The sequence below is a fragment of the Schistocerca cancellata genome, chromosome 3 (genome assembly GCF_023864275.1).
Source record: "Schistocerca cancellata isolate TAMUIC-IGC-003103 chromosome 3, iqSchCanc2.1, whole genome shotgun sequence".
Taxonomy (NCBI): Eukaryota; Metazoa; Arthropoda; class Insecta; order Orthoptera; family Acrididae; genus Schistocerca; species Schistocerca cancellata.
In genome coordinates this window covers 152,695,555-152,767,643 of record NC_064628.1, presented here as the reverse complement: position 1 = coordinate 152,767,643, position 72,089 = coordinate 152,695,555, and positions in this window count along the sequence as shown.

Sequence of the window (72,089 nt, the reverse complement as noted above, 5' to 3'; positions counted from 1 at the left end):
AGTGGCTGGGGACCAGTCAGCGCCGGCGCGCTTAGCAACAGGTGCCTCATTCCGAGAGGCTCTGGGGACGAGTGCGCCGCGTGAAAGAGTTCCGCTTCGAATACAAAGCGACTAGCTGTCTGTCGCTTCTAAACGCTGTACCACTCACCGAGCCGTGTCTTCACTTGTCTCTATAGCCACAAAACGCTGAAGCCAATTTAAATGTTTTGGAAATACTGGACGCCAACGTTCTTACAGACACTTCTCGCTCGCAACACCAAGATGGAAAAGCATTTCAATAGTACTGTTGTCAAACGAATAGGGCATTGTTTCTAATTTCATTAAAATTCATCTGGGTGTACCGCTGCGCCAATTTATAAAATACCTAAAATGATGTTGTTGCTGTAGCCCGCCGGCGGGAGTGGCCGAGCAGTTCTAGGCGCTACTGTCTGGAACCGCGCGACCGCTACGGTCGCAGGTTCGAATCCTGCCTCGGACATAGATGTGTGTGATGTCCTTAGGTTTAAGTAGTTCTAAGTTCTAGGGGACTGATGACCACAGCAGTTAAGTCCCATAGTGCTCAGAACCATTTTTTGCTGTAGTCCTCAGTCCGAAGACTCGTCTGACGCAGCTCTCCATCCTACTCTATTACGTGCAAGCCTCCATCGCCGAATAACTGGTCCAACCTACATCCTTCTGAATCTGCTTACTGTACTCATCTTTTAGTCTCCCTCTACGATTTTCAACCTCGTGATGACTGGGTGTTGTGTGATGTACTTAGGATAGTTAGGTTTAAGTAGTTCTAAGTTCTAGGGAACTGATGACCATAGATGTTAAGTCCAATAGTGCTCAGAGCCATTTGATTTTCAACCCCCTCCCCCCTACTCACACATACACACACACACACACACACACACACACACACACACACACACTGCCCTCCCTTATGAAACTGTTGATCACTTCGTGTCTCAGAATCTGTCTTATCCACCTATCCTTTCTTCTACTCACGCTGCCCCCACAAGTTTCTTGTCTCCACAGCTCTGTTCAGTACCGCCTCACTAGTTATGCGACCACCCCATCTAATTCTCTGCATACTTCTGTCGCACTGTCTTCCAAAAGCGTCTGTGATCTTCTTGTCTAAACTGTTTATCGTCCACGTTCCATTTCCATACATTTCCACCCCCAGAAAAATACCCTGAGAAAAGACTTCCTAACACTTAAATCTATATTCAATTTTAATAAATTTCCTTACTATTCACTCTGCACTTTTTATCTTCTCTGCCTCGGTCATCATCACTTATTTTGCTGTACAAGTAGCCAAAGTCATCTACTACTTTTAGGGTCTCGTTTCCAAATATAATTCCCTCAGCATTCTTGTGATTTAATTCGACTACATTTCGTTACCCTAGTTTTCGTTTTTCATCTTTCATCCTCCCTTCAAGACGCTGTCTTCCGTTCATGTGCTCTTCCAAGTTCTTTTCTGGCTCTGACAGAATTACAATGTCACCGGAAATCTTCAAGTTTTTATTTCTTCTCCCTGAATTTTATTTCCTTCAGTAAGTTTTTCTTGGCTAGCTTTAGTATTTGCTCAATGTACAGACTGAATAATATCAGGGAGAAGCTACAACCCTGTTCACACCCTTCCCAACCAATGTTTTAACCATGCTTCTCGACTCTTATAACTGCCATCTGGCTTCTGTACATATTGTAAATTGCCTTTCGTTCTGTGTATTTTATCCCTGATACCGCCTGAATTTCTTTTTCCAAATCTACAAATGCTATAAACGTAGTTAAGCTTTCCTCACCCCGTCTTGTAAGAGACGTCGTAAGGTCAGTATTGCCTCACGTGTTCCTAGATTCCTCCGGAATCCAAACTGACGTTCCCAGAGGTCGGATTCTCTAATGAATTCGTCTTGGTATTTTACAGTCAAGACTTATTATTTGATAGATCTGTAATGTTCACAACTGTCAGCACCTGCTTTCTTGGAATTTGAAGTATTACACTGTTTTCTTTGGAAATGGAAGCATTAGGTACTTCTTGATGTCGGAAGGTATTTCACCTATCTCATACATCTTGCACACCAGACAGAGTAGTTTCGTGGCTGTCTTCCCCAAGCCTGTCGGTAGTGCTGACGGAATGTCGTCTACTCCAGGGCTTCGTTTCGACTAGGGTGTTTAAGTGCTCTGTCAAATCCTTCACGCAGTATCATATCTCCCATCACATCCTCACCTAAAATCTTTATGTAAAAGGATGAGTTGCTGAAATAATTGGCGTTTCGGCCTAATTGAAGTGGCCTTCCGAATGGAATAGGCTGATTAGCGGAAATTAATGCTTCTGCGTAATATATTTCTAACAATGTTGTAAGACAATCAACGTCACATTTATTAGAATTTCATTGGTATTGAAATAACTTTTATAGGCGTCAGGGAAGAGGGAAGGACATGTGTCAGACTGTTTATGAGTTACACGGCTTGCTGGTAATTGGTAGCCTGTTATGAACCGCACAATCTTCCAGCGGTCGCGTTTTCATGCTGTTAGTTGGGGAGAAGGATTTTAATCAGATAAACACACGTGGCGAAAGCCTACGTATTTTTACATCTACATCACTACTCTGCAATTCACACTGACCATAAGTGCATGGGAGAGAACAGCGAGTGAGAAAAATGAAAACTTAAATTTTTCTTTAGAGCTCTCTTTTCACTCATTTTATTATCATGATCATTTATAAGTATTTTCGTGTTTAGAGGAATGATTGTATATGATTGCTAAGAATGGGGCTATTGTATCGGCATACTATGAAAGGAACCTAATTGGTGCGGTACCTAAACCGGAAGTCTTGCCTTTAGTAAGTGCTATAAGCTGCTTCGCTATATCGAGGGCATTTACTAAGGCGAGACTTCCCGGAAGATTAAAGCTATGTGCCAGACGGAGACTCGAACTCCAGACCTTTGCCTTTCTCGTGCAAGAGCTCTATCAAGCATAGTAAACAAATAATACTTTTTCAGTTCCTCAAGTTAGCAGTTTTTCTTGACTAGAATTCTGGGATATTTACTTCATCTTCTTTGGTGAAGGAATTTTGGAGAATTGTGTTTAATAATTCTACTTTAGTGGTGCTGTCATCGGAAATATTACCATTGCCATTGCGCAGCGAAGGTTCAAAAAATGGTTCAAATAGCTCTGAGCACTACGGAACTTAGCTTCTGAGCTCATCAGTGCCCTAGAACGTAGAACTACTTAAACCTAACCAACCTAAGGACATCACACACATCCATCCCCGAGGCAGGATTCGAACCTGCGGCCGTAGCGGTCACGCGGTTCCAGACTGAAGCGCCTTTAACCGCACAGCCACACCGGCCGGCGTTTGTCACATAAACTGAAAATAAAGCAAATAAACTTTTCACTCGAGGTGAGACTTGAACCAAGGTCGCGCGGTTACAGACTGTAGCCCCTAGAACCGCTCGGCCACCTCGGCCGGTGCGCAGCGAAGGTATTGATTGTGTTTTGCTGCTGGCATACTTTACATACGACTAGAATCTCTTTGGATTTTCTGTCAGATTTCGAGAGAGAGTTTCGTTGTGGAGGTATTTCATTGACAATAATGTCTTCGTTTTCTATTGTCTTACACTAGCAGATTTTTGTCCACAACTCAATACAGCACAAGAAACATAGGACTTTTACATTTTTCCAGCCTTTAAGAATTTCTGTGCTTTAATAGATATATTAAGTCAGAACAGATACGATTCTAAACAAATAAAAAAAATACATTAGAACATTTCAAAATTTAAACTGCGTTGATTCGTGCATGTTATGTGCTATGCAATAAATCTTTCGTTTTTCCTCCTGTGAATCTGCTCTCTGTAATTATCTGTAGTGCTAAAATTGCTTCTCTGGAGCTCCTGTTCTTCTAAAACCGAACTAATCCTCTCCTAATTTACTTAAATTATTCTTTTCAATCTTCCCTGGAGTGATCCTTATAGTATTTTTGATATACGTCATACTAAATTGGTTTTGCGTTTATATTTATATTACTCACTTTTCTTTTCCTCAAAAGTAGTAATTACATTCTTTTTAGTATTTATGTATATAAATTTCTTTTGTGACTTTGTTTAGTTTTTACTCGCTCTTTAGTCTGATGACTGTAATGGTTCCACAGGTATTTCATCAGTACGTGAAAGTATTGCCCTTCCGAGGAGATGAAAAGTTTAGTGATATCAAGGGATCTACAAAAATTCCCCTATCATCTAGTAGCACTATCTCCTCATTTGCTACTGGATTAACATCATCTTTTAATTTCGCCAAACCATGTTTCAAACTTCTAAAGTTATATTCTCATTCCATTACCCATTTGCCATTCTCAATTCCGTTATTGGTTTCTGCACTGCGTTCTCAAAAGTAATTGTGAACCATGTGTGCAGAATTATCGTTTTAGTCATCGTTACCTTGTTTCCATTTTGCATCTACCATCTGACATCTTTCCCCATATATATTTATTCTATTTATTCTTTGCGTTTCTACAAAATGGCTCTGAGCACTATGGGACTTAACATCCATGGTCATCAGTCCCCTAGAACTTAGAACTACTTAAACCTAACTAACCTAAGGACAGAACACAACACCCAGTCATCACGAGGCAGAGAAAATCCCTGACCCCGCCGGGAATCGAACCCGGGAACCCGGGCGTGGGAAGCGAGAACGCTACCGCACGACCACGAGTTGCGGACTTGCGTTTCTACATTTCCAGTTAATTTTACTTAGGTGTGCATACAATGAATCCAATCAGTATTATTTGATGGAGTAATACATCCATAGTAGAGACAGGCGACCATTCGAATTTGTCATAATTTGAAAATTTATAAAAGCTCTTGCTCGCATAGTTCTTTACTAAGCGTTATGCGTTACAAAATTTCATCATCAGACAGCCCACAGCTTGTGTCTGATGACGAAATTTTGAAACGGGTAAGGAATTGTTCGATCAAAACTTTTCCATATTTCATATTGTGCCAGTATTCTTTCTGTTTGCTGGAAATAACGTTTTATTCTAGTGCAGATTCATTGTTTGTTCCTTCTCTTACCACTGTCAGACCCAGTAGGAGTAATCTTGCAATGGGAATGTCACAAATCCCCGTCTTCTGAGCACCGCATGTTACTCACTCCTGAAATATACTTGCAACCATCCATTTCTACCCTCGTTTCCCACGCCGGCTTAATGTTCTAGCAATCAGGACAGGCCCTTCAACGGTATATCGGAGACTTCAAAACCAGTGGTTTACAGGCCAGGCTGTTATTCCGACAAGAGGCCATTAAAAGGTACTAACAGCAGGGCAAATTAGACCATCTTTTTAAATTACAATACTCAACCTTCAGTGATGGAGGGGGGTGGGGGGTGGGGAAGGGAGTTAGCTTTCAGTTTTTTACCTCTCTACCCTTTCCCACCTCACCCCTCAAATATAAATTACCGTCGTCCCATCTTTAAAAACGTCACATATTACGAATTTTAATAATTGTTTCGATAAAAATAATAATATTCTGTTTAATTACAATGAAATACATAAATGTTTTCAATATAATTATGACAATTTACCTGTATCTATACTTAGTACGTCGCTTCAGCATAGTTTCCAAGGTACTGCAATTGAAAAAAATTGATCATCTTAACAGCATTCGTGCATTTGAGAAGCACGTATGTCCTGAAATTGATTTAAAAATTACAATAGTAACAAATTACAACAACTTTGATGACTGTGAACACTGGTCTGTAGACTGTGATTATGCAAGCGTGTAAATTCACCAAAGAGAAAGGGGGAAGGGCTGTTTCTTTCAGCCTCCGTTCAGGAAAGTCAGTCATTCTGTTACATTTCTCTTAATGGGGAATCTTTCATAACTAACTCACCTTAATCACCTTCCTGTCGTTTGTCTGTTGTATGGGCGGCCTCTGGAACAGTCTGACAACTGACAGGCATCCCGCATGACGTCACGAAGCTGTTGCCGTCGAATCCTCCGTGATATAATGATCCCAAGATTAGCTGTCGTCTCAGAGATCCTCTGCAGGAACTAACCACCAACGTTGTTCATTCCAGTTTTCATTATCTGAGAAATTATGGCAACTTCCTAATGCACTGCAAAAGTTTACCACTACCTGTACCTTCATTTCAACATACTGGAAAACTTACACCGGATATGCGACAACCATTATCTCTCATATAAGTGTATATGATTTCAGAACTTTTGTATGATCTAAATATTTGTTGTTGGGTAAGTTACACACTGAGACTAGGTATGTTAGCTATATGCGAATCTGTGGTTCCTTTATTATGTATCTATTTCTCAAGTTTTAGAATGAAAAGAAACTGAAAACAATGAGTGTGTAAAACTGACATACGCGTTGTTTGGTGATTACTGTGTAAAAGTTCTGACTGGGTTCTGTAGAAATGCCTGAAGTACAAGGTTCGAATAGACATTTAGAGCACGTTCCTAACCATGTAATTAAAACAGAATTGTATTAAATTGCATAGAAGCCTACAAATCGCATTCTTTATTGAAACTAGTTAACCAGGCAATGCTTCGCAATTGCTAAATGTGTTTGAGAATTGGATATATGTCCTAAATGTCTTGCCCCACCCTTTCTCTGCCCATTTTCTCACCCCCCTCCTCCCACCCTTTCTCTGTACCTCTGCTCTTCCACCCCTGTCTCTGTCCATCTCCTGCTCCTCCTACCTGTCTATGTCCATTTCCATCTGAATGTTCAGTAGAGCATCGTGTAAAAAATTGAAGCAAGGCCATCAGGATCTTTTCGAATTTTTGGTAACAACTTTTCCCATTTATATATTACATACACATTTATATATGTAAAAAATTACAAAAATATATAGCCTGTGTCAGTCCGAATGTTCATTAGAGTAGTAAATTGGAAGTAAATTCCTCAAGAACTTTTCGAGATTTCCTTCTTGGTGCAATAATTTACCAACAGCCGTATTTATTGTAAAAATTTATTTTATTTTATTTTATGAACTTCTATGTGCTACCAGTTTCGAGATTTGTCGTAACTACGCTTCCCCTTTGTCTATGACATATATACTTATACGTTATATATATATAGTAAAAAAACATACAGCCTATGTCCGTCCGAACGTTCATTAGAGTGCCGTGTAAAAATCTGTAGTAAGTCGGTCAAGGACTTTTCGTGAGTTTTCGGTAACAACGTTTTTCCTTTATATATAATTCTAAAATTGATTTTTTTTCTTTTTATGAAAACATGTGATAGCAGAGCTGTCAAACTGAATGAAAAACTTTTTTCTGTTTTCTTTTTCATACCATTATCATCCACAATCACGAACACAACAACAAACAAATCAACCAAATTGGTCAAGGCTATCTCAAGTGATGATTTTTCAAAAGTGGTTTTAATTTCCGCTTTGTAACGAACCCAGTCTTGACAATTACGAACATAACAAAAACAAAGAGCAACCAAATATTTCGAACCGTTCTTAATTGATTATATTTCATACATGCAGCCTAAATATACATTGAAGAAATTCTCATAGATTTCAAAAGAGCTCTATGTCCAGGTCATAGGCCGCTTTTGCTCTCTACAATTCTGAAAAATCACTCTATGTACTTTACTAAGATGCTGGGACTGTCAGGAAAGGAAGGAGAACGATACAAATAATGCTTCTATGATTTGTTTCAAAGTCATTGTTGTAGATCAAGTAGTAGAACGTGATATTGTGTCCTCATAGTATCTTATATTCTATCAATATGAGTGAATCTGATACATAGGAAAAGCAGGAGGAAAGATGTAGGTCATCCGGGGCAGTGCGAACAAGATCTTTACCTTCAGAGACTAATACAGGCAGAGAAAGTAAAGCGATGTAGACCAAGGGAAGAAAAAAGGTCGAAAAGCAAATTCAATTATCATTACATGCTGGGAAGAAGTCGCATCTAAATTTGCAGACAAGAATTTCCAAGGTTATTTGCAGTTGACGAAAACAGGGTGAGAAGAATAAGACAGCTACATCTGCTTGGGAAAGCCCTAAAGCTGAAAGAGAAAGAGCGGTAATTCAATATCACAACCTGAATCTGCCAAAGTTCATGAGCACATATCATCATTTCCGACGAAAGGATTCAGAATTCAAACTCATAACAATGTAAGTTCAAAAGTATAACAAAATATTTTTTTACATGTTAAATGTCATCATTTTTTCACTTACTATTGGCTGCATTCGTTGCTATAGGTACACTTTTCTTCATAAGTAAGGGAGATTCTTCAATGAATTTTGCACAGCATACAAGCCATACTTACAGGTGTATGAAACTTTGAACTTCCACTGCTATGAGCGTGAATCCTGAACCCTTCCTGGTCATGCTGACAAAGTTCTATGAATTTATTTGTAAAAGTATAGACAGTGGAAATTAAAATGTCGTGTGGTTCCTCTCCTGCTCCAAGTCGGCCAGTTTGACGTTCTACCCCCCTTAAGCGCTGATTTGAGTAGAAACATCATGTACGGCCTTTTCAAGGCATTGACTCCCCATTCTCTTATCAAATACGAATACTATGTGAAAAATTCAAATAGGACTTTGACTTTCATTTCGGTTCGCAACAGGCAGATGAGTGCTGTGAAAGTGAGTAATTAATGGTGAAAATTACAAAAAAAAGTTTTAATGAGACATGTCGACGGACTGCGGTTTGTCATTTCATGGTGCACGTGAGAAGAGCCAAGAAATTTTATAGTGCTTTGAGTGTAAGTGAAAGGATGTGCAAAGAAAATAAAGTTATTTTGAGTCTCAGCTTTGATTTCATACAGAATCTTCATCTGCCAAGAGCACCTGCTCAAGATCTATTTTATCTGTGGCAGCTAACGGTTGATGTTTTCGGCATTCACTATTTGAAAGATAATACGGCATCGCCCACAAAAGTCCTGAAAAAGTATGCACTTTGTTGCATCACTGCATCACCATGTGCGTCCCCAAGGACATAAAAATTGTTCATCTGTTATGTTTAATAAGAATGTGTCAAGCTTTCGTGGGTCAGGAAAATTTCAGAAAAAAGGGATACTGTTCCCTGTCAGTGGATACTCTTTCTTATCGTCTGACAGAGCTTTTGGCACAATCAAGAGATCACTGCGAAGAATTGGATTACGTTGAACTGATCACATCATCGAGTGCAATACGACAATTCTCTGTGAAGGTTAACTCAACAGATGAAATCTTGGGCTTCAAGAGACTTTACAAGAGGACAACTCATTTGCTAGAGGCAGTTACATCATGAAGGGACTTGAAAGTAACACTCAGTGTTTCAACACTTCATCATTTTGTCTTCAGTGAAGAGCTTTTGTGACTGTAACAGCCAGCAGTATGATCAATGATTTAAATACCCACACATTCAGATTAGGACTACCTGGAGTTTCTCGATCCAATTTCAACGTCGCAGCTGTTCGAGCCTATTCAGATGACTACATTCGTATCAACGCAAAGAAGATGGTAGGTATAAATAAGTCGGCTGCGAACATAGTGCAGGAAGAACACATACTAGAATTCTGGAATACTTTTCGTCAGTGACGAATTGCTGCAGGAGCGCCGGGCACAAAAGGTGTTTGATTTGTGATTTCCGGTATTGATAAGCAGTTTGTTTTCATGAACAGATATTGTGAATTCGTTAAACATTATCTCTAATTTTTACTTACAAGCTCATTAAACGGTTCTTTGTTTAATGTAAGGATTTTAAGATTTTTATTTCTCACTTCATTCAGAAAAGTCCTACGTCCAAGAGAAATATTCAGCTCTGGTCACTGCAAACATTTAAGTAAATATCCCGGAAAATATTGAAATAGTTTTTACACTTTTCTCAGATCTAAGTTAGATGGACATAGGGCCCTTTTGAAATGAGTGATTCAAATGTCAATCACGCGTTGCCAGCTATGATGAGTTTAGTGCAAACAGGATGAACCGTAGCATCAACTCATATTAATCTCAGCAGCTGCGCCTTAAAGCGGCCATCTGAGTTCATATTCCAACTGTTGTTTAAGGGCACCACTTCTTTTAAACATTGATGACTGATGACCTTGAAAGTTCGTTCCTACTCATCGCTCACAATAACTAAGTGTTTGTACAGCTTCTGAAAATGGCAGTTGACTGTACTCGCTTTTCTGAAACATGAACACCGAAAGATGTGTTAGAAATTACCTCAAATATTTGTCACCTTCGGTAATTTTTTTTGCAAACAGTTATTCTAACATAATGAATAACGGCCTTGTAACCAACGATACTTGGAAGTAACCCACATTTTCAAATTAAGTGTAGATTTCTGCATAGTTGTGTGTCTCCTCCTTATTAGTTTTCTCTCCTGATTAACAATGTGATATAAAACGTGAATTTTTGACATTAGGTTAATCTTCAAGACTGAACGTTTCACAAAAGATTAAAATGAATCAAGTAGTAGCCTTGAAGATAAATTGCGTTTAAAATAATATTAGTGGAAGGTGTTTATAGTTTTCTCCGTTATCAGTTCCTATACAACGTGAAATGCACAATAGATGACCATTTATACATCTAAATTTCATACTGAAGATCACACCGTGATGTAATAGTGCCAGGGAGCGCGCGTGTCACTCAGGCTGCCGTGTCACTAGGGGCAGCCGCATACCGCCTTCCTTGCAGACCTGGACCGGACCGCGTCGGGTGTACTGCTGACAGCAGGTGAGCCCAGGGAGGGGCACCTCTTACTAGCTGAAATGTTCCTCCGAATGCGGTAAGGCTGAAAGCCTTTTAACGAGGCGACATGCTTACACAACAGACTGAAAAGTATTATGTCTTCAACATACCTTGTAATTCTTTTACATCGTTGCCGTTCTCGACATTCTTAGTTTCATACTAGTTAATCCTTTAAAAGTTTTCTGATAAATTTGGAAACTGATTTGCGTATAAGTATAAACACTACCACTAAAATGATTCTTTCTTAGATTCGCGCCTGCTGTACCAAAATAAATACGTGCGACCAGTCGTTACCAACGTTCAGTCGTTATGTTGACATTCAAATAGCGCAGCCTTTGGAAACTGAAGACATCAGTTACGCTCCACTTGATGCACATTAAAACTCATCGTCATATCGAAGTTTCATGTTATTTTGGAATTTGTAAAGTTAGATTTTGCAGAAAATAGTAATTGTGGAGACGTCCGAGCAGACTAGATTCATCGCTCTTGACAGGCGGCACGCCCCCCCTCCCCCCGCCCCCCTCACCATTCTTTCTTCTTATCTTCACAGCTCACACGATTTCTAATAAAAGCAAAGTAAGGGGCGAGATCAAAACTTAATACTCAATAGTAGGTATATGACTCCATATTTGATGGTGTTTCAGGTTTCCTGCCCAACCCCAGTATCGGTGTTAACGCACAGTCAAAGACACTTGTGCAGACTACTCAGCAAGTTGTCGGGATATGGTAACTACAGTCCCTGATCGGTCGCTATTCATCAAGTTACGTAGAACATCGCATCACCCGCCTCAGTGCTGAAGTGTGCAAGCGCGGTTGTAGGGAAACGTCAGCCTTACAAAAAGGAGGAATATAGTAGCAGCATTACGGAACTACTGTTGTTAATATTGTTTATTAATAGAGAAAACAAAATTCAGATTGCATGTTCTTGAAGGCTGTATGTTTCTACACATTACTAGAATTTTTATATATATATTTATATATATATATATACTCCTGGAAATGGAAAAAAGAAAACAATGACACCGGTGTGTCAGACCCACCATACTTGCTCCGGACACTGCGAGAGGGCTGTACAAGCAATGATCACACGCACGGCACAGCGGACACACCAGGAACCGCGGTGTTGGCCGTCGAATGGCGCTAGCTGCGCAGCATTTGTGCACCGCCGCCGTCAGTGTCAGCAAGTTTGCCGTGGCATACGGAGATCCATCGCAGTCTTTAACACTGGTAGCATGCCGCGACAGCGTGGACGTGAACCGTATGTGCAGTTGACGGACTTTGAGCGAGGGCGTATAGTGGGCATGCGGGAGGCCGGGTGGACGTACCGCCGAATTGCTCAACACGTGGGGCGTGAGGTCTCCACAGTACATCGATGTTGTCGCCAGTGGTCGGCGGAAGGTGCACGTGCCCGTCGACCTGGGACCGGACCGCAGCGACGCACGGATGCACGCCAAGACCGTAGGATCCTACGCAGTGCCGTAGGGGACCGCACCGCCACTTCCCAGCAAATTAGGGACACTGTTGCTCCTGGGGTATCGGCGAGGGCCATTCGCAACCGTCTCCATGAAGCTGGGCTACGGTCCCGCACACCGTTAGGCCGTCTTCCGCTCACGCCCCAACATCGTGCAGCCCGCCTCCAGTGGTGTCGCGACAGGCGTGAATGGAGGGACGAATGGAGACGTGTCGTCTTCAGCGATGAGAGTCGCTTCTGCCTTGGTGCCAATGATGGTCGTATGCGTGTTTGGCGCCGTGCAGGTGAGCGCCACAATCAGGACTGCATACAACCGAGGCACACAGGGCCAACACCCGGCATCATGGTGTGGGGAGCGATCTCCTACACTGGCCGTACACCACTGGTGATCGTCGAGGGGACACTGAATAGTGCACGGTACATCCAAACTGTCATCGAACCCATCGTTCTACCATTCCTAGACCGGCAAGGGAACTTGCTGTTCCAACAGGACAATGCACGTCCGCATGTATCCCGTGCCACCCAACGTGCTCTAGAAGGTGTAAGTCAACTACCCTGGCCAGCAAGATCTCCGGATCTGTCCCCCATTGAGCATGTTTGGGACTGGATGAAGCGTCGTCTCACGCGGTCTGCACGTCCAGCACGAACGCTGGTCCAACTGAGGCGCCAGGTGGAAATGGCATGGCAAGCCGTTCCACAGGACTACATCCAGCATCTCTACGATCGTCTCCATGGGAGAATAGCAGCCTGCATTGCTGCGAAAGGTGGATATACACTGTACTAGTGCCGACATTGTGCATGCTCTGTTGCCTGTGTCTATGTGCCTGTGGTTCTGTCAGTGTGATCATGTGATGTATCTGACCCCAGGAATGTGTCAATAAAGTTTCCCCTTCCTGGGACAATGAATTTACGGTGTTCTTATCTCAATTTCCAGGAGTATATATATATATATATATATATATATATATATATATATATAAAGTATCCAGTCTGTTTAACGTGACCGCCAGTCTGAAACCTGGATTACCACATTTTGCAACGCGGACCACTGTGAGACGTGCAGGAAGGGAGTCAACGAGTTTCTGGAAGGTATCAACAGGGATCTGGATCCATGGCGACTCCAGTGCCGTGGCCAGCAGCGCTATGTTTCTTGGTTGAGGATCCTTGGCGCGATCAGTCCAATATAGGTGGTCTCACAGATTCTCGACTAGCTTTAAATCCGGAGAGTTTGGTAGCCAGGGACCAACGGCAAACTAACCTGGTACTCTTCGACCCACGTACGCACACTGCGAACTGTGTGACACATTCCATTGTCCTGCTGCTAGACACAATGGTGCCAAATAAAAGCAAATGGGATGTAGTGGTGGAAATGCTCCGTAAGGATAGATGGGTATTTATATTGATACATTGTGTCTTCCGGAATAACGAGATTATTGCAGGACGTTTGCTCTTAGACGTTTCACGCCATACACGCAAACGGCCACCTGTCCGATGGAGCATAAAACGTGATTTATCTGGAAAGGCCATCTGTAGCCACTCAGTGGACACACAGCTGCGTTCATTACTGATTAACAGCTGTCAGCGTGGGTAAATGAACCAGCACCTGCTGGGGAAACCCATGCGGAGCTACATTTGTTTCCGGTTGGAGTGGCCCGTGCGGTTCTAGGTGCTACAGTCTGGAACCGCGCGACCTCTACGGTCGCAGGTTCGAATCCTGCCTCGGGCATGCATGTGTGTGATGTTCTTAGGTTAGTTAGGTTTAAGTAGTTGTAACTTCTAGCGGACTGATGACCTCAGAAGTTAAGTCCCATAGTGCTCAGAGCCAAGCCAACATTTGTTGAAAGGTCGTGACGAGATATTGTTGGTAGCCCCTTGGTTTATCTAGGCCGTCAGTTGCTCAACAGTCGTCTGTACACATCTCCGCAGCCATCATTTGCCCCTGTCATCCATGGCCTGTGTGAACCACAGCTCCCTCGGTGCCGATTTTGGACAGCGCCATTTTGCCATTCACGGTGCACTTGAACCACGGCGGCAAGCGAACAGTTTGCAGACTTAGCCGTTTCGGAAGTGCTTCCACTCCTACCCAGAAAGCGAATGATCATGCCCGTCTGGACGTCAGATAAGTCGCACTGCTTCCGCAGGACAACGACTGGACTGTTTCTTCCACGTCCCCCGACACGCTTTATATACCTCCACAGCTGGTGCTGCCACCTGCCGTATATGAATAGTTATTTCTCGTTGGCGTCGAAGACAGGCGATGGTGGCATTAAAGTGACTGCACCGCGTATTTACTGTTGGTTTTAAGAGGTGATTTTCATTCTTTTTCCCTTTTTTATAAAGCTTTCTTTTACATCTTTTGCATCTACTTGAGTTCAGGAGTTGATACGTGAAAGAAAGAAAAAGTATCACGCAAACATTTCTAACTTTAAAACTGTTTGCTTAAGGAAATAGATACACACAAACAAAAAAAAGGTCTTTTTAAGGCAGTACATATCGTATTTATTCTCTGAGTCTTGCTTTCTTCCTGACTGCCAAGGAGCGAAAAAAGTTGTATTTTCCCCCTCCCACAAATGGATCTCTTTGACTGCTGTAGTAATTCTCAATTAAGAAACGATTTATTCGTCCTTTTATCTATCGAAATGTACGCTTTTTCCTTTATCAAAGAACGGGGTAACTTCGATGTCATGTACAATAGAACGCCAACGTCAGAACGCAAGTCTCAGTTGTGAATTACGACCAATCAGGGACCACAGCCGCCCTCTTCCGATCACCACGTGCAAGTCGTCCCGCTGCGCCGTACAGGGCGTGGTCGCTGGCGCGATGCCACTCTGCTAATTAACGCCGCTACCGGAGGCGCGAGCACACGCCTTTCTTTTGAAGCTGTAGTTATCTCTCCATATGCATGGTCGCTGTTCAGTCCCGTTTCTTTATTGTTTTCGATCGGAATTACTCTCCAAGCAGATCTGTCAAGCTTTGTTACAAACTTCTGTGTGATTCGAACTTCGTTTTTAGCCGGCCGTCGCTAGATGATCTCTGTCGTTACCGACCACCCGCAACTACCCTTTTGTTACACCAGTCTCAGTCTAAGGAAGGTTGCTTCTACGTACTCTCAAAAGGGATTGAAAGACAAGTATTAAACACCTGCTGCTCATCTGTTTCCGTTAAATTAGTCAGCATGCCAGTCTACAGTGTGTAACAAAACGGTATGGCCTAACTTTGAGGAAACATTCCTCACAAATGGTTCAAATCGCTCTATGGATTATGGGACTTAACATCTGAGGCCATCAGTCCCCTAGACTTAGAACTATTTACATCTAACTCTCCTAAGGACATCACGCACATCCATTCCCGAGGCCGGATTCGAACCTGCGACCGTAGCAGCAGCGCGGTTCCGGACGGAAGCGCCTAGAATCGCTCGGCCGCAGCGGCCGGCTATTTCTCTCACAGAGAGGAATAATATGTGTTATATAGACCTGGGTGCGAAAACCTTTTATTTCCATGTTGGAGCTCATTTTCTACTTGTCTTCATAATCACAGTAATCATGGGAAATAAACAGAAACAGAATGTGCCATCATTATGTTCTCATGCATGAAATTTTCAACATACCCTTTTGGTTGGCCCAAACGGTTCAAATGGCTCTGAGCACTATGGGGTCATCAGTCCCCTAGAACTTAGAACTACTTAAACCTAACTAACCTAAGGACATCACACACATCCATGCCCGAGGCAGGTTTCGAACCTGCGATCGTAGCGGTCGCGTGGTTCCAATCTGTAGCGCCTAGAACCGCTCGGCCACCTGGGTCGGCTCTCTTGGTTGCTTTTGGTTGGAAAGTACAGTAAGTTGTAATTCTTAGGTTCACCACCCAGTGCTTGATGTTGCATTGGAACGAAGATAATGTGACATGTGACTCACTTCATTCCTTGTGTTAACATGCGACTAACCTATCCAATGGCATCAAGCATTTACCATTAACTGTTTAGTGTTCATCGCTGACTTGGTTTTCTGCAAATGCTGACAGAGCTGGCAGATACCCGTTTGCTATACGGTTTAGCATGAGGTAATGGCCTCGGTGTTCAACGCTAATATCCGACAGGACGTTTGAAGCAACTGATCGTCGTCACAGGGCGCAAGGAACACTTTAGCCTATTAGTCGCGACTGGCACAGGTGTAGAAGGACTAGAACACCTCAGCTGTAGGAGGATCTTCATGCAGCTGACAACCCAGCTGTCAGCATAAGACAATTAGCTGCAGCAAGTGATGTTGACTACGTGGCTGCAGAGTGCAACATGAGAACCTGCTGCATACGTACTGGGTACAGCGTGCGCAGGCACTATCAGCTGCTGATTCTCTGTGAGGGGACACTTCTGCGGATGGTTCATTAACAGACTGCCTATCCTCACTTTAGAACAAGTATGCTGTTCACGGATAAGGTTTTGTTGCAGTGTAATGAGATTGCAAATTTTCAGAAGCAGCACGTAGGGACTGTGGAGAATCACCACATAACTGTGCAATCATGACATCAACAAAGATTTCCTGTGAACGTTTGGGCCACCATTGTGGGTGACTGTTAAAGGCCACATGTTGCTCCACCCAGGCTCAACGAAGTAACATACCACGGTTTCTTACAGAATATTCTCCTTGTTCTGTTAGAACGTGGGCCTCTGCGAGTGCGACAAAACACGTACTCTATGTACGATGGAGTTCCTCATCTCAGCTTTAACGTTCGTAGATTGCCAATAACATATTCCGTGGCAGATGTTCGGTAGAGGTATACCATTTCCTAGGCCTCCAATTCTCCGGACCTAAACACACTAGACTTTTATTCTTGGGGGGCATTTGAAAGCTCTTGTGTACAAAACCCCGGTACAAGAGGTATAGTGTCTTCGTGCCCGTAATTTGAAATACTGAGAGAATTTCCAATTCTCCAGGAATACATCAGCGCATCAGGGATTCAATCCGAAGGCGCTTGATGCATGTATCGTTGTGAACGGACGGCATTTTGAAATTCTCATTTAGGAAAGTGTTTTATAATGTGCTGCTACGTTGTTGTCTTGTGTGTTTCTCATTATTAACGTGTCGTAAAATCATAGAAACTGAATTCTAAGGTGGAAATAAAGCATTTCCGCAACCACGTTCACATAACCTATTTTCTTCCTCTACGTGCGACGAATATTTCCTGAAAGTTTGGCCATACCTTTTGTTATAACTTGTATGTAGCAACGTTTCCCTGCCCACAACAGTCAAGAACCGTGCCCGATAGCCAAAAGTCTATCTCTGCAGCCCAAGTTAATTTCAAGACACGGAAATTGAAAAAACTCAGACACAACAACCGCATTACTACTAGGACGTGCTGAAAAGTAATGCCTCCGATCTTTTCATGTGAAAATTTAAAAATTTGTAAATAAAGGAAAAATTATTAACATTCTATAACACCAACAAAAGCAAAACGAAGATAATGGAATGTAGCCGAATTAAATCGGGTGATGCTGCCGTTATTAGATTATGAAATGAGACATTTAAAGTAGTAAAGGAGTTTTGCTATTTGGGGAGCAAAATAACTGATGGTGGTCGAAGTAGAGAGGATATATAATGTAGACTGGCAATGGCAAGGAAAGCTTTTCCGATGAAGAGAAATTTGTTAACATCGAGTATAGATTTAAGTGTCAGGAAGTCGTTTCTGAAAGTATTTGTATGGAGTGTAGCCATGTATGGAAGTGAAACATGGACGATAAATAGTTTAGACAAGAAGAGAATAGAAGCTTTCGAAATGTGGTGCTACAGAAGAATGCTGAAGATTAGATGGGTAGATCACATAACTAATGAGGAGGTACTGAATAGAATTGGAGAGAAGAGAAATTTGTAGCACAACTTGACTAGAAGAAGGGATAGGTTGGTAGGGAATATTCTGAGGCATCAAGGGATCACCAATTTAGTACTGGAGGGCAGCGATGGAGGGTAAAAATCGTAGAGGGGGACCAAGGGATGAGTACACTAAACAGATTCAGAAGGATGTAGGTTGCAGTAGGTACTGGGAGATGAAGAAGCTTGCACAGGATAGAGTAGCATGGAGAGCTGCATCAAACCAGTCTGAGGACTGAAGACCACAACAACAACATCTTTATTCTTCATGTCTACATATTGGCACCCCTCTACAGCTAGAGGGTTCCGAATTGTAGCTTGTAACGTGGCAGTGTGTAACGTAACTATCTTGGTGCGTAAGAAACAGCGTGCTATAATCGAGTTCAGAATTCGAAGTGTTCGCCCACACATGGAGAACCCTCTCCCTCAGCACGACAGTACCAGACCGCACACGATCGCTGCGACATCTGAAAGAATCCGACGGCTTGCGTTCACTGCCATCGATCATCCTCCATGAAGTCCCCACTTGGCCGTATCCGACTTTCATTTGTGCGCAGAACTTAAAGAACAGTTTCGAGGACGTCACTTTGATAGTGGTGTACCAGTATAAGCAGAAGTGAAGTTGTGGCTGCGTCAACAAAGTCACACATTCTACAGTGACGTTATCAGCAAACTTGTGTATCGGTGTGAGGAATTTCTTAGTCGACATGGCGACTATGTCGGGAAATAAATATGTAGACACGAAGAATAAACATGTACAATGTTACCAATATTTGTTTTAAGAGTTTTCCCATAACAGATTCAGAGACATTACTTCTCAAAATGGTTCAAATGGCGCTAAGCACTATGGAACTTAACATTTGAGGTCATCACTCCCCTAGACTTAGAACTACTTAAACCTAACTAATCTAAGGACATCACACACTTCTATGCCCGAGGCAGGATTCGAACCTGCGACCGTAGCAGCAGCGCGGTTGCGGACTGAAGCGTCTAGAACCGGTCGGCCACAACGATCGGCCATTACTTCTCAATACGCTCTCGTAGATCGACTCAATAGGTGTAGTCCGGTCAATGGATGCCGAAAGAAGAAACCTTCTGCAGTCATTTTTGTAACTCATTATTCATAGTGTTCTTCCTGCTCATCTCCAATTATGAAACATATTACATATTACGAGTAAAATACGATTGTAATTTTTGACACACTCAGAACAAGGCTTGTTTAAGAAAAATGTTTATTAAGACTGATTTGAAAATGTCATGAAATACAGGTGTTACAAATGTGCTTTACAATGACGCTTACTCGAAATTAGCTAATTGCACGATAAAATAAACATCGCATTACAGCCTGCTACGGACCCAGTTTACGATTATTAAGCACCTGGAGAATTTGGATAGCCACAAATACAAAATATTTGAAAGATTTTAAATGTTTATGTGGTTGTGTTATTGATTAATTAAGGACGAGATAGCGATGTATCAAAGTTTTAGTGTAAAGATATCGAATCATTAAGTGATTTATAACCATATTATACAGTTATAGCTGTCTCTATAACTGGTCAGCTACAACTCAAATAAATACACAAAAAAAGAGTAGAAAAACTATAGAACGGAAAGGTGACTTATTACAGAACTGTTGTCAAGCATTACTTGAACTGACGGTTTGTATTTTGTATGCACTTCTTCTATGAAGTGTCCCTTCGTCCGATGTAAACCTAATTGTTAAAGCAGCTTCACTCACTTATCGACATGATAATGGCTTTGTGCAACACTACCCTAAATGTTGTTTAATTTCATTCAATAATACTGTCACCCACTCGGATGAATATTAATAAATTGAATTTCAACCGCTAAAGGTTACGCTCGAGTATTAACGGCTTCACCTTGCTTATAAAATATCTTAGAGTTTCTTTCTATCAAATGTGCGCTGTCCTCTTGCCTGATCTGCTTTGAGCTGTGAATACGACTTAAGTGCCACCTTGGAGCACAAAGATCCAGCCACGGGGGTTCCTTATGTTAAGGCGGAGAATCTTTTACTGTTTACTCAGCTTCCCCTCTCCTTAACTTCGGTTCCCAGTAGCTACTGCCATTTCGCATGCAAGTGTAGCGTCCATCTCGCTCGGCCGGAGAGCAGAATTCCTCCGCTTTCGCTTTCACGGCTTTAATACCACAGCCATTGTGCGGAGAGCTCCCCACTGCGTAAGGAAACAGAATACGAATTTTCAATAGGCTGGCCGACACGGGAATGCAGAGGCCTTCGACTGAAAGGGCAGCGGAGGGTCGAATGGATTCTTACCACACCGCACCGCACCGCACCGCATTCGCAGCCTCTCCAACTTCACCAGTAACAAGCCGTGAAAAAAACGAGCCAGCATTCCGCTTTTTCATCTCGATATTGGAAGCTACAGCCGCATTTATAAAAGTTTACCACTTCTTTTCTTCTCGCAGTCTAGGAACAAAGTTACGCCTTTCATTCCGAAGTAAACTTACAGCTAGAAGTGTGGCAGATACTCTCTCTCTCTCTCTCTCTCTCTCTCTCTCTCTCTCTCTCTGCTGCTGCTTCCTTTACGCCAGATACACGGTCGAAAGCTGAGAATAAATTTCGACCCAGGCGGCTGCATTTGCCGCCTGTTGTGCCTTTCCACCAGAATCGCTAACTCGCCGAACCTGTTTCTTCTCCTTACTCCTGAAAACAAACGTGCTGTCACCTCTTTCTTCCACAGAACTTTTATAATATTGCCCTGTATTTCCATTGTATCGTTTCCCGGCTTTTTCATGGAACAGTTTGTTAGGATCACAAAGTTTCGTAAATTTTCCAGACATCAACTTAACGCTCTTTTTGATATTTCGTATCTTGAGAGAAAGAAGGATAATTCATTGCTTCGCACACTTCTAACATCTCCTCTGAAATGTTAATTAAACCCTAGGTACTCAGCGTCTTGTGAAGTGGGGCCTTAATGTAAATACGCTATGGACGTCGTTATGTATAGTGTAAAAATCCTGACGTTGAAGTGCGTTTTTGTGAGTAGAGAAAGCTATATCTCTACAGGAATTAATAATATACAATTAAGAAACAAGGGTCATTTACCTTACATTCGAAATAATGCCATTAAGTTACTTCTCTGTTTCAAAAGAAGCAGGTGTTGCATGAGTTACACAAACTTTCGATAAAGAAACTCTAAGAGAATTTTTTACAGCTCGAACACGCTTCATATTTTTTCACTAACTCTCACTAATTACCTCATGTAACTGATAAGAGCCGAGCGTTTCCACTACTTCAAAATTCTCATATCAAATCAGAGAAGCCGGCCGCTGTGGACGAGCGATTCTAGGCGCTTCCGTCCGGACTCACTGGACTGATGACCTTCGATGTTCAGTCCCGTAGTGTCTAAAGCCATTTGAACCAAATCAGAGAAGGTTAAATAGATACAACCATTACTACCTCTCAGGTAGGGTACATAAATAGGTGAAATAACTTTATACTGTTTTACGAAATGGATTCGCATTTTGCGAATCTGGATGACGTCATTTGTTTGTGACTGATGAAAATTTCTGCCAGACCGGGAAGCGAACCCGGATTTTCCTCTTATCGTGATTGTAACCATCAATGATGTATCCGTGACACGAAGGTCTAAAATGGCGATAAAATATCTGTTTCTCCCTGTGCGGGAATCACGAAGGTGCGATTGTAAGGGTTGTGGATGCCGTGACATGTGGAAGTTTGGATTGGTGCTAGAGGCGTGCACGGGTAGCCGAAGTTGTTAAGGCGACGGCCGCTCGCGATAGCCGGAAAATACCAGTTAGAGTTCCGGTCCGACATAAATTTTCATGTATCGCAAATGGGGCCCACCAAAAACATGGGTCTCCCAACGACCTTGTGACGTCACACTAGTTCCCTTGCCCTACGCTACGTTCCGTCCGCAGCCCACAGGATCACAATGAACAGTTACTCACAAAAGATCTTACTTTCGTCGTGTGTTATAGAGTCTTGCATGTTGTTAAACGCACTGTTACGTATTATTAAACTGGTCTTAAGCGGTACCTCGGTCCCCGCCGCAGACAGTCACGGGCCCTTACAAGACCTGCAGCGTCACGTGTTGTGATGCACGCTGCAGGCACCCTATATCTCGTTGTCGCCAGTCGCAAACAGCGGACGTTAATCCAGATTCGCAAAATACGAATCCATTTCCTAATATTTACCTTTGCTGCAATCCTCAGAACAATGTTTGTGCACGTACATGCAAGTCTGAAAGACCAAGTAGAGACACTACTTAAACGCAGATATTGTAACCAACAATGATATCTCATATTTGTTATATAATCGTCATCCGGTCTCGTAAACCGGCATACGGCCGGAAAAGCGGTATGCTGACTACACGCCCCTCCCATAATTGCATCCACTGACGCCTGTGGGTTGATGATGACACGGCGGCCGGTCGGTACCGTTGGGCCTTCATGGACTATTCGGGAAGAATTTAGTGTTTTATATAGTAGTCAATCAGTAGCTGCAATTAGTCACAATAGCAAAATACACTAAAGAGCCAAAGAAACCGGCACACCTACCTACTATCGTGTAGGGCCCCTGAGATCAGGAAGCAGTGCTGCGACACGACGTTGCATCGACTCGAATGATGTCTGAAGCAGTCTTGGAGGGAACTGACACCATGAATCCTGCAGGGCTATCCATACATCCCTAAGAGTAAGAGGGCATGCAGATCTCTTGTGAACAGCAGGTTGCAGCGCATCCCAGATATGTGTGTGTGAAATGCTATGAGACTTAACTGCTAAGGTCGTCAGTCCCTAAGCTTACACACTACTTAACCTAAATTATCCTTAGGACAAAAACACACACCCATGCCCAAGGGAGGACTCGAACCTCCGCCAGGACCAGCCGCACAGTCCATGACTGCAGAGCCTTAGACCGCTCGGGCATCCCAGATATGCTCAATAATATTCATGTCTGGGAAGTTTTATGACCATCGAAAGTGTTTAAACTCAGAAGAGCTATAATATAGCAGTTCTGGACGTGTGGGGTGCCGCATTGTTCTGCTGGAATTGCTAAAGTCCGTCGGAATGCACAATGGACATGAATGGATGCAGGTGATCAGACAGGATGCTTACGTACGTGTCACCTGTCAGAGCCGTATCTGCATGTATCAGGGGTCCCATATCACTCCAAATGCACACGACCCACACCATTACAGAGCCTCCGCCTGCTTCAACGGTGCCCTACTGCCATGCAAGATCCATGGATTCATGAGGTTGTCTCCATACCCGAACACGTCCATCCAATACAATTTGAAACGAGACTCGTCCGAGCAGGCAACGTGTTTCCAGTCATCAACAGTCCAACGGCGGTGTTTTCCTCGTACGGGAAAATAGCGACTTAATCGCTGCCTCAGAGATGCCGTGCCCCATCGCTCGTGCGTCGACTATAACACCACGTACAAACTCAATTAAATCTCGATAACCTGGCATTGTAGCAGCAGTAACCGATCTAGCAACTGCGCCAGGCACTTGTTGTCTTATATAGATGTTGCCGAGCGCAGTGCCGTATTCTGACAGTTTACGTATCTCTGTATTTGAATACGCATGCCTGTACCAGTGTCTTTGGCGCTTCAGTGTATTTAGGGGTCAGTTAAAGTGTAGAGACCTCTAAGAGTGAGTAAATAGACTCCTGACTGAAATGCGATAACTGAATCCTCAAAAAATTTAATTTATCTACGACTCAGGTAGCTTAGAAAACTTAAATTCGAACGGCCCTTAATAATCGTTTGTCTGTGACCCTTACAAAGGCAGACAAACTTTTTAAAAGACAGCGTGAAGTTAGACTCAATGTTCATCAATCTTTCTGATGTGAGCTAAAATAAAGACATCCTATATGAAGCTAAGCCTTACTCTTTATAGTACGTCCGAAGATGAGTATTACCTACCGGCTACCACTTACCTTCCTAGAGGACGAAACATACAACGGTCGCTTAGTTAACCTCGATTTGAGTGCTCCCAACTATAACCCTGAACTTAAATCGTGGGCACATAACGCGTGGAAGAAGAGTTGGTAGAAAAAGGATGGGAGAGCGCAAATTGTCCCACACTGCTCTCCGCGCTTCGATGAGCGTGGTTTACGGATGTGTTATACATTGGTATTATGCCAGTAATGAGGCTTCCCTTCCATCACGGATAGATATTCAGCCAAATCCACAGAATAGTCATCAGAGAACCCTCAGCTTGACGTACGATGCACTAAATGGTTCAAATGGCTCTGAGCACTATGGGACTCAACTGCTGAGGTCATTATTCCCCTAGACCTTAGAACCAGTTAAACCTAACTAACCTAAGGACATCACAAACAGCCATGCCCGAGGCAGGATTCGAACCTGCGATCGTAGCGGTCTTGCGGTTCCAGACTGCAGCGCCTTTAACCGCACGGCCACTTCAGCCGGCTACGATGCACTATCACAAGGTGAAATAAAACCCACATTCTTTTCGTGTGAGTGAGCAAGTGATTTTGGTCAAGAGAGTATGGAAACTGAAATACTAATTTCCCACCGTCATCACCACTATCCTCGCACCAAACAATACAAGAACCCACAGAATAATAGTAGATTTTTTTTTTTATATTGGTCTTCACGGATAATTGATTTTCTACGGAAAACTCCGCTACCATACCACCGACTTACTGTCACGCTATAGTACCATATTTCCTTATTGCTTAGTCTTTACATTTCGGAAGCTAGCGTCTAGCGACAGGATAAAATAACAACATGGCTGCAAGTGAAATGTATTTGTGTTCTTTTGCACCTTTTCAGCCTCAGCAACCTAAATTAATCGTGTTTGTTGGCCAGTACCACGACGTGTTAATAATTATCTGTCATCAGTAATGAGGAGTTGCAGAAGTGAGATTAGCGAGAAACTGAACATCAGATTTGATTTTTTAATTTTTTTTATTTTTAGTTGTGGAAATGACTATTGGACCAAACTGCTGGTGTCATCGGTCCCTAGGCTTACACACTACTTAATCTAACTTAAACTAACTTACGCTAAGGACAATACTCACACCCATGTCCAATGGAGGACTCGAACCTCCGACTAGGGGAGCCGCGCGAACCGTGACAAGGCGCCATAGACCGCACGGCTACCCCACGCGGCTCAGGTTTGATACCACAAAGTACTGGGGTAGGACCAAATATTGAAAAACCACGAGAAATCCTTGCTTGGTCACAAATGCTGACATTATCCAAGCTTGCAGATTGCGCTGTTGTATTTGTCCACAATCGGCACGTGTTCAATGTCATGAATACGTTGCAAGTTCAGTCGTGGTGAAATCGATGTTCTGTGTAGTTTTGACTGCACTGTCAGAGCTAACTGAATTCGAGTGCGGGCAAACTGTTGGTGCTCGCATGGTGGGTGCTCCCGTAACCGGAGTAGCCGAAGTGTTCGGCGTTTCTAGATGCACTGTATCCAAAATTTATACCACATACAGAAAAAGTGGAAAAACATCATCTGCAAATTCACATAGCGGACAACAGTGTCTGTTGATTTCCGTGACAAAGAGCAACGGAAGAATGTCATTTTTCGGATTAGCCTTGTTTCACACTATGTCCAACTTCTGGTCAAGTTTGTCCCTTGAGTGAAAAATGGGCTGGGTGATATTTCTCGCAGCCATATCGTGGAATTCCGTGGACCCCATAGTTACTCTCCAAGATCGGATTACTTCCAAGAATTTTGCGACCGTTCTCGCTGATCAGGGCCATTCTATGGTACAGGGTGTGTTTCCCAATTGTGATGCTGTGTTCTAAAACAGAGTCTCTGCTTATAAAGCTCGCTTCGTCCAGGATTGGTTTTGAGCACAAAGATAAACTATTACACCTCCCCTAGACCCACAGTCATCAGACTGTAATATTATTGATCCACTGTGGTCTATTGTTCACTTGTGTCATTGATACCTAAACCTGCCACTATTTTGGTGGAACCATGGTGTAACATTCCCTTGAAAACCAATTCAAAACTGCACGAGTATAGGATGTAACGACCTGAATCATAAAATTAATTATGACATAGGCACACCCTTAAGACCCAAGCTAAATTATTGTATGCAAACAGGTTAACAAAGGCAACGAAATTTTAAAAAACTACCTGTGGCTCCATTACTGTAGGCAACGGATTAATTAACACATTGGAATGTTAAAGCCATAGCTGTGGGTCCTAAAGGAAGGAATTGCTTAGTATCAAAAATGAAAATATTTAAGCTGCTACAAAAGCAAGATCTGAGTAAGCACATTGATTTATTGAACAGATATGCATCTGGCTATCTGACAATAAACAAAGTTAAAAATACAAAATTTTACTATGAGCTTCAACTAAAGTGAATCCTCTGGCTGGCAAAGTTACTTCAAAAGTTTGAAATGGGCATCTATTACTGCAACTGATGTTCTGAAATAACTCATGATTTTCCTACTGATCGATTACGGTGACTCCTTGTCTGAATGTTAAATTGGAAAGAAGGCATGACCTGCCAATAGACTGATGGATGCTGTACAGTTAATTGCAATGCCCAGACTGATTTGTGATTAAGGATTTTCCTAACATGCCGGTGCTGCTACTACTGCCCCTTGTGAATTATCAACACAAGACGAGCAGAGTGCTACCTCCCTCTTTGGATTTCTCAAGTACAATGGTAGTATTGCACTTCCACAGACTTCAACTTAGGACCCGCAATCGGCTGCTTCAGTGGAGGCTGCAGCCTGCCGAGGTGGCCGGCCGGAGTGGCCGAGCGGTTCTAGGCGCTTCAGTCTGGAACCGCGCGACCGCTACGGTCGCAGGTTCGAATCCTGCCTCGGGCGTGGATGTGTGTGTCGTTCTTAGGTTAGTTAGGTTTAAGTAGTTCTAAGTTCTAGGGGACTGATGACCTCAGATGTTGAGTCCCATAGTGCTCAGAGCCATTTGAACCTGCCGAGGTGTGCTGAGCCCCACGACCTACGTCGAGGTCCTGTCTTGTCTGTCCTTCCTGAAAAGAAAAAATGACCACCAATCATTTTACAAATACTATCTATCTGCCAATGACGTAATTTCTTATTCAGAAAAATATTCCACTAAGAAGATGCAGCATGTTAAAATACTCCAATGACTTCTCTCTCCTCCCTGTTTCTATAAAAAAACATCTTTCTATGTTATCTGACTTAATGACATCGCATGAATTCTGCAAACTGACATTTTCGCATCCATCACTAACCTTGCTTCCCATGTTCTGGGAAAGTCAAGGAACTGTGCCTGAAGCTAGCCACTAATTCTGCAGCTTCATTATATTTTGGAAAGATGGAGATTTTAACTGCTGAAGGCACTTTTGTTAGAAGGGACAGTACGTCAGCTTCCTGCTGATACAACTTCTCCTCAGCTGTCCAGAGTGGAAAGATGCATAAAACTGAACAATAGGTGCAGTCCCCCAGGGAGCCGCCCGGCAACGCAATTTTCACCCTGAAGAAGCTTCTCTCTCTACCTGCGAAATGGTGTGGCTTGGTTTCCAGAAACACCTGCTATCTTATGCCAGACCTCTCACCATCTGTCCTCAGTTCACTGTGAATGTGATTCCCTAGCTCTCCCAGAAAAGCAAAGAATAGACCCAGCACTAGGCTCAACGTGAAAACGCTAATTAAGACAAGAAGCAACAAACGAGTCAGCACATACAGTCGATGGAGTCATATTTGCTCTTCAAACCTATTGTTAGATCCTACCTTCCCATTATCCTCTAGTTTAATTATCATACTGAATTAGAAGAGACATGCCGATTTTTCTTGCCGCTTTGCAGCTATAGAGAACCTGTACTTGTCCAGTCCGAGACGACTGGAAGCTGAGTACCAACTATTTGGCCACATCTTATTAGGCACAGTAATGTGTTGTTGTCATCTAGATCTACACCTGTATACGTAATACGAAAGGCACAGTTTGGAGCATGGCGGAGGGTACCCTGTACCATTTGTAGTCATTTACTTTACTGTTCCACTCGCGAACAGAGTGAAGGAAAAACAAGCATCAATATACGTCTGCATGCGCCCTGATCTCTCTAATCTACCTTTTTGGTCCTTAACGCGAAACATACACTGGTGGCAGTAGAATCGTTCTGCACCCTGCCGACGTTTGAGAATGACTGCAGAACGATTCTACTGCCAGCAACGTATGCGTGAGTTCTCCAAATTATGTCAACAGTTCTCCTCGTCTTGTCTCCCTTGATGCCCATTTGAGTGCTAACATCATCACTGTAATACTTCACATTGTTCGAACCTACCGGTGACAAATCTAGCAGCAATCCCTGAACTGCTTCGATGTCTTCCTTTAATCCGACTTGTTTCGGATACCAAATACTCGAACATGCAGTCTCCTTTACAGATGGACCAAACTTTCCAAAAATCTCCCAATGTACGAAAATCGAACACTCGGCTTACCCTAATACAGTCCTTACGTGCTCATTCGATTTCATATTGCTTGCAACGTTATACCTACATATTTAATCGATATGACTGTCAAGCAGCGCATTACTAATGCTGTACTCAACGACGACACACTTTCAGACACTCCAGCATCATCAGCCAACAAATGCATACTATTGCTTATCCTGTTCGCCCGACCATTTATGTACCAGGTGGTTATAATTAAACTTTCCCTATTTAACATGTTATAACGCGGAAACTAATTACCATACGAGTTCCAAACTTGTTAGCATGAATGCCCAGAGTATTTGGTTCAAGATTTCCATGCGTCACAGTGCCACCGTCCAGTTCCAACTACGGGTAGCAGGTGCCGTGATCAGTCATCGTGATTTATAGTCTCACACACCTGACCAGTCGCAGTGCACTTGATGACGTGTCAACATGAGCTTCGACAAAAGAAGCACGGCATTATTGATGAAGCTGTATTGTCAAAACAACAGTAACACTGCAGCTGCACTTGGAGAATATCACCGGCTGAAAGGATTACGGAAGGGTGCTCTTTCTCCACCTGCTGTGCAGAGCATGATGAAGAAGTTCGAATCAACTGGAGAAGGGGCGTCGCTCCGGGAAGAGGCCTACGGCCGGTTGCACCACAGGTGGTTGATGAAACCGCTGTGGCTATGGCAGACAACGCTGCACGCAATTCCCAATTAGCCGCGCGGCGTAACCGTGCGGTCGCCTTGCCGTGGTTCGCGCGGCCCCCCCCCCCCCCCCCCCCCGTTACGGAGGTTCGAGACCTCCCTCGGGCATGGGTGTGTGTGTTGTCCTTAGCGTAAGTTAGTTTAAGTCAGATTAAGTAGTGTGTAAGACTAGGGACCGATGACCTCAGCAGTTTGGTCCCATAGAACTTAAAAAAAGGTCCCAATTGTTAGGCAGTGCGCTTGCTGTGTCACGAAAGTTGAACATCCAATGGTCTAGTGTACAGTAGGTGCTTCTAACCATTCTCAAATGGTATCCTTAGAAGATCCTATTGTACAACAGCTTGCACCACAGGAAGCACAACGACGTGTTGACTTCGCTATCCACTTTCTCGCAAGTTGACGAGGGCTGGACCTGGACCATCCTATGGACAGACGAAAATCCTTTTTCTCTGACAGGCGAGGTGAACACATAGAATTGGCGAGTGTGGGGATCTTCACCTCCGCTCACTGTGCATGAAGTTTCTCTGTGTAGTGGACGTGTCACCCTATATTGTGGCTTCATTGCCCCTTCTTTTTTGAACAGGTTGGACCTCAAGGACTAAAGAGGTGCAGTGTGATTGACCAGCGTTACTGCGATTGCTTCGCCAGCATGTCATACCTCCCCTACAGGAGAGGAACGCACTGGTGTCAACAGTTTTCAGGCAAGATGGGGCCCCACCGCATATCGCTCGTGAAGTTCACCTGCTTCTCCGAAGCACATTTGGAAGCGGTCGAATTATCAGCCGATCGTTTCCAAACGCTTGGCCTGCACGGTCACCTGACCTCAAATGGTTCAAATGGTTCTGAGCACTATGGGACTTAACATCTGAGGTCATCATTCCCCTAGAACTTAGAACTACTTAAACCTAACTAACCTAAGGACATCACATACATCCATGCACGAGGCAGGATTCGAACTTGCGACCGTAGCGCTCGCGCGGTTCCAGACTGAAGCGCCTAGAACCGCTCGGCCACACCGGCCTGCACCTGATCTCACTCACTGTGAGTTTTAGTTGTGGGGTTAGCTGAAGAACAGGGCTTACCAGGGGAATATTCACGCTTATGATGATCTGAAGCGCAACGTATCAAGAGAAGTAGACAGCATAACTGTGCAGAAAGCAATCCTGTACTTTCTGACTCTTCTGGACACTGATGGGAGCCACATTGAGACCCTTTCGTAGCAGTAATGTTACCGGTATGTAATGGTAAGATGTACCGTAGCAGCACATTAAAAGTATTTCAACTGAATTGATTCTGCATTATTTCTCTTACACAAGTGCTTGACATTAATGCTATCAAGTCCGGTACTCGTACGATGATTAGTTTCCGTATTATAACGCGTTAAATAGGGAAAGCTTAATTACATCTAACTGGTATATAGAAAAAACAGTGTCCCTATCACACTTACCAGGGCACTCCTGAGGATACCCATGTCTGTGATGAACACTCGCCATCGAACTTTTTGGTTTTCACATATTTTTGTGCACCACTCATAGATGAAGGTGTCGTCGTTGAGTGACTGTAGGAGAATACAAGATAACTTGGACAGGATATGTGATTGGTGCAAAGAATGGCAGCTAACTCTAAATATAGATAGATGTAAATTAATGCAGATGAATAGGGAAAAATATCCCGTAATGTTTGAATACTCCATTAGTAGTGTAGTGCCTGACGCAGTCACGTCGATTAAATATTTGGGCGTAACATTGCAGTGCGATGTGAAGTGGGACAAGCATGTAATGGCAGTTGTGGGGAAGGTGGACAGTTGTCTTCGGTTCATTGGTAGAATTTTGGGAAGATGTGGTTCATCTGTAAAGGAGACCGCTTATAAAACACTAATACGACCTAATCTTGAGTACTGCTCGAGCGTTTGGGATCCCTATCAGGTCGGAGTGAGTGGATCGGTGGCTGAAGTCAAGAAGCAATTCAGAGGCGGGATGCTAGATTTGTTACTGGTAGGTTCGATCATCACGCGAGTGTTACGGAAATGCTTAAGGTACTCGGGTGGGAGTCTCTAGGGCAGGGCTTCCCAACGTGTGGGCCGCGGACCCCTTAGGGGTCCGCCGGCTCTTTCTAGGGAGTCCGCGGCCACCTTTCACCAAATCGTGTAAAATAATAAGTAAAATTATTGAATAAAAGTGTGAAAATTAAATTGATCACTATTTTTTTCTTGTGAAAAAACTGTGTACGTTTAATTCAGGTCGTATTCCCAAGCAGTGTTTGCGGTTCCTAAGTGAGAACGCATACACAGTTTAGTGCCGGAGAATCCGGCTTCTCTGATAGACTCTTTCGCAGCAATACGATTGTGCGCCGGCTCACGGCGCTAGATGCGCTGAAACCTTTTACGCATCCTCGGAGCGAGCTTTGTCGATTAATCACAGCGCTCACTGGCACGTATGCGGCCCCAGGCATCATTAAATGTTAAACTTGCTTTGTCAGTGCACCACCTATTTCATAAGTCGATTTCTGACCAGTTTATTACTTCTAACATGGATCGGTGGCTGAAGTCAAGATCATTGAACAAGGGTGCAATTTCTCCATCGCCTTCAGAACAAGGGAAGTTTCCAGTTGAAATAAATGAGGAGGAAGGACGACCAAAGGAAGACTTTACATACATTTGAACATTTTTCTTCGGATTTTACGAAAAACCACACACACACACACACACACACACACACACACGACTGTTACGAAATATGCATGCTCCTTACACAACAGTAGCCAAACAGTGAAAGTGAACAGACCATAAGTAGCAGCTTGTCAACAGCGAACAGTTTGGACGTGACGTTCATTGCTCTTGGAGGAAGGCAGCTCCATGGTGTGAAATTTCAGTTACCAAGTAATTTTAATCAGGCTATAGTGTGTTGAACAAAGGGAGTAAATCCACTAGGAAGTGTCTGGATACAGTAAGAATTCAAATTGGATCGTTAATTTCAAGTTGTTTTCATTCATCTGTAAACCAAAGTCTATTGATACTTCGTGGGGGGGGGGGTCATTAAGAGCATGGCACTTGCATTAAGAAGCTTTCAGTTCCCATGGGTTTCGCTCTGAAATTTAAAGTTACTGTGCTCTTGACTGACTAGGGATTTTCGACTGAAGAAGGGGTCCGCGAGCTGAAAAGGTTGGGAAGATCTGCTCTAGGGGAAAGGAGGCGTTCTTTACGGGAATCGCTACTGAGGAAATTTAGAGAACCAGCATTTGAGGCTGACTGCAGTACAATTTTACTGCCGCCAACTTACATTCCGCGGAAAGTCCACAAAGATCTCAAGTTGATTCCGTATTTCTAGATTTCCGGAAAGCTTTTGACACCGTTCCTCACAAGCGACTTTTAATCAAGCTGCGGGCCTATGGGGTATCGTCTCAGTTGTGCGACTGGATTCGTGATTTCCTGTCAGGAAGGTCGCAGTTCGTAGTAACAGACGGCAAATCATCGAGTAAAACTGATGTGATTCCAGGTGTTCCCCAGGGAAGCGTCCTGGGACCTTTGCTGTTCCTGATCTATATAAATGACCTGGGTGACAATCTGAGCAGTTCGCTTAGGTTGTTCGCAGATGATGCTGTAATTTACCGTCTAGTAAGGTCATCCGAAGACCAGTATTAGTTGCAAAGCGATTTAGAAAAGATTGCTGTGTGGTGTGGCAGGTGGCAGTTGACGCTAAATAACGAAAAGTGTGAGGTGATCCACATGAGTTCCAAAAGAAATCCGTTGGAATTCGGTTACTCGATAAATAGTACAATTCTCAAGGCTGTCAATTCAACTAAGTACCTGGGTGTTAAAATTACGAACAAGTTCAGTTGGAAAGACCACATAGATAATATTGTGGGAAGGCGAGCCAAAGGTTGCGTTTCATTGGCAGGACACTTAGAAGATGCAACAAGTCCACTAACGAGAGAGCTTACACTACATTCGTTCGTCCTCTGTTAGAATATTGCTGCGCGGTGTGGGATCATTACCTGGTGGGATTGACGGTGGACATCGAAAGGGTGCAAAAAAGGGCAGCTCGTTTTGTATTATCACGTAGTAGGGGAGAGAGTGTGGCAGATATGATACGCGAATTGGGATGGAAGTCATTACAGCAAAGACGTTTTTCGTCGCGGTGAGATCTATTTACGAAATTTCAGTCGCCAACTTTCTCTTCCGAATGCGAAAATATTTTGTTGAGCCCAACCTACATAGGTAGGAGTGATCATCAAAATAAAATAAGAGAAATCAGAGCTCGAACAGAAAGGTTTAGGTGTTCGTTTTTCCCGCACGCTGTTCGGGAGTGGAATGGTAGAGAGATAGTATGATTGTGGTTCGATGAACCCTCTGCCAAGCACTTAAATGTGAATTGCAGAGTAGTGATGTAGATGTAGAAGATAAGAGAGATTAGGGCTCGTACATATGCATATAGGCAGTCATTTTTCCCTCGTTCTGTTTGGGAGTGGAACAGGGAGAGAAGATGCTAGTTGTGGAACGAGGTACCCTCGGCCACGCACCGTATGGTGGATTGCGCAGTATGTATGTAGCTGTAGATGTAGATGAAGTAAAGGAATTCTTTTACCTACGTATGTGACGATCGCTAAGGAGGCGGTGCAATGCATGCAGAGTGTGCGGTGCGTGTGTCGTGTAAATGTGTTATTGCTGGCACGCTTGTTTCACGCTGTGAACTGGCGTGACGAGGCAGTTTACGGTGCTGTGCGTTGCAGCTACGTGCGGCTTCAGAGCGAGTGACGGCGTGTCCTGCAGCGGCGGCAGCGCTGGCGGCGGCGGCGGCCGGTGTGCGGCGACAGAGCCCGCCGGGAAGAGCGGCCGGCGCTGGCGGGCGGCGCGCGCGCGGCTGCCGTGGGGCGGCTTCCTGCAGAGCTGGTGGCGGCTGCTGGGCCACGCCGCGGCCGTGGCGGCCTCCGCGCGCGCCCTCTCCGCCTGCATGGCCTACATCGGCGGCTCGCGCTGGCTGGGCGCGCTGCTCGGCCGGCCGCCGCCCGCCGTCGCCCACGGCGGGGACGCCGGGCCGGACCCCGTCGCGCTCGCCGTCGCCGTGGTGCCCGCACTCCTCTGCGCGCTAGGCCTCGAGGTAACTGCCGCCAGATTTCTGTGTACAGGGTAGGGCAGCAAAAACAGGCCACCTCAGATAAATCCTCAACGAACAAACACACTGACAAGGGAACCTCCCATCTCACCCCCCTCAGATTTAGTTATAGGTTGGCACAGTGGATAGGCCTTGAAAAACTGAACACAGATCAATCGAGAAAACAGGAAGAAGTTTTGTGGAACTATGAAAAAATAAGAAAAATATATAAACTGAGTAGTCCATACGCAAGATATGCAACACAAGGAGAGGGTGAGCTCAGGAGCGCCGTTGTCCCGTGGTTAGCGTGAGCAGCTGCGGAACGAGAGGTCCTTGCTTCAAGTCTCACCTCGAGTGAAAAGTTTATTTGCTTTATTTTCAGTCTATGTGACGAACTCTTATGTTTTCATCACTTTTTTGGGAGTGATTATCACATCCACAAGAAAACCTAAAGCGGGCAAGGTAGAAGAATCTTTTTACCCATTCGCCAAGTGTACAAGTTAGGTGGGTCGACAACATGCCGTCATCAGTGTCCTATAGAATATATCAGCCGTGTTTTCCTGTGGAGGAACCGGTTGACCTATGACCTTGCGATCAAATGTTTTCGGTTCCCATTGGAGAGGCACATCCTTTCGTCTACTAATCGCACGATTTTGCGGTACGGTCGCAAAACACAGGCACTAAACTTACTACAGTGAACAGAGACGTCAACGAACGAACGGACAGAAGGTAACTTTGCGAAAACAAACTTTCCATCTAAGGGAAGACTTGAACCAAGGACCTCTCGCTCCGCAGCTGCTCACGCTAACCAGGGGACCACGGCGCTCCTATGCTCACACTCTCCTTGATGTTGCGTATCTTGCGCATGGACTACTCAGTTTGTATATTTTCTTATTTTTTTTCATAGTTCCACCCAACTTCTTCCTGTTTTCTCGATTGATCTGTGTTCAGTTTTTCAAGACCTATCCACTGTGCCAACTTATAATTAAATCTGAGGTGGGTGCGATGGTGAGGTTCCCTTGTGACGAGCGGTTTTCGCTTGTATCTACAGCTACATCTACACTGCGCTAGCCAGCTTACGGTGTGTGGTGGAGGATACTTCTGGTACAGTTATCCTCACCTATCTTTCATGTTCCATTCACAAGCTGATACCCGGAGTCATAGGACGGAGTTGTCCTGTGATTGATCAATACACTGCAAAGTTTTCATATAATGAAATATCGAAAACAATTTTACAATGAATTCCTCTAAATAAAAAAACACTGTTTTTAAAATTGCAACATTCAATAGAGAAACATACTGATAGCCCCTGGCTAAGGTAAAAATATCAAGGCGATTCAATAAACAAAAAAGAAAACAAAAATATTCAAAAACAGGTAACAGATACCCACAAAACGTTAAATTATTGGAATAATAAAATTACACCAATATAAGTACAATTAGCCAGAAACATACTCAATGAACTACTATACCTGAGCATCAGATAAAAGCTTCTATGAACGTGACGAAAAACTTTCTCTAAGTAATGATATACGCAGACTGGCCAATGAATGTCCAAATAATTTAGAACGAAATTAGAATTATATTAATACCGTCAGCTGCACACTGGCGTTGATATAGATCAACGGGGACAGGAAAATGTGTGCCCCGACCGGGACTCCAACCTGGGATCTCCTGCTCACATGGCAGACGCTCTATCTATCTGAGCCACCGAGGGCACGCCTCCCGGGAGACACACATTCTCACCTTGTATGTCCACACACTACATTCGTAGTGTCCTACTCCAACACACTCATTACTCGTGGAAGACATTCTTCCAAGTCCCGTAAGAGTTCGGGGAATATGTGCGCATCCGCACAGAACAAGAAGGTCATGGCCGGTATTGCCAGAACTATAAAAACTAGGTCTACTTTGGGTCTTCGGGTCGATTCCACAATGCCATGTCTTGTAGGCGATGACATTTCGGTCGGCGAAAGATTCCAATCCAGGTAGCGAAGCATTCTCAAGTGGCTCTGAGCACTATGGGACTTAACAGCCATGGTCATCAGTCCCCTAGAACTTAGAACTACTTAAACCTAACTAACCTAATGACATCACACAACACCCAGTCATCACGAAGCAGAGAAAATCCCTGACCCCGTCGGTAATCGAACCCGGGAACCCGGGCGCGGGCAGTGAGAATGCTACCGCACGACCACGAGCTGCGGACAGCGAAGCATTCTCACAGCCCATAATAGCGAGTGTAAACCACCCACTGCCAGCTGCTCCCGTAGCAACGTGAAGTGAGAAATTAACTCGGCAACCACGAAAGAATATAGGTCCATTAAGAATAATGGTTTGTGCATTCCCATTTGTGCCAAATTTATTTTCAAGACTAATTATGTGTTTGTAGACTGGCTTGCGATGGCGACGTTGACGATACACACGACGACGACGCATAGTGATTCAATGCTGTTGCACATACAGCTCACAGCGGAATGATTCCGCTGGCGTGCACTGCCCGCTTATATAGAGAACGCGTGACCTTAGTTACGTAAGTTGCCGATAACGGACTTGGACTCTGCGGGCACCAGCGAGAAACAACAATCCCGTACGCGTGCAGTAGTCCAACCCACAGCACGCGTTTTTGGTGCCCCGGGCTAGCGCCGAGCCCGGCGGGTTGCATAACCGACCGGCTAGGCCCCCAGCGGGCAGTGCGGCACTATGCTTTGTAAATGTTGTAATATTGTTGCATCCTTGAGCCCCCGATTACCAGATGTACATCTAGCGGTTCTAGGCTGAGGTTATTTAGAAGTTATTTAGAGGTTATGTAAGCTTTCTATAAAAAAAAATTGTTTACGTGAATGAATACTGCATATTTTCTTTCCCAAAACTTTCTCCTCATGAAACGTATACTTTAGATATCGTGTTCAACTGCTGAGCAATACTGACTGTTGTTTGGCCCCGTGTTGATCATATGAACAGTGTCGGGTAAATATAACTTTAAACTTAATGAAATGCAGAATTTGAAGTAATGAAAAGCAAATTAACTGTCAAAAGAAACTAACTGTGTGCTCAATGAAAAATAAATAACTGAAACTCAGTAACGAAGTATATTATGAAACTTGCGTGATATGAAGTGTAATATTTGACTTCAAACAACCACAAAAAAGTTATTCAGAAACAAATAATATATTAAATTACCTCACTGTTCAGTGGAAGATAATGTGCTTGCTTAACACAACACCTGATAATTCTGACTACGTACTGTTTCCTCATAAGAATGGAAGGTGAGATCTGACCTGAAATAAAAGTGACTTAGCTCTTACTAAGTATGATTTTTTTCTCTCATAACGTTCTCGATAACAAATAGAAATCAGCAGATGCATCAGATACAGAGAAATAATCTATTCTAATCATAAATATTATCAGATCTGAGGGACAAATATTTTCTTCAGTTAATAGTTCTGCCAAACAAATACACTACTGGCCATTAAAATTGCTACATCACGAAGATGACGTGCCGACAGGAAGAAGATGCTGTGATATGCAAATGATTAGCTTTTCAGAGAATTCACATAAGGTTGGCGCCGGTGGCGACACGTAAAACGTGCTGACACGACGAAAGTTTCCAACTGATTTCTCACTCACAAACAGCAGTTGACCGTCGTTGCCTGGTGAAACGTTGTTGTGATGCCTCGTGTGGGGAGGAGAAATGCGTACCATCACGTTTCCGACTTTGATAAATGTCGGATTGTAGACTATCGCGATTGCGGTTTATCGTATCGCAACATTGCTGTCCGCGTTGGTCGAGATCCAATGACTGTTAGCAGAATATGGAATCGGTGGGTTCAGAACGGTAATACGGAACGCCGCACTGTATCCTAACGGCTCGTATCACTAGCAGTCGAGATGACAGGCATCTTATCGGCATGGCTGTAACGGATCGTGCAGCCACGACTCGATACCTGAGTCAACAGCTGGGGACGTTTGCAAGGCAACCATCAGCACAAACAGTTCGACGACGTTTGCAGCAGCATGGACTAAGTGGACGTTACATTTCAGTTGTGTTACGACCCGTGGATCTACCCTTCATTCGATCCCTGCGAAGCCCTACATTTCAGCAGGATAATGCACGACCGCATGTTGCCGTTCCTGTACGGACCTTTCTGGATACAGAAAATGTTCTATTGCTGCCCTGGTCAACACATTCTCTCACCAACTGAAAATGTCTGGTCAATGGTGGCCGACCAACTGGCTCGTCACAATACGCCAGTCACTACTCTTGATGAACTGTGGTATCGTGTTGAATCTGCATGAGCAGCTGTACCTGTACACGCCATCCAAGCTCTGTTTGACTCAATGCCCAGGCGTATCAAGGCTGTTATTACGGCCAGAGGTGTCTCTTCTGGGTACTGATTTCTCAGTATCTATGCACCCAAACTGCGTGAAAATGTAATCACATGTCAGTTCTAGTATAATATATTTGTCTAATGAATACCCGTTTATCATCTGCGTTTCTTCTTGGTGTAGCAATTTTAATGGCCAATAGTGTAGCATATTCTCGCACATGCATAGCTTACCTTTAACAATTCCTCCAAAAATTTTCTGCATTAACGAAAGAATGATGTGGCTTTACAAACAAGAGGTATGTTTTTGGATGGGCTCCACCTTTAGCAAAAAACAATTTTGTCTTTCATCCCAAACCTGTTTCACAGCAGTTGCAGCATCATCAGTGAGCTTTTATTTTGTATCTTTTTACCACATGGTGTGGTTTTCCTGATGTTTTGTGTTTTTATAGAGCCTGTTTTCTTTCACAGTTTGTCTTGTTTTCTTTTTTCCTCACCTTACCAGCTGGTAAACAGTGAAACAGTGACAATTCAATATACAGCACTTCACAGTAAAGAAGATCAGGGAAAGAGAAAACATTTCAAACTGTGAAAGAGAACAGTCACTATAAAAACATAATACATCAGGAAAACCATACCATGTGGTAAAAAGCCATAAAATAAAAGCTCACTGATGATGCTGCAACTGCAGTAAAACATGTTTGGGATAAAAACAAAATTCTGTTTTGCCAAAGTTGGACCCCATCCAAAAACATACATATTGTTAAAGGAAACATGGAGAAAAGAGCTTCAACCTCAAGATGATTATTTGTAAACAAGTTTTTTTCTACAGTAAAGTATTCCAGATAGTTTCTTCCAGATTCATTAATGATTTTCTCTGGAAAACTGAACTGCTCGCTACTATGCCTCAAATAAGAGTATCCCAGCGCTGCGCAACTGACTGCCCACCAAGTGAACCACAGATGAAACTAAACACAGAGTGAAGGATCTTATTCACCAATGGTGCAGTGTACTCATTCATCTTTGACCCAGCAGAGTAAAAGGGACTTATCTACAATAGCAGAAAACATATGAAAACCCTCAGTTGTACTGGAAAAGGATTTATAACAGCAACTTTAACCAGAAAAAGCAAGGCTTCAAACAGTGTTATTGCAAGAAGGAACCAGATCGACAGATAAGTACTTCTAACAGAAAATATGACAAGTGTTTGTTTCAATTATACGCGCTCACATTCTAACTTACCTACATTCTATTGTGTATGTAACATACCTATGTTCCGCTGTTAGTGGAAACAAGGAATCGAAGACGAAGATCAGTGTTTATCGGCTGCCGCAGTCGTTTTATGAAATTCTCATGCACTCTTTCATGCATGTCTTCTGGTGTTCTTGCAATTTCAGCCTCAATATTGTTCTGTAGGTCTTCCAGGGTGTTGAAACGGTTGCAGTTGAGATCCCCCATCCGAGAGATAAGTCTTCCAGGAAATGTTTTCCTCAAAAAATTCATGATAATGCCCGCTTCGTGTGCAGTGGCAACGTCTTCTTGAAACCAGGTATCCTGTAACTGCATTGCTTCGAAATCCGGCTGGAAAAACTCATAGCTAAGTAACGATCCGGATTCACAATCACAACACGACAATTTTCCTGCAAAAAATAAGGGCCCACTCGTGATATGGTGCACCACACAGTAACGCGGTCTGAGTACAGGGGTCTCTGGTGGATTTCGCTGGGGTTCATGTCGCTCCAGTACTGCATACTCCGTTCGTTTAAACACCCACTGAAGTGAAAATGTGCGTCATCAGAAAAGAACACATTTGCCTCACGGGGAATGGTTGCAAGGATGTCTTCACAAGATGTTCTTCGTGTTACATAATCCCGTACTGACAATTGCTAGACCGCTCACATTTTATACGGGTGAAAATTCAGTTCATTATGAATAATTTTTCCTGAGGGAATGCAGCTTTACTGTATGATTAAATGATGGTGGCGTCCTCTTGGGTAAAATATTCCGGAGGTAAAATAGTCCCCCATTCGGATCTCCGGGCGGGGACTACTCAGGAGGATGTCGTTATCAGGAGAAAGAAAACTGGCGTTCTACGGATCGGAGCGTGGAATGTCAGATCCCTTAATCGGGCAGGTAGGTTAGAAAATTTAAAAACGGGAAATGGATAGGTTAAAGTTAGATATAGTGGGAATTAGTGAAGTTCGGTGGCAGGAGGAACAAGACTTCTGGTCAGGTGACTATAGGGTTATAAACACAAAATCAAATAGGGGTAATGCAGACGTAGGTTTAATAATGAATAGGAAAATAGGAATGCGGGTAAGCTACTACAAACAGCATAGTGAACGCATTATTGTGGCCAAGATAGATACGAAGCCCACACCTACTACAGTAGTACAAGTTTATATGCCAACAAGCTCTGCAGATGACGAAGAAATTGAAGAAATGTATGATGAAATAAAAGAAATTACAATGTTGACTGGAATACTCTCTTTCAAATTCTGAAGGTGGCACGGGTAAAATACAGGGAGCGAAAGTCTATTTACAATTTGTACAGAAACCAGATGGCAATTATAAGAGTAGAGGGACATGAAAGCGAGGCAGTGGTTGGGAAGGGAGTGAGACAGGTTTGTAGTCTCTCCCCGATGTTATTCAATCTGTATATTGAGCAAGCAGTGAAGGAAACAAAAGAAAAATTCGGAGCAGGTATTAAAATCCATGGAGAAGAAATAAGAACTTTGAGGTTCGCCGATGACATCGTAATTCTGTCAGAGACAGCAAAGGACTTGGAAGAGCAGTTGAACGGAATGGATAGTGTCTTGAAAGGAGGATATAAGATGAACATCAACAAAAGCAAAATGAGGATAATTGAATGTAGTCGAATTAAGTCGAGTGATGGCGAGGGAATTAGATTAGGAAATGAGACACTTAAAGTAGTCAATGAGATTTGCTATTTGGGGAGCAAAATAACTGATGATGGTCGAAGTAGAGAGGATATATAATGTAGACTGGCAATGGCAAGGAAAGCTTTTCTGATGAAGAGAAATTTGTTAACATCGAGTATAGATTTAAGTGTCAGGAAGTCATTTCTGAAAGTATTTGTATGGAGTGTAGCCATGTATGGAAGTGAAACATGGACGATAAATAGTTTAGACAAGAAGATAATAGAAGTTTTCGAAATGTGGTGCTACAGAAGAATGCTGAAGATTAGATGGGTAGATCACATAACTAATGAGGAAGTATTGAATAGGATTGGGGAGGAGAGAAGTTTGTGGCACAACTTGACCAGAAGAAGGGATCGGTTGGTAGGACATCTTCTGAGGCATCAAGGGATCACCAATTTAATATTGGAGGGCACCGTGGAGGGTAAAAATCGTAGAGGGAGACCAAGAGATGACTACACTAAGCAGATTCAGAAGGATGTAGGTTGCAGTAGGTACTGGGAGATGAAGAAGCTTGCACAGGATAGAGTAGCATGGAGAGCTGCATCAAACCAGTCTGAGGACTGAAGACCATAACAAAAACAATGAATAATCCGGTGATAATAAAGTCTTTAAATGCTAAGAACAAGTGCGTGTTTTCAAGCTGAGCGTTTCGGAGATTGCAGTACTGCTGCTCTAACTTGTTCGACATTTTGTGGTGCTGTAAGGCTTCTCTCAGATCCTCTTCGTACAGATGACACATCCCCGTTGTTCTGAAAGCATTTAACCAATGTAAAATTTATTGCCGTCCAGGAACACGTCCGCGTTGGGGCACTGCAAATAGCAAACGAAAAGCACGGTGCACTGCAATGACAGAGTGTGAATTCAAAAGTATACTTCAACACAGACTGAGCGCTCCTCACGTATCCTCAGCATTAACGCGCCTGAACAGCAACTGAATACAAACCTCCCGTCGGTCTCTATAAACCACGCTCACTCTCCCCTCTATTCGACCAATCTGAATTATAAAAAAGCAATTTACCGCGCTCCACTCTACACGTCAAAATAATGCTGAGTGTTTCTATTTGAGAATGTTCTTGGTTAATGTCGAAGGTCCCACTTCATTCGCAAAATTGAAAACTGTTGATGGCGTAGAATGCCAGACGTACGGAGAAGCTTGACAAAATCTTCATTTGCTCGAAAATGACCAACACTGGGAAACAATGCATTTGTCTCCGCGACAAATTCGAACATTATTCCCATCATTTTGTCTCCATGTTTGCCATCTAACTCAAAAGATTTGTGAACAAAATTCAGAAAGGAATTGAGCGAAAAAGTTTTACACCATGCTCTTACCCTTAGCAACGACAGTTCCATCGATTTTTCAAACAATGTTTTCGGGCAAGCCTTGATCGAAATCGAGGACATAAGCTTAACCATCAACAACAAAAAGCTAATTCATCTTGGCGTGATTGCGCCAGAACTTTCTGTATTTGGCCTTTGTGATGTCGATTTAGTGCGAGAACAGCAGTACTATGCCAATGATTTGCATTTGTTGAAGTAAACGAGCAACTTTTGCTTGCAGGCAAAAATTAGCCTACGACACAATTACAAATTCCTTATCAAATGTCCTCTTCAGTTTGCTATTTGCTCACATTCGATCTTAGAATGGAATTGTTTTAGCTCGTGCTTCATCAGGTAGTGCGGCTATACTATTAGATGCTCGACGCATTGCCATTGGTTACTCATTTGTCATTTCAAAATAATCTGGCATGGCTAAAGTTATGATACTATGCAAGGTCATGGCTAATTAGATGCTCGACGCATTGCCATTGGTTGCTCATTTGTCATTTCAAACGAATCTGGCATGCCTAAAGTTATGATACTATGCAAGGTCATCTTCTAGGACGATTGCACCATGGCTCATATGAAATGGCTTGAAGCGCTTCATCGAACTTAAAGATTTACGATCAAATGCACAACCGTTAGGTGGCGCTGTCATTTTATTATATGGCGACTTCAGATAAACTCTTCCAGTGATACCTACAACAACACCAGCTGATGACTCAATGCTTGCGTCAAAGAGTCACATCTTTGGAGAGATGTGAGAAAAAGAAAACCTCACGTTAAAGACCAATACGCATGTACATTTTCAGTTCGATGCGTCGGCAGCCACATTTTCAAAACAGCTATTGAACATTGGTGAAGGAAAAGTACCGGTTGATGCTACATCAAAATGTATTTCATTTCCATTTAACTTTCGTGTAATTGTCCCATTCATAGAACCACTTCTCAGAAAGTTTTTCCGCGAACTGTCACCAATTATAGAAATCATAAATGTCTTCGTGAACGTCCTATTCTGTCGGAAAAAGAAACACGCCGACGTCACATCAATCAACTACGCAATTAAAGAACAAATTGCAGGCAACTCAGTTACCTACAAATCAAGTGACAGCGTCATGAATGCGGATTAAGTTGTTAATTATCCCATAAAGTATTTAAATCCTTGTCTCTTCACGGTTTGCCATCGCACAAATTGTCACTCAAAGACGTCGTCTCAATTATTCTCTTGCGGAACATTAATGCACCCCGAATGTGTAATGGAACAAGACTTGCTGTGAAGAAACCGATGCCAAGTGCCATCGATTCAACTGTTCTTAATGAAAAGTCGAAACGAGAAAATGTTCTCATTCCACACATTGCTATCATTCCCAACGACATGACATTTGATTTCAGATGACAGCAGTTCCACATTAGACTTGCACTCTCGATTACTTTCAACAAGGCACAAGGTCAACCACTTCAAGTGTGTAGATTGAATTTAGAAAATTCATGTTTTTCGTAGTTGATGTTGCATGCTCACGAGTGTGACAGCCAAGAAATTTATTTGTTTTTGCTGAAGACGGAAAAATATAAAAAAATATTGTCTACCCTAAACCACCGGCATAACAAAGTCAACAAAATAAAATGAATATCATGTATACTTCTCCTTTACACATCATTCAATTTCAACAAATATATTCGGGAGGACGACGGTTCAAACCCGCGTCCGGCCATCCTGATTTAGGTTTTCCGTGATTTCCCTAAATCTGGAAGGTTCCTTTGGAAGGGCACGGTCGACTTCCTTCCCCATCCTTCCCTAACCCGATGGGACCGATGACCTCGCTGTTTGATCCGCTGGCCCAAATCAACCAACCAAAAATATATTCACTATCGTCAACAAAATAAATATCATTCTTTCAAACATCTCTATCTAAACATGATGACTCTTTCAAATTTCAAACGATATTTCCACAATTATTTTTTCTGTGGCAGCAACGCGTCAGGTACTAGCTAGTATAACATGAAAGACAGAAAAGTCTGTAGTAAAGTATGTTCAATAAGAGCTATAATGAAAGGACTTAGACATGTAAATTTAACTTTTCATTTTTAATTGAAAAATCTCTCTCCCATGGTGAAAATATTAATCATTATGCGGAGGTTACCATCCAAGTACGCCAGCCGGTGTGTCCGAGCGGTTCTAGGCGCTTCAGTCTGGAACCGCGTGACCGCTACGGTCGGAGGTTCGAATCCTGCCTCGGGCATGGATGTGTGTGATGTCCTCATGTTAGTTTGGTTTAAGTAGTTCTAAGTTCTAAGGGCTGATGACCTCAGATGTTAAGCCCATAGTGCTCAGAGCCATTTGAACCACTTGAGTCATCCAAGTACTACCATGTAGGCACGTCTATAATCCATTGCAGCCAAAGCAGAATAGAGGTTATACGAACTCCCCGTGTGCTGTCGAGAAAAAAATTAGATGAGTGTCGAAAAAAAGTTCATATCTGGCAGCGATAAGAACCGAGTCTGTATCCCTCTTCTTGCGGCCTATGAATTCTGCCTTTGGCCGCTACTAGATAGAGTCTATTCATATCAATGTCTGGGGTGGAGCGGATACTGTAACCTCCAAACAAAGACAAACAAAAAATTTCATTTTTCAGTAACTTGTGTATGTGTTAGTTAGTTTCTACACAGTCACCTTACAGTGCGGCGCTTTGAACGTGTTAGCAATGAGTGACTGTGGATACCTTGCTGGCATGAATCTGCAATTAGGATGTTCAGGAAACGTTCCATCTCGGAAATCATTAACTGTTACCACCATCATGGCACTCGCGAAATACAATCATCATAGCGTTGCCTGAGGGTGGTTGGGTCTTCACATTTTTCATTGGTGATGAATCTATGTATTTCCACTACTCGCAGTGCTCATTCGTCTCGGGGTCATTGTGATCCACGCAGCGATCGTCCGTCCGAGGTGATAAGGTGACTAATGTAGTCATCTGGACTGTCCTGGCACATATGCAACGTTTCCGTTGCCAACTCAGTCCGGCTTTTTGAATGGATATGAGCAGTCGCGAAATATGGCAAGTAGCGACCTTTGACACGTTAAGAAACAATAATGATAAAAATTAAAAAATAATAAACTATCACTCTATTCATTTATTTGATCCGTTTAGTCCAGGGTGATCTCAATGCACAAACTGGAAAAGAAAATGAATATCGTCCCACAATTGGGCCGAATAACCTACACGAAGTGACCAACAATAACGGTGTTAGGCTGCTAAATTTTGCTGACGTTAGAAAAATGATTAGTAGCACCTCCTTCCCACGGAAAGAGATACATAAAGCCACATGGATATCACCAAATCGTATGACGAAAAACCAGATTGATAATGCTTTTATGGATGGAAGCTTTGTGGATGCATCGAGCAAATACGATTGTACCGTGGCGCTGATATGAATTCAGACCACTTTTTAAAAAAGTGGTTCAAATGGCTCTGAGCACTATGGGACTTAACATCTAAGGCCATCAGGCCCCTAGAATTTAGAACTACTTAACTAACCTAAGGACATCACACACGCCTCCATGCCCGAAGCAGGATTCGAACCTGCAACTGTAGCGGTCGCGCGGTTCCAGACTGAAGCGCAAAGAACCGCTCGGCCATACCAGCCGCCAGACCACTTTTTAGTACTTTTCAATATCTGTCTAATACTTTCTACAAAATGGCAAAGGGGTAAAGAAGGAATAGTTCGTCATGATAAGAAAAAACTTTCAAATGAGCAAGTAAGACAGTGATACCAAGATAAAGTCACTGGCTCGCTTTTGTGAACAGAGGCCCCGGATAATGTAGAAGGAATATGGACACAATTGAAGGAAGTTGTTATCCAGAGCGCACGGTAAGAACTGCAACGACAACCTAAACCCAAAAACAAACCATGGTTTGATAATGAAAGCCAATCGGCTGTTAAAGATAGAATGGAGAAGAGTGGTTAATTCACCCGTCAGAAGATTCACAAGCTACATACTCATAAGCGAGACGACTGACAGACAGGCTCATTACATGGAAGGAAAGAGAATATGCGAAGAAACTACTGGTGGCAGTTGACGAATCGAAGAAAACACCGCATTCCTTTTTCAAGTTGGCAGGTTTTGCTCGAGACAATTATAAACAGAAAACTTTAATCCTAACAGATGAAGAAGGGGATGTGGTAACTAATATGGGGGAAGCAGATCACTCTTGAAAGCATTTCAGAAAGTTGCTAAATGTAGAAACTCCAGAAGGAAGTATAGAACGAGAATGGAAGTTAAACAGAGAGGAAGAGGAAGTACCTCAACCTTCAATAGAAGAGATAAGAACAGCTGCAGAGTCACTCAAAAACAATAAAGCGCCAGGTGGTAGTGGTATTAGTGCAGAACTGGTTGGAAACTGAGGGGAAGTTCTATTGCAGACGCTAAGACAGTTTATTGTCAAAATCTGGTCATCAGAGGAGATCCAGGTTGAATGTATGCCGAAGTTTTAAAAAAGGAGACGCCACAAAAGTAGACAATTATCGAGGGATCTCGCAACTTGAGATAGGTTATGAAGTCTTAACCTCCCTGTTACTTAGTCTACTGAAACATGCTCTACAAGAGATCATAGGACCATATCAGTGTGGATTCATGGCAGGATTCTCAACCATAGATCACATATTTACGCTACGACAGCTAATGGAAAAGTACTATGAATTTGATAGAGAATTACACCTCATATTTATAGATTTCCAACAGGCCTATGACAGCATTAATCGGACAGTATTATGGAGGATAATGCAGGAGTTGAGCATCACAAGAAAATACATCAAAGTGATTGAAGCATGTTATACAGATACAAGCTGCCAAGTATGGTTTAGGAACAAAATGTCAGAGCCTTTCACTGTTCAAAACGGTTTGTGGCAAGGAGGTCCTTTGTTCAAAAAATGGTTCAAATAGCTCTGAGCACTATGGGACTTAACATCTGTGGTCATCAGTCCCCTAGAACTTAGAACTACTTAAACCTAACTAACCTAAGGACATCACACACATCCATGCTCGAGGCAGGATTCGAACCTGCGACCGTAGCGGTCGCGCGGTTCCAGACTGAAGAGCCTAGAACCGCACGGCCACACCGGCCGACACGTCCTTTGTCCCCAGTACTATTCAACAATGCATTGGAAAAGGTAAGACGTGAAATTGGTAACGACAGGGAGATGGATATGATTGGAACTGACACAATCTTGGCCTTTGCCGATGATGTGGTGATTGTGGGAGTCTGAATCAGATAGTGTCTGACACCACTAGGTTCCTGAAAGAGGCAAGCAAAGTGCAATTACTTGTCAACGACGAGAAAACTAAATATGTGATCGTCTCACCCCGACAGGATTTCCCTATCACTATCAATACAGATGGACAAAATTTTGAACGAGCAGAGAAATTTAAGTACCTGGGATCGAATCTATCTAATAAAAGCGAGGTTAAGAAAGAGATTCAACACAGACTAAGTATTGCTAATCGTGCCTTCTTCAGTCTCAATAACTTATTCAAGTCACGCTTGCTCTCACAAAACAACAAGATCAAACTTTAGGTGGCACTGGCGAAAACGGATCTGTTATACGGCTGCGAAGTGCGCATTTGCGCATGTAAAAAGGAAAGTGCTCAGAAAGATCTATGGGCGTACATTCAACAGAGAAAATGGAAGATGAGAAAGGAGGCTAAAAGAGGACTTGTATCAACGTTTCGAGGATTTGTGTTCTGCCTTACGGCAGGTGTTGGCGTGGGGGATGTCTCGTCAGAGAGAGTCTACGGAAGTAATTCCAGTGGTAGTTTCCCGTTGTCTTCCACTGATGATAATGAAATGAGATTTAGGACAACACAACACCCAGTTCCTGAGCGAATAAAATCTCCGACCCAAGCGGGGATCGAACACGGGCCCTTCTCGTGACAAACCACCGCGCTGACCACTTTTTTTTTATTGTATTTTACTAAAACATACATTTCAAGTTCAACAGTACAATTAATGATTAAACCATTGGCAACATTAAAAAAAAAGAACCAGTTTTAAACTATTTTTATGCTAAATATGTCTTATACAGTAATAATGGTAAAACAAAACTTTAATAGTGGGTTACAGTAAAAACTTTGCTCAAGATAACTGAGATTATTCTAAGGTGCAAACTATTGTCACCCAATCACTGGGTTTGTTTTCAAAGTTTAATTCACTGTTTAATTTGTAAATTGTCCATTGAATAAATAATAATAGCATATTTAATACCAGTTTTCTTGACTATGAACCAGTTTAAATACAATCCAATTAAACACATACAAAAAAAAAAGTTCCGGAAGCAAGGTTAAAGTAAACCAAGTGACTTTTATTTTTCTTCTGTTCGATCTCGTTCAAGGTGTTGTAGTGGTTTCACATATTTAACCAACACCCATTCTTTCAAAAATGATCTTCAGCATGTTGCCATAGTGCTTCTTGTGGTTGCGATACGTGCTGATTTTTGCATATTCACACTTCATGTAAACGCGGAATTCTATCTCGTTGTCCGACCCAAGTGAGTGGATGACATAACTAATATATTTTCCCAGTAACCAGCTAATGGCGTTGGTTTTTAATTTCGGAAAGTATGTCATGTCCGGTCTCAGGAGGAGCGACGGCGTTATATATTGCGTAGAGGATCTGGTGAGAAAGGCGATTTGTTGCCTGATCCAATTCCAGTTATGCACATTGCCACCACAGGTGAATCTGTGGCTGAGTGTATCCACCAGATTGCATTTTCCACAAAGGTGTGTCTGGTTTAAACCGATCCCATATAGTCTCTCGTTGGTGCTGATGACATTATTAACTGTTTTGTACCATGCGGAAATAGCGTCTGTAGATAGCCCGGCATAGTTGATGTTCCGCCATACAGCTTTCCAGTCACAATTTGGGAATTTCGTTTCAATTTTGTTTCTACCCTCATTTAACTTCCTTTCACGTATGATGTCGCGCGCTGTGATACGTGCGTTGCTTCTGATTTCGTCACTAAGATAACTTGCTTCGAGGAAAAAGTTCCTCACATACTGCAGACGGGCATTAATCCTTCGCACATCAATCGGTGCTTGCAGGCTATGGGGTGTCACAGCCTCAAAGAGCTTCGCGGTTATACATTGTGGAAGTTCTCTGAGTATATGGAAAGTCCGTTTGAGGAAGAGAGCAGACGCATTATTGCGAATATCCACCAAACCGAGGCCCCCGTTTCTGACATCCAGTATAACCGTAGTCGCACCATCCCTGAATATGTCTCCTCGCCATAAATAATTGGTAAGAGTGGACATGATCCCTTTCGCTACTAGTTTAGGGATTGGAAATACCTGTGCAGTGAAATACGCTTTAGACAAAATGCAGGAGTTGATGAATCTGACTTTTTGTACCAGGTCCATAGTTCGATGGATGTTCTCCATTACAGCCCCATGAACTTTCCTCCTAGTTTCCGTCCAGTTAAAAGCAGCCATCCGCATCGGACATGCCATTAAGGTGATTCCTAAAGTTTTATGTTTGTTGTCTTGTTTTGCCCATGCCAGTCGAAGGTGATCTAGGCCCCGTAGATTCAATATTTGACTTATGTTTTCATTTGCTGTCGCTCCCGACGCTAGACAATATCTTTGGATTTCTCTTTCCAGTGTAACTGTCTCCTCCTTATTTCTTATTACAACGCCCACGTCATCAGCATAAGCTCGTATGACAGTTTTCTCACCACTCAATGCTATGCCTGTTAATCTTGCGTGGACAGTGCGGAGGAAGGGCTCTAATGATACTGAAAATAAAAACATTGATAAGGGACTGCCCTGTGGAACCCCTCGCCTTATCTGTATGAGTTTAGATGTTTGGCCGTTGATTGCAATTTTCGCATTTACACCTGTTGCAATATTCCTTAGCATGTTCACAATCTGGGGGTGAAAAGCCATTCTTGACAGCGTCGCAAAGAGGTATCTATGACTAACGCGGTCAAAAGCTTTGTTGAAATCGATAAAGATTAAAGCACATTTTATACTTGTCACTGAGGTAATTGCAATGACGTCTCTGTATGCAGATAGACTTTCGAATATCGTTCTGGTCGGAGAGCAAGATTGGTGATGACTCAATATTTTGTTGGAAAAGGCAGAGAGTCTTTTGTTGATAATACGCGAAATTATTTTGTAATCAGAATTTAGTAGCGAAAGAGGCCGAAAATTGTTTGAGTTGGTTTTGCCTTTACTCTTAGGAATCAGTACTATTTTACTTTCCTTAAACTCTGCAGGGACCGTTTTTCCGTTCAGGACCTCATTTGCCATGGAAGTGATCGTATCCCCAATTATAGACCAGTAGCGGGCATAAAACTCCACAGGGAGGCCATCAAGTCCCGGAGATTTTTTGAGAGGTGAGTTACGCACTGCCTCATGCACTTCATCTTTAGTAATAGGTGACAGGATGTCAGCGTTGTCTGTTCCCGACAATTGTGGACCTAAAATAGTGAGAAAATCCGCGAGAGCTGCATCTTCCACTGTGGTAGGGGCATATAAGGTTTCATAGTACCTGTGGACTTCGTCCAGTATTTCTTTCTGGCATGTGAGCTTTGTACCAGTATGCGTCTGGACTTCATCAATAAAAGTTTGACATCTATTTTTAGCATGCCGCACCAAGTGATACAGAGAAGCTGTTTCATCTGCTATGACTGATGTGGCTTTCGATTTAATTTTTAGTCCCTCCATCTGTTGCCGTTTAATGCTTAATAACTTGGCTTTTATTTTTTTGATATCATTCAGACGAATTACGTCATCATGTGCCTGTTTATATAAGTCTCTTAAAACCTTATAATAAAACTCCATTGTATTCCTCAACTCCCTGTGCCTCGCTGCACTATACTGCATGACAACTTTCCGCAGCCTTGGTTTAGCCCTCCTTGTCCACCAGTCAATGACTGTTGGGTGCTTGTCTACTGTGCGGAGGCACATAGTCCACGCAAACCTTACTTCCTGTTCCAGTTCTTCGTCAGTTAAAACAGAGATATTTAAGTTCCATTGGCCTCTGAATCGACGGGTTGGCTGTACACTTAGATTAAAGCAAGTTAAAAGTGTACTGTGATCGCTAAAATACACTGGAATTGTCTCAACGTTTAATAAATAATTTTGCAAATTTGATGACACGTAAATTCTATCTAGTCTGCTGCGAGAGTGGCTGGTTATATACGTGAACCCGACTGACGTCGGGTGCTGAAGTTCCCACACATCCTTAAGGTGTAGATCACTTACTAACTTTTTTAACTGTGGCGAGTAGTTGAAGTTGGGTTGTTGATCTTTCTGGTTTAAAACACAGTTAAAATCTCCACCTAGTATAAGAGAACACGGATTTTTCCTCAATAAATAAATCAGTTCATCTTGAAAAAACTTCGCACGATCCAATTTGTGGGAAGTTCCTGATGGGGCGTAAAGGTTAATCACTGTCACATCGAAAATTTTTATGCCTATTGCTCTTCCTGATTCTAGTCGTTCGATTTCAGTCACCGGAATGCCTTCCCTTATAAGAATGGCTGTACCGATATTGGCTTCCGTAGAAACATTAACAATTTCAAAAAAGCCTGGGATCCGAAATTCCGCTATCGCAACTTCTTGTAGCAACGCGATATCTGTTCCGGACTGGTACAAGAATTCTTTTAGTGCTGCCAATTTCAAGGGTGACTGTATTTTATTAATGTTAATAGTAGTAATGCTATAAGCTTGCAGCACAGACATACCGGAAGAAGCTATTTGAGATGAGGTTCGGTATGATTATAGCAGCAAACGTGCTTCCCTACAAGGCACGATCTTTACAAGCTGTGTGCCCATTACATGTACTAACTGCCTATAAAAATTTGCACTGCTTTTAAACAAATAGCTTGAGAAGAAAAGTATCCTGAAATCCTGACAACGCATTGCTATAAGTCACTGTGGCCATTCTCTTTCTCCTCGTCAGTGTTGGCCCTGATGACTTCATATTTAATATTCTTTTTCTTGATGTCTTTCTTCTCTGGTGTGCCTTTCGCTTGATGACGCGTGACAGCAAGACCCGGTGTCTGTCGCAGCCGCCGGCGGTGGCTGAATGGGACAACGGCCGTGGCTTGCGAGTCGTCAATGTTTGGTTCCGGCGTGGTGTCTGCTGTGTTGTTTTGCTGGCGAGGCGGTGATGCTTGTGTATTTCCTCCTTCGGCGCGGCGTTGTGCTTCGGAGTCAGCAGGTTCTTTACCTGGTACTTCCTCGTACGGTTCGCACTGTATGGGTTGTGCACTTGATGCGGTTATTTCAGCCGTGACCTCAGGCTCAGGGTCACATTTCCGTGAAAAATCACTACCCGCTGCGTCACTATCTGTTCGTGGCGGTGTAAGTCCTTGGGCGGAAGTGGGAGCCACATCGACCTTCATTCCATCTCCTTTTTCCACTTCCAACAGATCTTCAGGACTGGGCTTCGGCCTCCTGGCAACGGGTGTTTCACAGGAAGAGTCCTCATCAACATTTCTTTCAGTGTCCTCTAGAGGACGCTTTTTTGTGGGAATCTCGCTGTCACGGGACGGAATTTCAGCAGTTAATGCAGGTTTTAAAGACGGAAAGTCATTAACATTAAGTGCAACATTTTCAGAGGTAGTAACAGGATCCACGACCGCCGCCGGCTCTGTTGTATTACTGGCTGGCAACAAATCGTTGAGTGTCAATTTCCGGCGTTGCGTAAGGTTATTTGTTAGCACAAATACACGGCGAGGGCAGTCCTGACGGAGGTGACCAGACTCGTTACATACATGACATGTAGGGGTTTGCCCTGAGTACATAACATGCGCCTTGTGCCCGTCAACAAAGATGTGGGAGGGAATGTTTGCTTTCACTTCCATCTCCACGGAGCGAATGCCGTTAAAGCACTGCAGCTTGAAATGCGATGCCCACCTTTCGTTGACTATTTGCCTGACAACCCCATACTTTGAAAGGGCATCTTTAATTTTCGAGTTGTCTACTTCTATGGGAATATTCAAAACCCTAACATTCCTAATTACAGACTCGGAATTCCGGAGTTTGACAGTACTTTTAGTACCATCACGGTGTATAAATTCCGTTTCATAACCAAATTTTGCCAGAAAGCGGTCTACACTCGCGGAATCGTTAAACTTTACAAAAATGCAGTATTCATCAGAGTCCAGCTGCATGGTATGAACAGATTCAGAATGAAGGCCAATTACCTCGGTAATCCAGTCGTGTATTTCAAGTGCAGAGGGCTGTACTCGACGGGTGTACTTGTCGAAGGTGAAAATCACGGTGTTTTTCTCACGGAGTTTGCCATGGTGTTCTGCAGCGAAGAAATCTCGGACAACGCCGAAATCCCAACGGCACTTCGTAGAAAGATGACACGAAAGAAGACCAAATGCTCAATTGATAACGCTTAATTCACGTGCAAAACGTCACAAAACACGAAAACACTGGCGTAAACACTGAACGTTCACGGAGCAAACTTGAGGAGCGTGCGACCGCTGCGGCAGCTAACGCCAGACTTCCACTGAGCTATCAGTGCGGACCGTTTTGGGAAAGCTGACATTGGTAGGACCATCGGAGGACGACGACTCCAGTGGTTGGAACATGTCTTAAGAGCTGAAGAATCTATCCCCAACCGAATGTTCAATTCCCAGCTAATTGGAAGACGCCCAGGAGGTCGTTCAAGGACTAGATGGGAAGACATAGTGGTGAGGACGTTGCAGAAGGTAGAACCAACAGAATCCCTGGAAGCTGCAATGGACAGAAGAAAGTAGAACATCTGCCGGAAATACCTGCAACTGTACTCTGGACAATGCTCCTTCTTGTGTCACTGATTGTGTTATTGATCTTTGTATAGTGTGTTATTGTAGTTCGTAATTTTTCTTTTACTATATATATATATATATATATATACTCCTGGAAATTGAAATAAGAACACCGTGAATTCATTGTCCCAGGAAGGGGAAACTTTATTGACACATTCCTGGGGTCAGATACATCACATGATCACACTGACAGAACCACAGGCACATAGACACAGGCAACAGAGCATGCACAATGTCGGCACTAGTACAGTGTATATCCACCTTTCGCAGCAATGCAGGCTGCTATTCTCCCATGGAGACGATCGTAGAGATGCTGGATGTAGTCCTGTGGAACGGCTTGCCATGCCATTTCCACCTGGCGCCTCAGTTGGACCAGCGTTCGTGCTGGACGTGCAGACCGCGTGAGACGACGCTTCATCCAGTCCCAAACATGCTCAATGGGAGACAGATCCGGAGATCTTGCTGGCCAGGGTAGTTGACTTACACCTTCTAGAGCACGTTGGGTGGCACGGGATACATGCGGACGTGCATTGTCCTGTTGAAACAGCAAGTTCCCTTGCCGGTCTAGGAATGGTAGAACGATGGGTTCGATGACGGTTTGGATATACCGTGCACTATTCAGTGTCCCCTCGACGATCACCAGTGGTGTACGGCCAGTGTAGGAGATCGCTCCTGTGTGCCTCGGTCGTATGCAGTCCTGATTGTGGCGCTCACCTGCACGGCGCCAAACACGCATACGACCATCATTGGCACCAAGGCAGAAACGACTCTCATCGCTGAAGACGACACGTCTCCATTCGTCCCTCCATTGACGCCTGTCGCGACACCACTGGAGGCGGGCTGCACGATGTTGGGGCGTGAGCGGAAGACGGCCTAACGGTGTGCGGGACCGTAGCCCAGCTTCATGGAGACGGTTGCGAATGGTCCTCGCCGATACCCCAGGAGCAACAGTGTCCCTAATTTGCTGGGAAGTGGCGGTGCGGTCCCCTACGGCACTGCGTAGGATCCTACGGTCTTGGCGTCCATCCGTGCGTCGCTGCGGTCCGGTCCCAGGTCGACGGGCACGTGCACCTTCCGCCGACCACTGGCGACAACATCGATGTACTGTGGAGACCTCACGCCGCACGTGTTGAGCAATTCGGCGGTACGTCCACCCGGCCTCCCGCATGCCCACTATACGCCCTCGCTCAGTCCGTCAACTGCACATACGGTTCACGTCCACGCTGTCGCGGCATGCTACCAGTGTTAAAGACTGCGATGGAGCTCCGTATGCCACGGCAAACTGGCTGACACTGACGGCGGCGGTGCACAAATGCTGCGCAGCTAGCGCCATTCGACGGCCAACACCGCGGTTCCTGGTGTGTCCGCTGTGCCGTGCGTGTGATCATTGCAGTGTCATCATCGCAGTGTCCGGAGCAAGTATGGTGGGTCTGACACACCGGTGTCAATGTGTTCTTTTTTCCATTTCCAGGAGTATATATATATATATATATATATATATATATACTGGGTGTTTCAAAAATGACCGGTATATTTGAAACGGCAATAAAAACTAAACGAGCAGCGATAGAAATACACCGTTTGTTGCAATATGCTTGGGACAACAGTACATTTTCAGGCGGACAAACTTTCGAAATTACAGTAGTTACAATTTTCAAGAACAGATGGCGCTGCAAGTGATGTGAAAGATATAGAAGACAACGCAGTCTGTGGGTGCGCCATTCTGTACGTCGTCTTTCTGCTGTAAGCGTGTGCTGTTCACAACGTGCAAGTGTGCTGTAGACAACATGGTTTATTCCTTAGACCAGAGGATTTTTCTGGTGTTGGAATTCCACCGCCTAGAACACAGTGTTGTTGCAACAAGACGAAGTTTTCAACGGAGGTTCAATGTAACCAAAGGACCGAAAAGCGATACAATAAAGGATCTGTTTGAAAAATTTCAACGGACTGGGAACGTGACGGATGAACGTGCTGGAAAGGTAGGGCGACCGCGTACGGCAACCACAGAGGGCAACGCGCAGCTAGTGCAGCAGGTGATCGAACAGCGGCCTCGGGTTTCCGTTCGCCGTGTTGCAGTTGCGGTCCAAATTACGCCAACGTCCACGTATCGTCTCATCCGCCAGAGTTTACACCTCTACCCATACAAAATTCAAACGCGTCAACCCCTCAGCGCCGCTACCATTGCTGCACGAGAGACATTCGCTAACGATATAGTGCACAGGATTGATGACGGCGATATGCATGTGGGCAGCATTTGGTTTACTGACGAAGCTTATTTTTACCTGGACAGCTTCGTCAATAAACAGAACTGGCGCATATGGGGAAACGAAAAGCCCCATGTTGCAGTCACATCGTCCCTGCATCCCCAAAAAGTACTGGTCTGGGCCGCCATTTCTTCCAAAGGTATCATTGGCCCATTTTTCAGATCCGAAACGATTACTGCATCACGCTATCTGGACATTCTTCGTGAATTTGTGGCGGTACAAACTGCCTTAGACGACTCTGCGAACACCTCGTGGTTTATGCAAGATGGTGCCCGGCCACATCGCACGGCCGACGTCTTTAATTTCCTGAATGACTATTTCGATGATCGTGTGATTGCTTTGGGCTATCCGAAACATACAGGAGGCGGCGTGGATTGGCCTCCCTATTCGCCAGACATGAACCCCTGTGACTTCTTTCTGTGGGGACACGTGAAAGACCAGGTGTACCGCCAGAATCCAGAAACAATTGAACAGCTGAAGCAGTACATCTCATCTGCATGTGAAGCCATTCTGCCAGACACGTTGTCAAAGGTTTCGGGTAATTTCATTCAGATACTACGCCATATTATTGCTACGCATGGTGGATATGTGGAAAATATCGTACTATAGAGTTTCCCAAACCGCAGCGCCATCTGTTGTTGAAAATGGTAACTACTGTAATTTCGAAAGTTTGTGTGTCTGAAAATGTACTGTTGTCCCAAGCATATTGCAACAAACGGTGTATTTCTATCGCTGCTCGTTTAGTTTTTATTGCCGTTTCAAATATACCGGTCATTTCTGAAACACCCTGTATATATACTACTGGCCATTAAAACTGCTACACCAAGAAGAAATGCAGATGGTAAATGGGTATTCATTGGACAAATATATTATACTAGAACTGACATGTGATTACATTTTCACACAATTTGGGTGCATAGATCCTGAGAAATCAGTACCCAGAAGAGCCAGCTCTCGCCGTAATAACAGCCTTGATACGCCTGGGCATTGAGTCAAACAGAGCTTGGATGGCGTGTACGGGTACAGCTGCCCATGCAGCATCAACACGATACCACAGTTCGTCAAGAGAAGTGACTGGCGTATTGTGACGACCCAGTTGATCGGCTACCATTGACCAGACGTTTTCAGTTGGTGAGAGATCTGGAGAATGTGTTGGCCAGGGCAGCAGTCGAACATTTTCTGTATCCAGAAAGGCCCGTACAGGACCTGCAACATGCGGTCGTGCATTACCCTGCTGAAATGTAGGGTAGAGCCACAGGTTGTAACACAACTGAAATGTAACGTCCACTGTTCACAGTGCCGTCAATGCGAACAAGAGGTGACCGAGACGTGCAACCAATGGCAACCCATACCATCTCGCCGGCTGATACGCCAGTATGGCGATGACGAATACACGTTTCCAATGTGCGTTCACCGCGATGCGACCATCATGATGCTGTAAACAGAAGCTGGATTCATCCGAAAAAATGACGTTTTGCCATTCGTGCACCCAGGTTCGTCGTTGAGTACACCATCACAGGCGCTCCTGTCTATGATGCAGCGTCAAGTGTAACCGCAGCCATGGTCTCCGAGCTGATAGTCCACGCTGCTGCAAACGTCATCGAAATGTTCGTGCAGATGGTTGTTGTCTTGCAAACGTCCCCATCCGTTGACTCAGGGCTGTTGACTCGTGGCTGCGCGATGCGTTACAGCCATGCGGATAAGATGCCTGTCATCTCGACTGCTAGTGATACGAGGCCGTTGGGATCCAGCGCGGCGTTCCGTATTACCCTCCTGAACCCACCGATTCCATATTCTGCTAACAGTCATTGGATCTCGACCAACGCGAGCAGCAATGTAGCGATACGATAAACCGCAATCACGATAGGCTACCATCCGACCTTTATCATATATATATATATATATATGGTGGTCCATTGATAGTGACATGGCCAAATATCTCACGAAATAAGCATCAAACGAAAAAACTACAAAGAACGAAACTCGTCTAGCTTGAAGGGGGAAACCAGATGGCGCTATGGTTGGCCCGCTAGATGGCGCTGCCGTAGGTCAAATGGATATCAACTGCGTTTTTTTAAATAGGAACCACCATTTTTATCACGTAAAGAAATATGAATATTTTAGTTGGACCACTTTTTTCGCTTTGTGATAGATGGCGCTGTAATAGTCACAAACGTATAAGTACGTGGTATCACGTAACATTCCGCGAGTGCGGACGGTATTTACTTCGTGATACATTACCCGTTTTAAAATGGACCGTTTACCAATGCGGAAAAGGTCGATATCGTGTTGATGTATGGCTGTTGCGATAAAATGCCCAACGGGCGTGTGCTATGTATGCTGCTCGGTATCCTGGACGACATCACCCAAGTGTCCGGACAGTTCGCCGGGTAGTTACGTTATTTAAGGAAACAGAAAGTGTTCAGCCACATGTGAAACGTCAACCACGACCTGCAACAAATGATGATGCCCAAGTAGGTGTTTTAGCTGCTGTCGCGGCTAATCCGCACATCTGTAGCAGACAAACTGCGCGAGAATCGGGAATCTCAAAAACGTCGGTGTTGAGAATGCTACATCGATTACACCCGTACCATATTTCTATGCGGTATCGTAAACCGGCGTAATATGCACTATTAGGCAACGGAAAATCCACGATGGCTGCGACAAGTGGAACATAAGCGACCTTGGAGGGTTAATGTATGATGCGGCATTATGGGAGGAAGGATAATTGGCCCCCATTTTATCGATGGCAAACTAAATGGTGCAATGTATGCTGATTTCCTACGTAATGTTCTACCGATGTTACTACAAGACGTTTCACGGCATAACAGAATAGCGATGCACTTCCAACATGATGGACGTCCGGCACACAGCTCGCGTGCGTTTGAAGCGGTACTGGATAGCATATTTCATGACAGGTGGATTGGTCGTCGAAGCACCATACCATGGCCGGCACGTTCATCGGATCTGATGTCCCCGAACTTCTTTCTGTGGGGAAAGTTGAAGGATATTTGGTGTCGTGATTCGTCGACAACGCCTGACAACATGCGTCAGCGCATTGTCAATGCATGTGCGAACATTACCGAAGGCAAACTACTCGCTGTTGAGAGGAATGTCGTTACACGTATTGCCAAATGCATTGAGGTTGACGGACATCATTTTGAGCATTTATTGCATTAATGTGGTATTTACAGGTAATCACGATGTAACAGCATGCGTATCAGAAATTATAAGTTCACAAAGGTACATGTATCACATTGGAACAACCGAAATAAAGTGTTCAAACGTACCTACGTTCTGTATTTTAATTTAAAAAACTTTCGTGGTACCAACTGTTCGTCTAAAATTGTGAGCCATATGTTTGTGACTGTTACGGCCCATCTATCACAAGGCAAAAAAAGTGGTCCAACTAAGACATACGTATTTCTTTACGTACTACACGAATATGTAACAAAAAATGGGGGTTATGTCAGCGCGATCTAGCGGGCCAACCACAGCGCCATCTCGTTTGCCCCTTCAAGCTAGACAAGTTTCGTTCTTTTATATATATAGCAGTAGTGTAATGTCTCCAGAATTCAAGACGTCGAACTGAAGAAATAATGTATGTTGTGAAAATTGGTGCTTATCTATATCTGAAGTGTAAATAAAGTATCTGATTATGTAAAAATTTCGTTGAATAAATGCTTTAAACTTTTCTTCTGAAATTTATCTTACTGGTATTTCAGTTGTTGTTGTTGTTGTTGTTGTGGTCTTCGGTCCTGAGACTGGTTTGATGCAGCTCTCCATGCTACTCTATCCTGTGCAAGCTTCTTCATCTCCCAGTACCTACTGCAACCTACATCCTTCTGAATCTGCTTAGTGTATTCATCTCTTGGTCTCCCTCTACGATTTTTACCCTCCACGGTGTGCTCCAATACTAAATTGCTGATCCCTTGATGCCTCAGGACGTGTCCTACCAACCGATCCCTTCTTCTGGTCAAGTTGTGCCACAAACTTCTCTTCTCCCCAATCCTATTCATTACTTCCTCATTAGTTATGTGATCTACCCATCTAATCTTCAGCATTCTTCTGTAGCACCACATTTCAAAAGCTTCTAATCTCTTCTTGTCCAAACTATTTATCGTCCATGTTTCACTTCTATACATGGCTACACTCGATACAAATACTTTCAGAAATGACTTCCTGAAACTTAAATCTATACTCGATGTTAACAAATTTCTCTTCTTCAGAAACGCTTTCCTTGCCATTGCCAGTCTACATTTTATTTCCTCTCGACTGCGACCATCAGTTATTTTGCTCCCCAAATGGCAAAATTCCTTTACTACTTTAAGTGTCCCATTTCCTAATCTAATTCCCTCAGCCTTACCCGATTTAATTCGACTACATTCCATTTTCCTCGTTTTGCTTTCGTTGATGTTCATCTTATACCCTCCTTTCAAGACACTATCCATTCCATTCAACTGCTCTTCCAAGTCCTTTGCCGTCTCTGACAGAATTACAATGTCATCGGAGAACCTCAAAGTTTTTACTTCTTCTCCATGGATTTTAATTCCTACTCCGAATTTTTGTTTTGTTTCCTTCACTGCTTGCTCAATATACAGATTGAATAACATCGGGGAGAGGCTACAACCTTGTCTCACTCCCTTCCCAACCACTGCTTCCCTTGCATGTCCCTCGATTGTTATAACTGCCATCTGGTTTCTGTACAAATTGTAAATAGCCTTTCCCTCACTGTATTTTACCCGTGCCACCTTCAGAATTTGAAAGAGAGTATTCCAGTCAACATTGTCAATAGCTTTCTTTAAGTCTACAAGTGCTAGAAACGTAGATTTGCCTTTCCTTAATCTAGCTTCTAAGATAAGTCGAAGGGTCAGTATTGCCTCACGTGTCCCAACATTTCTACGGAATCCAAACTGAGCTTCCCCGAGGTCGGCTTCTACTAGTTTTTCCATTCGTCTGTAAAGAATCCGCATTAGTATTTTGCAGCCGTGACTTATTAAACTGATAGTACGGTAATTTTCACATTTTCAACACCTGCTTGCTTTGGGATTGGAATTATTACATTCTTCTTGAAGTCTGAGGGTATTTCGCCTGTTTCATAAATCTTGCTCACCAGATGGTACAGTTTCATCAGGACTGGCTCTCCCAAGGCTGTCAGTAGTTGTAATGGATGTTGTGTACTCCCGTGGCCTTGTCTCGACTCAGGTCTTTCAGTGCTCTGTCAAACTCTTCACGCAGTATTATATCTCCCATTTCATCTTCATCTACATCCTCTTCCATTTCCATAATATTGTCCTCAAATACATCGCCCTTGTATAGACCCTCTATATACTTCCACCTTACTGCGTTTCCTTCTTTGCTTAGAACTGGGTTTCCATCTGAGCTTTTGATATTCATACAAGTGGTTCTCTTTTCTCTGAAGGTCTCTTTAATTTTCCTGTAGGGTGTATTTATCTTACCCCTAGTGAGATAAGCCTCTACATCCTTACATTTGTCATCTAGCCATCCCTGCTTAGCCATTTGGCACTTCCTGTCGATCTCACTTTTGGGACGTTGTATTACTTTTTGCCTGCTTCATTTACTGCATTTTTATATTTTCTCCTTTCATCAATTAGATTCAATATTTCTTCCGTCACCCAAGGATTTCTACTAGCCCTCGTCTTTTTACCTACTTGATCCTCTGCTGCCTTCAGTACTTCATCCCCCAAAGCTACCCATTCTTCTTCTACTGTATATCTTTCCCCCATTCCTGTCAATTGTTCCCTTATGCTCTCCCTGAAACTCTGTACAACCTCTGGTTTAGTCAGTTTATCCAGGTCCCATCTCCTTAAATTCCCACCTTTTTGCAGTGTCTTCAGTTTTAATCTACAGTTCATAACCAATAGATTGGGGTCCGAATCCACATCTGCCCCTGGAATGTCTTACAATTTAAAACCTGGTTCCTAAATCTCTGTCTTACCATTATATAATCTATCTGAAACCTGTCAGTACCTCCAGGCTTCTTTCATGTATACAACCTTCTTTCATGATTCTTGAACCAAGTGTTAGCTATGATTAAGTTGTGCTCTGTGCAAAATTCTACCAGGCGGCTTCCTCTTTCATTTCTTACCCCCAATCCATATTCACTTACTACGTTTCTTTCTCTCCCTTTTCCTGCTGCCGAATTCCAGTCACCCATGACTATTAAATTTTCGTCTCCCTTCACAATCTGAATAATTTCTTTTATTTCATCATACATTTCTTCAATTTCTTCGTCATCTGCAGAGCTAGTTGGCATATAAACTTGTACTACTGTAGTAGGCGTGGGCTTCGTATCTATCTTGGCCACAATAATACGTTCACTATGCTGTTTGTAGTAGCTTACCCGCATTTCTATTTTCCTATTCATTATCAAACCTACTCCTGCATTACCCCTATTTGATTTTGTGTTTATAACCCTGTAGTCACCTGACCAGAAGTATTGTTCCTCCTGCCACCGAACTTCACTAATTCCCACTATATCTAACTTTAACCTATCCATTTCCCTTTTTAAATTTTCTAACCTACCTGCCCGATTAAGGGATCTGACATTCCACGCTCCGATCCGTAGAACGCCAGTTTTCTTTCTCCCGATAACGACATCCTCCTGAGTAGTCCCCGCCCGGAGATCCGAATGGGGGACTATTTTACCTCCGGAATATTTTACCCAAGAGGACACCATCATCATTTAACCATACAGTAAAGCTGGAAGCCCTCGGGAAAAATTACGGCTGTAGTTTCCCCTTGCTTTCAGCCGTTCGCAGTACCAGCACAGCAAGGCCGTTTTGGTTAGTGTTACAAGGACAGATCAGTCAATCATCAAGACTGTTGCCCTTGCAACTACTGAAAAGGCTGCTGCCCCTCTTCAGGAACCACATGTTTGTCTGGCCTCTCAACAGATGCCCCTCCGTTGTGGTTGCACCTACGGTACGGCTATCTGTATAGTTGAGGCACGCAAGCCTTCCCGCCAACGGCAAGGTCCATGTTTCATGGGTATTTCAGTAATTTCCCATTATTGCTATACGATGGAATCTGAAATTCCGTACATATCATTCAGGTGTTGCATAGCTACAAAAGACATAAAAAAATGGGGAAATTCAATCTATCAGAGTCAAAATCCTTTGTAGCATCGCAGTCCGCGAACGCAAAATCGTATAAAAGGTAATTTATGTGATGACAGAATCTGCTATGTTGTATTTACAAAGCGCAATATAAGTGATCCATTTCTGTGTATGACGTGGCATAATACTTTTGAGATGAATGTCAATGTGATTAGTTTCGGAGATCGATGTTCTCAAAGAATATGCTTGACCGTTTGGTGCTGGTGGTATTCAGCTCTGGTTATTTTATTGTGTACTGATATGCTGTTGATGATTTGGCGATTGATCTCATAGGGTCTGTGCACTGCTGTTAAATCAGATGGGCATTGCGTGTAAAAAGAAGTAACTTTGACGTCTATCGGCTTGATATATGCGGAGCAGAGTTTTGTTTTGGTCGGCGTAGCGCTACATTGCTTTGAAGTAAGCTGTGGCTTACCGCTGTGCCGCCCGACGGTATTGTTGACCGCGTCGCTGCTGGTTTCACGGACGGCAGGGCACTTGCCTGTTGCACATACCACAATTTGTATGTCCGTGGCCTCTATGTTTCAATAGGCTGTAATACCCATTGCCCTTGACCTTGACTATTTTGTAACATTTGAGAAATCTTTACCGAGCGAGGTGGCGCAGTGGTTAGACACTGGGCTCGCATTCGGGGGACGACGGTTCAATCCCGCGTCCGGCCATCCTGATTTAGGTTTTCCGTGATTTCCCTAAATCGCTCCAGGCAAATGCCGGGATGGTTCCTTTCAAAGGGCACGGCCGACTTCCTTCCCCGTCCTCTCCTAAACCGATGAGACCGATGACCTCGCTGTCTGGTTTCCTTCCCCGAACAACCCCCCCCCCCCCCCCCTAAATCACTTCAGGCAAATGCCGGGATGGTTCCTTTGAAAGAGCACGGCCGATTTCCTTCCCCATCCTTCCCTAATCCGAGCTTGTGCTCCGTCTGTAATGACCTCGTTGTCGACGCGACATTAAACTCTAATCTCTTCCTTCTCCCCTCTGAGAGATCTTAGCGTTATCAGAGCTGTTTTCGGTTTGTTTAGGATAACTGTGCGGGGTTGGTACATCGGAATCTGTGTGGTAGCTTGTATTAAAGAAACGGTGGCCGGAATATAAAGTATTTTCTTCCCCTTGCGTAGTCTGTTGCGAAAATAAAGTGGAAATGTTTTTGGCGTTGTCCTGAAGGGCTGTCTCGTTAGATAGAACTGATTGATCGTAGATAATAAAATCCTGTTCACACAAAATGACATCTGCATATGCACTGGTCTTCTGAACATGCTTCCTATGACGTTGCTTTCGTGGCGTCGGCTTTTCTGTACTAGTACTCAAAGTATTACTCTGAATGGTTTCACAAATTTTATCTGTAATATCACAAATGTTTCTTGACAGTGTAAAGTCAACTGTGCCACAAGATAATTTTTTTAGAAAGCTGCTGTCAATTGTAGTTCGCTGACGTAATCAGAATAAATGTGCTGGTCGTTAGAATTAGAAGTGGGCTGCTCAAATAAATTCGAACTGTTGTGACCATCACTCTTACAGGCTGTGGCATCAGATAGGACAGGCTTTTCGTCGATAAGAAAACTGCTCGGAATAACATCTGCATCCGTGCTGAAATTCTGAAAGTGATTTCCACGAAATTGCTTTGCTTTATTTTCTGTAGTAATGGACATCGTCTTCTTGTAGCTGTTAATGTTGGGTTCTGACTGTAGGCTGTCATGATTATACATGTCTGGTTTGAAAGAGGTAAGTGGAATGGTGATACATTGCGTGGTTCCATAGGAATACGTAGCAATAGCAGATCAAACAGAAGTGTTGTTAGAAGGATTTTACTTCTCAGAATGGGCTGCAAACTATGTCAGTGGGCTGTGAAGGGTATACGCAGTTTGATTTTGCGCAGTATTAGTTGCACAAGTCAAAGATTCTGTGTAAGGGAAATCGTCTTGTTCTTCAAAAAATTTAGCGTTTTGACGCAGTGTCACTCTAATATTTCTGGCGTGCGTCACGGAAGGGAACAAACTCTGTTCTGTGTTGAGACTGATTGTGGCGTCTGATGTTTGATTGTTTGCATTATTAATCTGAGGGAAATAAAAGTTATTTGTTGAGGTTTGATTTTGCTGTACGAATCTGGTTCGCAAATCAATCCGTGGGGAATAGTACGTATCAGCACAAAGGATAACTGAAGCAGAACTGTTTGCACACGATGAAGCGGAAAGCTGTGGTGTGAACGGATAGTTTTCATGAGAAAAAGTGGCGTTGTGTGTATCATTTTTGGGTTGACAGAAAGCTTCTTCACTGTTAATGTCATCAGGCTTAATAGGGGGCCTGATAAGTTCGCTATTAACAGTTTCAGACTGCATGGGTGGCTCAACAGAGCGGTGATGTGCGTCACTCCAGACGATATTGTCGTTACTATCATTGAAATGTAATGACATTTCTGACGTGAGAAACTTGGCTTTGTTTTCAGATTTGGTAGGCACTATTGGTTCATTAGTGTCTTCAGATATTATCAAACTGCTGTCGCTGACGGTAGCGTTGGAGGAAAAACTTACAATTTCATGCTGCTTAATGGATGTCATGGTTAATTTTTCAGTAAAATTTTTCTTGTATTTTCGATAGAATTTTCAATAGAATGTGGAGTTTGCGACGCGGCAACGTCTATAACGGACGCTATACAAGCGTCAACATGGAGTTTTACGACGTACATCTAACCGACTGTCTTGTTGATCTATTCTTTCATTAACTGACTGTGTTTCGTCTGTAAGCTTTGTATAGGTTTCACTACACTTATGTCTCAACGTATTAATGTCATGAAACTTCCTGGCAGATTAAAACTGTGTGCCGGACCGAGACTCGAACTCGGGACCTTTGCCTTTCGCGGGCAAGTGCTCTACCGACTGAGCTACCCAAGAGCGACTCACGCCCCGTCCCCACAGCTTTACTTCCGCCAGTACCTCGTCTCCTACCTTCCAAACTTTACAGAAGCTCTCCTGCGTACCTTGCAGAACTAGCACTCCTGAAAGAAAGGATATTGCGGAGACATGGCTTAGCCACAGCCTGGGGGATGTTTCTAGAATGAAATTTTCACTCTGCAGCGGAGTGTGCGCTGATATGAAACTTCCTGGAAGGTACGCAGGAGAGCTTCTGTAAAGTTTGTAAGGCAGGAGACGAGGTACTGGCGCAAGTAAAGCTGTGAGGACGGGGCGTGAGTCGTGCTCGGGTAGCTAAGTCGGTGGAGCACTTGCCCGCGGAAGGCAAAGGTCCCGAGTTAGAGTCTCGGTCCGGCACACAGTTTTAATCTTCCAGGAAGTTTCATATCAGCGCACACTCCGCTGTACAGTGAAAATTTCATTCTAGATACATTAATGTCGTCTCTCAAAGGTTTGGTGCTATCTGCGCGTTGCCCGGCTATGGCCTCAATTTCATAGGAAAGATGTTTTTCGCTGGCCTTATTATCTATATCTACCTGTTTAAAACGGTTATCAGTCGTTTCTGTGTACGATTTAAGCTCGTCACGTATGCTGGAAAATTGTCCATTGAACTGAGTGGTAGTGTCAACTTGTCTTTGTCGTATGATAGAAAATTGTTCATCATTTTTATTAAATCGTTCATTGAACTGAGTGGTGTCATCACCTTGTTTTTCTCGTAAATGAGTGGTGGTGTCAACTCGTACTTCTCGCAACTGAGTATTCTGTTTAATCACTATCTGCATAAGATTCTGAAGCATCGCTTCCGTATTCTTTTCAACTGATGCGTCGGGTGTCACCTGTGTTGTGTATCGTGGTGTGGAGACGTCATCTACAACCAAGGACGTCTCATTTGTTGCATTATCTGCATAATTACCGCTAATAGAATCTGACAGATGTTTTAGAATAGACTGAGTACTTTGCACTATTGTTTCCTCTGTCTGATTAATTGTGTGCAAAGTGGGTAAACACTGACCTCATTCGGTAAACAATCAAGCTTTGAATTGTGCGCATCAGCCATGTGCAGAACAGCGGCGTCCGCAATACCGGAATCTGTCGTCTGATTACTACTCAAATTAGTGGGTGAAATTATAATGTCAGGAAAACTTTGAACATAGCTGCTAATGTTCAGTGACCGTGTCAGAATTATATTAGAACTAAAAAGCCCTCGGTCATATTAAAAATATTAGTCATATTAAAAAAGATCTAAGCCGGAAAGGCGACGTCATGAATAGTTGTAAGTAAGATAGCGAGCAGCTAAGGGCTGCTCGTACTGTGAACAAGGGTTGCAACAAGACTGAGACTCAGTCTTATTGCAACCCTTGTTCACAGTACGAGCAGCCCTTAGCGGCTCGCCATCTTACTTACAACTACTCATGACGTCGCCTTTCCGGCTTAGATCTTTTTTAATATGTGACTTGTAAGTACTGCATCTTTTTCCAGTCAGTACAAACTTTAATTTTATTAATGTATTATATACCTAATATGTTTTAGAACAGTTAGTTTAATTTGAAGACGACGCACATAGTAGCGTCGAAACCTTGTCAATTTTGACTTAATATTTGTTCTAATACAATGTCAGGAACCTGTACATTATTTTTGGAAACGGAACTCACGTTTTCTGTAGCGCTTTGCAACTGTTGCACCGCAGAGTGGTTACTATCATTCTCAACATTGTTGTCAAAAATCGGAGAATCTTCCATTTTGGTATCTTTAATTGTGAGATTACGCGCTGGAAGCTTAACACTTATGCGTGGCATCGTAATTCACATACAGGGTGCAAATCCAAAGACAAAAAGTAATGAGAAATAAAATCAATGGAAAACAAGGTGGAGCATAAGAATGCCGATGAACTACGGAAAAATTTTGTGCAAGTTAATAAACTGTGTTGCAGCAGAAAAATCTAACTGCTATTAGCGCTACAGAGTGGTTGAGAGAACAATATATATCTCTGACTATTTTAATTCCAAGGATTTCACAAAGCGAACGACTGACAGAGCTGTCGCTAAGTCTAACGTTCTTTCAAAAATATAAAAAAAGCTTTACCTTGTTTGCATGAATACTTCTGCTTACCTAAATTAATCCAACAATTCTTGGCTTCACACATCATACCACAAAAACTGCCTACTCCATCGTCTTTCCCTCACATACAGCTACCCACAACTGATCGCCAAGGGCTCTCATACTCCAACACCGCCAGAGTTAACTGGAGAAGAGCCTCAGGTAGAACGAGGAGCAAGAATTTTGCAGCACATTTCAATCGAGATCAAGAAGCCTAGAAATCTACAAAGTGTTTGGAAGAACAAAATGCTGCTGCTAGGTAGTACCCATGGGCGAAGTGTAGGCCCTCAGTTACAGGGAAGTTTAGGGGTAGCGTACCAGGCCACCAGCATCTTCAAGCCAAATGCAGGGCTAAGTCATGTCATGGAGGACTTAGGGTCTATATGTAAGGACATTACAAAAGAGGACCATGTAGTGATAGTGGATGGGGCGAGAAACAGTTTGGACAGGGATGGGACATATGACATAGGTGGTGACCTGGACAAGATAGCTACCCTGACTCATGGCGCTAACATCCACTTTATTGAGCTGTTCTGGCGCCATGATCGACCACACCTTGATGGAGCTGTGAGGCGAATCAATGTGGGGTTAGGGATGGCTCTGAGGAAAGCAAACTTTGCTCATGTTTCTCTGGTGCCTATCGGGACTATCAACAGATGAGATTTCACTAGGCATGGCCTACACCTAATCAGGAATAGGAAGGGAAGATTGGTACAGCTGATTCATGAAAGTATAGGGGGTGGATCGCAGGTCACATATGGTCAAATACCTGTTTTCATGGGCGGGAAAAGTAAGTCTTTTTTAAGATAAATGCGGGCAACAGGTTCCCCTGCCCAAAGGGTATCTCCAGCAGTTTAAAAAATACTGAAACAATCACTCAAAATACAAATATCACACATATCAGATGTCACAAAAAAAAAACATTGGAAAAAGTAACATGGGGCATTTCACAGACTTAACAATCCTCCATCAGAACATGCAATCAATAAAAATTTTAAAAATAAACTGTTAGAAGTTGAGGTCCAATCTTTCAACTGCACTGTAGTTTGTGTCACTGAGCACTGGTGTAGAGACACAGAAATCCAACATGTAGTATTACCATTGTTTGAAAGGGAAAACTCTTACTACAGAACTGCTTAAAGGGTTGGTGGATCATGCACTTATATCAGAAAAGGAACAGTTCAAATCAAGACATGACCTCAGTACAGGAAGTGAAGACAAACACCTTTAAATATTAGCTATTGAATTAGCAGGGCTTGATATCAGCAAGAAAATAATCATGTTGTGTGTCTATAGATCTCCCAGTGGTAGGGTGGACACTATGTTTCAATAAATTAACGGAAGTTCTAGATGAAATCTCAGGTACAAAGTCCAACATAATTTTGTGTGAGGACATTAACATCAACACTAGTATCATAAATGAATCCAGCAGCACCCTCATAAATATCCTTCAAAGTTTTGGCATGTCCCTATTGATCAATAGTGCAGGAAGGGTTACTACAATGACTGCATCAGTAATTGACCAGATGGCCACAAATATGGACAGGGAAAGATGTGATGTAGCTGCAAAAGACCTCGGACTATCAGACCATCTCTGTCAAATAACAACTGTGAAATCAGGCATCTAATCATTCCTTAAACTGTCCGCCCCCGGTAGCTGAGTGGTCAGCGCGACGATATGTCGATCCTAAGGGTTCGGGTTCGATTCCCAGCTGGGTTGGAGATTTTCTCCGCTCAGGGACTGGGTGTTGTGTTGTCCAAATTATCATCATTTCATCCCCATCGACGCGCAAGTCACCGAAGTGGCGTCAAATAGACTTGCAACTGGCGAACGGTCTACCCGACGGGAGGCCCTAGTCACACGACATTTATTTATTTTTATTCCTTAAACTACAAGCCCACATACGACACCTGTCAGTTATCAAAGTAAAAGATTTTTCAAAAGAACTATCAAAATTGAAATGGAAATGATCGTATGGCATTGCTGGCTTGGGGGCCTCATTCGGGGAGTTTGGCCGCCATATCATACTGCAAGTCCTTTTTAGGTGAAGGTTAGGCTAGGTTACGTTAACAAAGCTGGGATGAAGTGTATAAGGAAACCAATGTGAATATGAAATTCTCTAAATTCGCCACATTTTTTAAACTGAACTTTGAAAAGGCATTTCCAAAAATATGCAGATCTGTATCAATATCTCACAAAAACAGATGGGTAACAGCAGGTGTTAAGAAGTCCTCCCAAACACTTAAATGCCTCAGTTCCATGAAAAAGAGTTGCAATTATCCAGAATCCTTAAATTTCTATCATAGATACAAAAAGATGTATAGGAAGGTGCGGACTGCTGCAAAAGAGTCATTTAATGACAAAATAATTTATTATGGAGAGAATAAAAGCAAATCCATCTAGGAAGTTATAAAAAGGGAAACGGGGAGAGGCAAACAAATCCAGAATAATATACTGCTAAGGGAAGAGGAACGGAAGTTTCCAAATGATTGGAAAAGAGCACAGGTAGTCCCAGTCTTCAAGAAGGGTCGTCGAACAGATGCGCAAAACTATAGACCTATATCTCTGACGTCGATCTGTTGTAGAATTTTAGAACATGTTTTTTGCTCGAGTATCATGTCGTTTTTGGAAACCCAGAATCTACTATGTAGGAATCAACATGGATTCCGGAAACAGCGATCGTGTGAGACCCAACTCGCTTTATTTGTTCATGAGACCCAGAAAATATTAGATACAGGCTCCCAGGTAGATGCTATTTTTCTTGACTTCCGGAAGGCGTTCGATACAGTTAAGCACTGTCGCCTGATAAACAAAGTAGGAGCCTACGGAATATCAGACCAGCTGTGTGGCTGGATTGAAGAGTTTTTAGCAAACAGAACACAGCATCTTGTTATCAATGGAGAGACGTCTACAGACGTTAAAGTAACCTCTGGCGTGCCACAGGGGAGTGTTATGGGACAATTGCTTTTCACAATATATATAAATGACCTAGTAGATAGTGTCGGAAGTTCCATGCGGCTTTTCGCGGATGACGC